This window comes from Heptranchias perlo, chromosome 11 (genome assembly GCF_035084215.1).
Source record: "Heptranchias perlo isolate sHepPer1 chromosome 11, sHepPer1.hap1, whole genome shotgun sequence".
NCBI lineage: Eukaryota > Metazoa > Chordata > Chondrichthyes > Hexanchiformes > Hexanchidae > Heptranchias > Heptranchias perlo.
Window position 1 is genome coordinate 27,054,419 of NC_090335.1, and position 72,089 is coordinate 27,126,507.

At 44.8% G+C, this 72,089-nt stretch overlaps 1 long non-coding RNA gene across 1 annotated transcript; it reads right to left on the bottom strand.

The window, feature by feature from the left end:
• Positions 1-467: 467 nt before the first annotated feature.
• LOC137326912 (uncharacterized) lies at positions 468-36,013 on the bottom strand. Its single transcript, XR_010964294.1, has 2 exons — positions 35,814-36,013; positions 468-808 (listed from the first exon to the last, which is right to left on the bottom strand). It is a non-coding gene; the product is annotated as an uncharacterized lncRNA (long non-coding RNA).
• Between the last annotated feature and the right edge of the window lie 36,076 nt (positions 36,014-72,089).

Here is a 72,089-nt window from a genome sequence, read left to right on the forward strand (position 1 = left end):
GCTGACCACTTGGACACCCATAATCCTTCCTATCGCATTTAGTTGGAAGATCGACCGCTAAATAGATGGCCGATCTTGATACTTGGGACTGCATTCATGAATGTTCTGGGTTCTAACTATCCTCATTAATCAGTCTAGTAGGAAGCAAGATTGAAAGGTGGGTCAGACAATGTCAATTTGTTATCATTTTTTACAACAATTTCCTTCTGTGCCGAGTCATATTCTGGCAGAAATAGTCAAATGAAGATTGACGGATTCATTTCAAAGGCAGCAACTGGCTTCAAACCCATAACTATCTGGTCAGGGAACAAATGTTATCATGATACCGGATGACTGAAATTTATTTGTTTCTAAATGAACGGCTGATGAAGCACAAGTAAGAGGTGAAAGATATTTTATCCGAACCGTACTACACCTTTAAGGAGGGTATCACTATTCTTCATATGGGAAGGAATAAAACTTTCACAGCAGAACATAATTCAGGCTTTATTGCTGCAATCATTCACAAAAACATTATGATGCAGCAGAGTCCAGATTAATTAGGAAGTGGCCGCTCCATGGAGAGTTCAGAGACTGCAACTGCAAAGAGTGCTGAGCCACCAGTTATTCCGGATCAGATGCTGGGGTAAGTCGTGCGTTGTTTTTTTTTGCATCTTCACTGTGAATGTAACGATTGCCTGCCAAGTTCAGGATGTGGTTCAAGGCCCAAGATTAAGCCTGAATACTGAGCTGTTTCACTTATTGAAATCCTTCTGCTGCTCATAGAATAATTCCAGCATGCTTTTGGAGGTTACAGCTGTGGACGTGTCTGCATAAAAAGGTAAATAGTTCACCAGTAATATTGTCATTGAGCACATTTCTCTTCACAGTGGCAAACCTTGAGGCCACAATACACAGATCAAAGTAACGTAGCATATCTTGATAGAACATTGTGCAAGTCACTCGAGCTTTAAAAGCTCCAAGATGTCATCTTCAGCAAACGTATTGGTTAAGCAAACAAGGTCATTGTGGAAGTGGTTGAAGAAGAAAGTTTGATTGCTTTACTTGCTTACATCATTAAAATGGATCAAACCCTGAGGCTCCCCTGATGAGAATGGATAAATGAGCTGCGTGCTGTGATATTGAGCCATGCAAGACAGGAAAAGCCCAGGTTTAATCCTTTGTCTGTGCTGAGTTAACTGATCATAGCTCAGGGCTCAGTTCTGACAAGCGGTCTTTGGCCTGAAACGTTAACTCTGTTTCTTTCTCCACAGGTACTGCCTGACTTACTAAGCTTCTCTTTTCCGTTTTTATTTCAGATTTCTAGCATCCGCAGGATTTTGCTTTTGATATAGCTCAGGGCTATGTGTAAACACACAACAGTTGGTCACCTTTCTTTTCCCTTGGGTGCATTTGCTTTGTTACATTACTGTCAACTGCATCAGTTTATTTACTAACAGATCCCAGCACAGCTTCACTTCACTGCCTTCAAGGTGCCTTTATCGGTGCCACCAGACTAAAGCCTGAGTCGGTGGACGCCGATTCACTGAATTTCTACAAGCAAGAGCTGCACCTGTTTCTGGCTGGGGCGGAGATCACCTCTTACAATGGGGAGGTAATGAATAGAATTATCAGGACTAGAGTGATCTTCTGGACTAGTTTTCATCACCTAAGAGATTTGGAGAGGAATTTCCCAGATTTTTTATCCCTAAATTGGCTTGGATTTTGATCTGCTTTTTCACCTTTCCCAGAGGATCACATGGTTTTGGGTGGGGTGCAGATTCTATGTATTGTGATGCACGAGGCATCGCAGTTGTGTGGGACAGGCTGTATGGACCAAAGAGTCTTTTCCTGTCCATCGTTGTTCGTATATCTCAAACACATTAAAGATCATTGGCAGCACTGGTTGAGTTATGTTTGAAGGGGATTCTCAGTCCCTGTCCTTCCATTATACTGTGCTGCCACTAATATTCCCCACATTGTAGCACTAACACTGTTGTGTAGTGTAAAGAACAAAACTGTTCAAGTTGAAACTATTTATAACTTTCGATGGTGCAAATGTCTTTCTAATCACTTATATTTGCTGCTTAGCGCAAGGTGGCACTGTTGAATTTCAATGGGATCCTCGTGGAGGAGGGAGGCATTTTAAGAGGAGGGTGCCTGGGGACCGAAATCATTGTGAATTACAACAATTTTATAATAGCATCTATTAATGAGGTTCTCAAACATAAGGTGTGGAAGGTGGCATCGTCAGAACAGATGCGATGGAGATGGAGAAACTGGGAGAAGGGAATAGTCCTTACAGGAAGCGGGGTGGGAGGAAGTGTAATCAAGGTAGCTGTGGGAGTCGGTGGGCTTATAATAGATATTGGTTGACAGCCCATTCCCAGACATGGAGATAGAGAAGTCGAGGAAGGGAAGAGTCGGAGATGGACCATGTGAAGGCGAGGGAAGGGTGGAAATTGGAAGCAAAGTTGATGAAGTTTTCCAGTTCAGGGCGAGAGCAGGATACAGGCATCAATGTACCGGAAAAAGAAGTGAGGGAGGGGACCTGAGTAGGACTGGAACAAAGAATGTTCCACATATCCCACTAAAAGGCAGGCATAGCTAGGACCCATACGGGTTCCCTTAGTGACACCTTTTATTTGAAGGAAGTGAGTGGAGTCAAAGGAGAAGTTGTTCAAAGTAAGAACAATTTCAGCCAGGCAGAGGAGGGTGGTGGTGGATGGGGACAGGTTGGGCCTCCATTTAAAGAAGCAGCGGAGGGCTCACAGGCCGTCCTGGTGGGGGATGGAGGCGTAGAGGGAGTGGACATCCATGGTGAAAAGGAGACGGGGGAACTGGAAACTGTTAAAGTGGTGGAGGGAGTTGGAAGAGTCATGGATGTATACCAGAAGAGACTGGACAAGGGGAGAAAAGAGTCGAGATAGGAAGAGATAAGTTCCGTGGGGCAAGAACAGGCTGAAACGTTGGGTCTACCAGGGCAGTCCTGTTTGTGGAAGGAGGTAGGAGTGGGGTTGGGGGACTATGAGTTTGGAGGCCATGGGGAGAAGATCTCCAGAGGAGTGACAGTCTGGGAAACTATGACTTGATGTTTGGCGGTGGGGTCATGGTCCAGGGGGAGATAGAAGGAGGTGTCAGAGAGTTGCCATTCAGCCTCTGCAAGATAGAGAGAGGTCTGTTCACCACACAACAACAGTGCCGCCCTTGTCAGCAGGTTTAATGACAATGTCAGGGTTGGACCTGAGAGAACGGAGTGCTACAAGTTCAGAGGGAGGTAGGTTAGAGTAAGTGAGGGGAGTAGAGAAATTGAGACAGCCGATGGGAACTGCTGGTGTGACAATGAAAAGATCAAAAGAGGGTAAGAGGCCAGAGGGAGGGGTCCAGGTGGAACGAGAATTCTGAAGGTGAGAGAAAGGGTCCGCTGTGCGGGGGGAAGACTCCTGGCCAAAGAAGTGGGCGCGGAGGCGAAGGTGATGGAAGAAGAGTTCAGCATCGTGTCGAGCTCGAAATTCATTGAGGTGAGGGCGTAAGAGGATGAAGCTGAGTCCTTTGCTGAGGACTGATCATTCGGGGTCAGAGAGGGAAAGGTCAGAGGGGATGGTGAAAACATGACAAACAGTGAGATTGGAGGGAGAGATAGAGTCAGAGGAAAGTGAAGGGGGAGAAGGATCAGGAGGGGCATTGGTAACTAAGTTGTTGAAGCTTACGGTCCTTGACACCTGAAAGGAGACACCTTGTCCTCATCTTCCACCCCACCAGCCTCCACATTCAATGAATCATTCTCCACCATTCCCACCACCTCCAGCACAATGCCACCACCAAACACATCTTCCCCTCCCCTGGTCCACTCTTCCATTATCCCCAACACCAACTCACCACCTCACGGCACCTTCCTGTGCGAGCACAGGAGATACAACACCTGCCTTTTCATCTCCTCCATTCCCACCGTCCAGGGCCCCAAACATTCCTTCCAGGTGAAACAGCGATTTACTTATACTTCTTTCAATTTAATATACTGTATTCGCTGCTCACCATGCGGTCTCCTCTACATTGGGAAGACCAAATATAGATTGGGTGGTCGCTTTGCTGAACACCTCCGCTCAGTCCACAAGCGCGACCCTGACCTACCGGTCCCTTGCCATTTTAATTCCCTGTCCCACTCTGACCTCTCTGTCCTCGGCCTCTTACACTGTTCCAATGAAGCTCAACAGGAGCTTGAGGAACAGCACCTCATCTTTCCATTAGTCACTTTACAACCTTCCGGACTCAGCAATTGCTGGTAATGGTTCTGCTGTTACAATTTACAGCTCCTCTAGACCCATCTTTTGTTTCTTTACTTGTCCCATTACCACCCTCCTTGCCTTGCACCATCATCCCTTTTGTCATTTAATCACTCCTGCCCTCCACCCTACCAGAGACCTTCCCTATTGTTCTTTCCTCCCCCTTTCCCTGGCTCTATATTTGCTTAAAAACTGTTTAATCTTCAACTTCTTCCAGTTTTGAGAAAAGGTCATCGATCTGAAACATTAACTCTGTTTCTTTCTTCACAGATGCTGCCTGACTTGCTGAATATTTCCAGCATTTTCTGTTTTTATTTCAGATTTCCAGCATCCGCAGTATTTTGCTTTCTCTTTTATATCATCACATCTCCTCATGTGATTCAATCCCTTTAAAAAGGAGCATCTTTTAACAGTTCAAAAATTACACAAATGCTACAGTTTTCCACTGCTCCCTCAGCATACAGGAACTTCAGTACACAAAGGTTTGCACAGCCTACAGTTAAGCAGCAACTTGCATTTTAAAAGACCATCAGACGTTAATACTGTACAATTAAGGTAACTTAAAGTAAGGTTACTTTAGCAATAGTGCTCCTCAATGTGCCGTAACCAACTTAATTCCCTCCAGAGATTGGAAAACAGTTGTGCCACTCACTCCTAGGCAGGTATCTAAAGTCTCGCTGGGTGAGATTCACCTCAAGTGTCACCCTGAGCCTGGTCTTATCTTGTCTTTTTGATGCTGTTGAATCTTTTCCTGACAGATTGCTTTATTGTGGCAGACTGTGATCTACTACACAGCAAGAGGCCATCTAGTAAACATCTACTGCAACTACTACTACACTTGCATTTATATAGCAACCCACAGATGCAGGAAAGTGCCTCAGAGCATTTTACAACAAAGAGCAAAATAATATTGTGGCCAGTGAACATAGGGAAAGAGGGAAAAATTGAAAGGCTAGGATAGGGATGGCATGGTTGAAGAGGAAGCTATTGAGAAAGTTTTGAAAGCAAGGAGAAGGTGACTGGAGCTTTGCTCATAATTCCAGAGGGCAGGAGCCAAGGGTGGAGTGGAGAAAGTGAGGAGTGTGTGCATGATCACTGAGGTAAGATGGGTCAAGGGTATGGAATGACTTAAAAACAAGGACAAGAATCTTAAAATTGACACCATAGGGTACAGGGAACCAGAAGAGCTTAGAATGGATGGGAATGATGAGTGTGTGGGACTTAGTGTAGATGATTTGAGCTACAACATTTTGAATGAGGTTGAAGCGGGGAGGCCAGCTAGCAGAGCATTAGAGAAGTCAAGCCTTAAAGTGCCAAAGGCATGGGCTTAGGTTTCAACAGCAGAGGGGAATGATTGGGTGGGCAATGCTACAGAGGTGGAAGAAAACGGTTTTGGTAATGGAGCATATGAATCTACCTCTGGGGTTGAGCTCAAGACCCTTGACTGAAGTTCAGATGGAAGCCAAGGAAGTTGATGGCCAGAGGCATGGAGGTGCTGAGTGGGCCAAAAAGGACAGTCTCAGTCTTTCCAAAATTCAGCTGGAGAAAGCTGTGGCTCATTCAGGTATTGATTTAAGACAAGCAATTTGAAAGTTTGCATGTCACAGGCAGGAGATCTGTCATTTCTCAAGTCAAAGAAAGACTCTGTCTATATATCACTGTTTCTTCTTACTCATCCTATTCATTCACTCACTGCCTCACTCATGAGGATGAAAGCAGACAGTGAAGATCTTTTGTGTCATCAGAAGTACATAATCCACTTCTACTTCAGGCACGTCTATTGTGCACCCAATGTCATTTTATAATCCTCTGTTGAATATCACTCACTATATTTACCTGCTGCCACCAGCTCTTAACATTGTGTGATCACTGGAGAATTTTTGATGAAGTGGTTGTTTAAACAATTTTTTTTTTATTCGTTCATGGGATGTGGGCGTCGATGGCGAGGCCAGCATTTATTGCCCATCCCTAATTGCCCTTGGTGGTGGTGAGCCGCCTTCTTGAACCGCTGCAGTCCGTGTGGTGAAGGTTCTCCCACAGTGCTGTTAGGTAGGGAGTTCCAGGATTTTGACCCAGCGACGATGAAGGAACGGCAATATATTTCCAAGTCGGGATGGTGTGTGACTTGGAGGGGAACGTGCAGCTGGTGTTGTTCTCTTTTGCCTGCTGCCCTTGTCCTTCTAGGTGGTAGAGGTCGCTGGTTTGGGAGGTGCTGTCGAAGAAGCCTTGGCGAGTTGCTGCAGTGCATCCTGTAGATGATACACACTGCAGACACGGTGCGCCAGTGGTGAAGGGAGTGAATGTTTAGGGTTGTGGATGGGGTGCCAATCAAGTGGGCTGCTTTGTCCTGGATGGTGTCGAGCTTCTTGAGTGTTGTTGGAGCTGCACTCATCCAGGCAAGTGGAGAGTATTCCTTCACATTCCTGACTTCTAGATGGTGGAAAGGCTTTGGGGAGTCAGGAGGTGAGTCACTCGCTGCAGAATACCCAGCCTCTGACCTACTTTTGTAGCCACAGTATTTATATGGCTGGTCCAGTTAAGTTTCTGGTCAATGGTGACCCCCAGGATATTGATGGTGCGGGATTCAGCGATGGTAATGCCGTTGAATGTCAAGGGAAGGTGGTTAGACTCTCTCTTGTTGGAGATGGTCATTGCTTGGCACTTGTCTGGCGCGAATGTTACTTGCCACTTATCAGCCCAAGCCTGGATGTTGTCCAGGTCTTGCTGCATGCAGGCACGGACTGCTTCATTATCTGAGGGGTTGCGAATGGAACTGAACACTGTGCAATCATCAACAAATATCCCCATTTTTGACCTTATGATGGAAGGAAGGTCATTGATAAAGCAGCTGAAGATGATTGGGCCTAGGACACTGCCCTGAGGAACTCCTGCAGCAATGTCCTGGGGGTGAGATGATTGGCCTCCAACAACCACTACCATCTTCCTTTGTGCTAGGTATGACTCCAGCCACTGGAGTGATACCCACTGATTCCCACTTCAATTTTACTAGGGCTCCTTAGTGCCACACTCGGTCAAATGCTGCCTTGATGTCAAGGGCAGTCACTCTCACCTCACCTCTGGAATTCAGCTCTTTTGTCCATGTTTGGACCAAGGCTGTAATGAGGTCTGGAGCCGAGTGGTCCTAGTGGAACCCAAACTGACCATCGGTGAGCAGGTTATTGGTGAGTAAGTGTCGCTTGATAGCACTGTTGACGACACCTTCCATCACTTTGCTGATGATTGAGAGTAGACTGATGGAGCGATAATTGGCCGGATTGGATTTGTCCTGCATTTTGTGGACAGGACATACCTGGGCAATTTTCCGCATTGTCGGGTAAATGCCAGTGTTGTAGCTGTACTGGAACAGTTTGGCTAGAGGCGCAGCTGGTTGTGGAGCACATGTTTTCAGCATTACAGCCGGGATGTTGTCGGGGCCCATAGCCTTTGCTGTATCCAGTGCACTCAGCCGTTTCTTGATATCACGTGGAGTGAATCGAATTTGCTGAAGACCGGCGTCTGTGATGGTGGGGATATCGGGAGGAGGCCAAGATGGATAATGCACTTGGCACTTCTGGCTGAAGATGGTTGCAAACGCTTCAGCCTTGTCTTTTGCACTCACGTGCTGGACTCTGCCATCATTGAGGATGGGGATGTTCACGGAGCCCCCTCCTCGTGTTAGTTGTTTAATTGTCCACCACCATTCATGACTGGATATGGCAGGACTGCAGAGCTTTGATCTGATCCGTTGGTTGTGGAATCGCTTAGCTCTGTCTATAGCATGTTGCTTCCGCTGTTTAGCATGCATGTAGTCCTGTGTTGTAGCTTCACCAGGTTGGCACCTCATTTTTAGGTACGCTGGTGCTGCTCCTGGCATGCTCTTCTACACTCCTTATTGAACGAGGGTTGATCCCCTGGCTTGTTGGTAATGGTAGAGTAAGGAATATGCCGGGCCACTAGGTTACAGATTGTGCTGGAATATAATTCTGCTGCTGTTGATGGCCAACAATGTCTCATGGATGCCCAGTTTTGAGCTGCTAGATCTGCTCTGAATCTATCCCATTTAGCACGGCGATAGTGCTAAACAACATGTTGGATGGTGTCCTCAGTGTGAAGATGGGACTTCATCTCCATAAGGACTGTGCAGTGGTCACTCCTACCAATACTGTCATGGACAGATGCATCTGCGACAGATAGATTGGTGAGGACGAGGTCACGTAGGTTTTTCCCTCGTGTTGGTTTGCTCACCACCTGCCACAGGCCCAGTCTGGCAGCTATGTCCTTCAGGACTCAGCCAGCTCGTTCAGTATTGGTGCTACTGAGCCACTCTTGGTGATGGACATTGAAGTCCCCCACCTAGAGTACATTCTGTGCCCTTGCTACCCTCAGTGCTTCCTCCAAGTGGTGCTCAACATGGAGGAGGACTGATTCATCAGCTGAGGGAGGGCGGTAGATGGTAATCAGCAGGAGGTTTCCTTGCCCATGTTTGACCTGATGCCATGAGATTTCATGGGGTCCAGAGTCAATGTTGAGGACTCCCAGGGCCACTCCCTCCTGACTGTATATCACTGTACCGCCACCTCTGGTGGGTCTGCTGTGCCGGTGGGACAGGACATACCCAGGGATGGTGATGGAAGATTCTGGGACGTTGGCTGAAAGGTATGATTCTGTGAGTATGGCTATGTCAGGCTGTTGCTTGACTAGTCTGTGGGACAGCTCTCCCAATTTTGGCACAAGTCCCTAGATGTTAGTGAGCAGGGCTTTGTAGGGTCGACTGGGCTTGGTTTGCCTTTGTCTCTATATTTATTTAATATAATGATTAACTATGATACATTTTATTGGACGTTTACCTATGTAAGTATTTGTTGTAAGTCAGATGAATTCCACCACCCTCCGCACACAAAGATATTCTTCAGCCTTGCACAACAAGGCTCTCATCAGCCCATTCAGTAAGTCCCCAGTGAGACTGTTGTTTGATTCACTGAGTTGTATTTCTAAATGCTGGAAGACACTAAGGAGTCGGTGGGGGAGAAATTGTTCCTCGTTGCAACCATTTTCCGGGTGGACAACAGATGCAAAAAGTATCAGATTCTGGGTGAAATGCCCCACGCCCCAAGAACGCCTGAAAACATCCAGCCGCATATTAAGTCAGGCGATTTTTCAGGCTTTCCTGGCGGACATCTAAAACAGGCATTACCTTTCTTCACTGATTTTTTTTTCTATTCACTGAAGCATAAGTGTCAGTAACTCCATTCAGCTGTAATTCCTTCCAGCATCGAGGATGATATATATTTATAAGCAGAATAACTCCTGTAATGTGCTTTCAATATGTTATCCCGGGTCTGACAGTGTAAGATATTGCCTCAGGCAATGACAGCAGGCAGTAGCATGGGGTGATAGATGAGGGCCAGATGGAGCTACAGCAAAAACTGATGTTCTTATTCAATTAGAATTATATTGAAGTGAAATAATGACCTCAAAAGAGTCTCTGTGACATTCTTATGTTCTTCTGGATCTGCATTTGTCACACTATAAGGCACAGGGATAGCAAAAAAAATGGCCATTTCAGAAAGATCATAAACTAGGCTGTATTTTCGAAAGAAATGTTGATAGTATTGAACTATAAGTGTTTAGGTGTCTCTGCCCAGACATTGCGGCCTAGAAATTGGTTTGCACTGACACGTTGAAATTGGTGCACAAGAGGACCACGCAAAATTGGCCCTGTTGCATCATCAGGACCGGCATGCTGGTGACGCTAGTCATGCCTCGTGTCTTCAGGACACCGTAAAATGCTTCACCACAACAACTTGCATTTATATAGCGCCTTTAACATAGTAAAACGTCTCAAGGCACTTCACAGGAGTGTTATCAAAATTTGATACCGAGCCACATAAAGAGAGATTAGGATAGGTGACCAAAAGCTTGGTCAAAGAGGTGGGTCTTAAAGAAGGAGAGAGAGGTAGTGAGATGGAGAGGTTTAGGGAGGGAATTCCAGAGCTTAAGGCCTTGGCAGCTGAAGGCACAGCCGCCAATGGTGGAGTGATTAAAATCAGGGATGTGCAAGAAGCAAGAATTGGAGGAGCGCGGAGATCTCAGAGGGCTTTAGGGCTGGAGGAGGTTACAGAGATAGGGAGGCCATTTGAAAACAAGGATGAGCATTTTAAAACTGAGACGTTGCTGGACTGGGAACGAATGTAGGTCAGCGAGCACTTGTAATGCGTGAATGGGGCTTGGTGTGCGTTAGGATACGGGCAGTAGAGTTTTGGATGAGCTCAAGTTTACAGCGGGTGGAAGTTGGGAGGCCAGCCAGGGGAACATTGGAATAGTGGTGTTGAAGTACTTTTGAAGAGAAGTTACTGCAGTAATACTGGCAAACGCTGAACACAGCAAGGTCCTACAAACAGCAATCAAATAGTTGAGCAGATAATCTGTTTTGGTAGTGTTGACTGAGGGATAAATTGATGGATAAAATGCACATATATCAAATTTGGTGCTCGAAGCAATGGACACTTGGTTTTGCCTGAGAGGGACCACTGCACGCTACACATGTGAACATGACTACTAGTATAAAATAAAAGGAGAAAATGCTGGAAAACACTCAGTAGGTCAGGCAGCATCTGTGGAGAGAGAAACAGAGTTAACATTTCAGATCGATGAACCTTCATCAGAACTCACTCTTAGTATATCGGGTGGCTCAGGCACTTAGATGAAAATCTGATCTGAGAGCATGGCACACTACTCTTACTGACTGTAAAGGTTTCAATGGGGATAATTTCAGAGTTGTTGGCCCTGATATTAATAGAGAGGCAGGGAGGGTGCGGGGGATCACGGTCGTGCGTGGAAAACCTGACAAGACCGGGGACATGAAGGCCCAGCCGATCATAACATGATCAGAGGGTGGGGGGGAGATAGATCTGTCAGATATCACGAGGGGGTTAGCCCGGTCCAAGTGAGGCCCAGTGCTTCCTTGAGGTCCAGAGGAGCACTCCTACCCCTTCTGGCCCACAAGAAAACTTGAACAATAAATTTTAAACTTACCTTCTGGGCCTCTTCTGGCCCAGGATCCATCTCCAGGCAGGTTTTGCCTGATGGGGGAGCAGGACACTGCCCCCTTCCCTCCACCCCACCGCACTCACGCAGGCCTCAGGTTGATATTGCAGATCAGGTCCTGATAGCATCATCGGACTGATCTGCATGTTTAAAACAGGACACCACATCCTTCCTGCTCTAAAAAGCAAGTTAATATGGGCAGGAAGGAAGAGGGATCGGTGTAGGGTAACTGACACCCGTTATTTTAACTGCCTCCTGCCTGGTTTCCACCAGGTGGGGGCAGTTAAAATCAGGACCATTGTATTTGTTTGTGGGTGGCCTTCCTTTTCTACCTGTTCCACGGTTAGATCTCTCTTGATGGCAAATTTGTGTAGCATGCAACAAATAACAATACCTTGGAGACCCTGCTGGGACTGTACTGCAATACACCCTCTAATCTGACAAGGTATTTGAAATACTGCTTCATGATGCATTTTTTATGCTCCGTAATGATCCTGGCAGCTGCATGGGCCTCATTGTATCAATAGAAACATAGAAAATAGGAGCAAGGGCAGGCCATTCGGCCCTTCGAGCCTGCTCCGCCATTCAATATGATCATGGCTGATCCTCTATCTCAATACCATATTCCCGCTCTCTCCCCATACCCCTTGATGCCTTTTGTGCCAAAGAATCTATTTATCTCCTTCTTAAATATATTCAGTGACTTGGCCTCCACAGCCTTCTGTGGTAGAGAATTCCACAAGTTCACCACCCTCTGAGTGAAGAAATTTCTCCTCATCTCAGTCCTAAATGTCCTACCTCGTATCCTGAGACTGTGCCCCCTCCTTCTGGACCCCCAGCCAGGGGAAACATCCTCCCTGCATCCAGTCTGTTTATACGTTTCAATGAGATCCCCTCTCATTCTTCTAAACTCTAGTGAATACAGGCCTAGCCGACCCAATCTCTCCTCATACGACTGTCCTGCCATCCCAGGAGTCAGTCTGGAGAACCTTCGATGCACTCCCTCTATGGCAAGTACATCCTTTCTTGGGTAAGGAGAACAAAACTCCAAGTGTGTTCTCACCAAGGCCCTGTATAACTGCAGTAAGACATCTTTGCTCCTGTACTCAAATCCTCTTGCAATGAAGGCCAACATACCATTTGCAATCATATATCAATGTTCACCTGGTGTTCCCGGCTGTCACAAGGGTGTCATGAACCAGGACTGAATGTGTAGACTTCATCCTCTAGACGTCATCCTTTAGTCTGCCTTCTCCTTCAAATAACCCAGTACAAAGTATTGCTTTTAAAAAATTGAATCATGCCTATATGTATAATATGTATGAAAGTATACCTATATATAATAACTTCATAAGATAGAAAGAAAGATTTGCATTATATAGCGGCTTTCACGACCACAGGATGTCCCAAAACATTTTACAGCCAGTGAATTACTTTTGAAGTGTCGTCACTGTTGTAATGTAGGGATATTATATATAAGATAGATGTATGAATAGATACCTATATGATAGATTCATACATTGCAAGTGTACATTCTTGAGATCCCAACAATTTATTTGAAAAATGAATCATGATTACTGCCTTGAAAGTAGGCACTCACCTGCATAGCCCTGTGCTGCTTGCCACCAATCACCTGGACATTGATGGATTAGAAGTCCCAGTAGTTCATGTGGGATTGTGTGTATTGATCTGGATGATCACATAGGTGCCGTGAATAAGAGCCTGGACTTGTTCAGAACTCTGCAATGTGGAACAAATCCAGTGCCCTCTCATTCCTCTGCCACTCTTCTAATGAAAGGGGCCCTTGAATTATTTCTGTACATTTCACACTGGTAGCCCAGATCTCATTGACCGGAAAATCTGCCCTAATAATTTGAAGATCAGCACTTTGCTGGGATTTGTGACTGGACTATAAAGGGCACTATTCCTCAATTTTTTTTCTAACTGTATTAGCAATTCTGCAGATTCAGCACCAACATGAGCTTCTGATTTTCCTTTACATGGTTTATGCATGCGAATCTATGCAATAAACCACATTAGCAGTAAGGGAATCGAAGTTCAGAATAAGGGGTACTGTCAATGAAAATCATTTAGCACTGACAGGTAGTGAAAAGTGTTGATTAGATAGCTGCTAATGTATCTAGTTAGAGCAGTCAAGGCTGGGGAAAATTGGTGAAAGAGAACATGAATTCAGAGCAGACTGATATGATAAAAGTTTCCTCTCGTTCTCACTATTAGCTGTAAGAGGCCATAGCAGAATGTATTCAGAAAATCTCAGCCCAACTCCTTGCGGGCACTGGTCCAGAACACAAAACTGCCACAGTTTGTTTCCAACTTGGGACTAATTTGATCGGCTCACAGGCACTTAATGGAGGACTGGTGTGAGAGATGGAACAGGTCACACTTATGCCGCCTGGATGTTTTTCGATGTTGCAGTTATTGCTTGAGAAGAGAAGGTGAGCTTTAAATGGCAGCTGCCTCTATTCTGTGAGAGTCTGATGCTTTTGGCCTGTTCTTTTTTAAAATTTTGAAATGTCTCCTAGCCTCTCTCTTCAATGTTTTAGTGACAATTTGACAATTGATGACCCTTAGTCACTGACTCCCCAACCAGAGAAAAGAATCTTTTCCAATTCACCTTATAGCTCTTTATAATTTTAAAAAACCTCAGTTAAGTTTCCTCTTAGCCTTCTCTGTTCCATTGGAAATAGTCCCAATATCTCATAACTATAGTTTTCCATCACTGGCATTGTTCTGGTCAATCTGAGTTGTGTGCTTTCTATGGCTTTAATGTCCTTTCTATAATAAGTGCCCAAAACTGCACACAATACTCTAATTGTGACCCAACCGATGCTTTGTATAAATTTGTCATTAGTCTTCTACTCTGTGGATTTAGAAAATCCAAAATTCTATTAGCCTTTTTATGGTTTTGTCCACCGGCGCTCTCTCTTTCTGGGAATTATGTATTTGAACCTCTAAATCTCTTTGTCTATCCACACCCTTCAGCGTCTTTTCATCAAATTTATACTTTAATTCCTTGTGTTTTCTCCCAAAATGTAATACCTCAGTTATCCACATTAAATTACATCTACCACCAGTCTGCTCATTCACTAACCTTCCTGAAATCTTTCACAAACCACCTCATTGTTTGCAATACCTCCGAAATTTGTGACATCAACACATTTCAAGGTTTCATGCCCTATACTCAAGTCTAAATTTCTATCTATCTATATTGGGCCCAGCATTGAAACCTGGAGTGCACCAGTTCCAACCCTTCTCCAGACCAAGCAACACCCGTTTACCCTAATGCTCTGTTTCCTGCTGACTCAGGCCAAACATAGTGCTGCAATTGGTGCCTCGGCTGAGATTAGCTGATTTGAACCCTTTGCTTTCTGATCTAGATGGTTTAGCATTACACCAGCAAGTGCTTATACCCACTAGGCCATCAGTGAAGCTTAACTTTCATCCCTCACACAATTGTGTCATGATTAGTTGACAGTTTGAATGTGCAAGACTATTTAAAGTCCCATAGTCACTAAATCTCCATTAACTGCTCTGTGGTCATTGTCGGCTGAAGAAGATGCTGAATTAAACTTTTATTTCTTTCTGTAGTTTGAAATCATGGCAGACGGTTAGACATTGCCACTTTATTAAAAGTGCTGCACCTGCACATTCCTACAAAGCCTGCTGGAGGAAAAGAGATGTCACAGCAGTGAATAGTTCTCTCAGAGCACAGAAAATTATTAACCAGAACAGTCAACAATGACTGGCAGTAGTATGGCGATGTGAGGCACTGTTAGAGGGACTGCGGGAGAATTCAGTGTTGTGGAGATGTCTACTTGTCTTATTTATTGAGTTAATAAAATATTAGGGTGAAATAAAGCCCATCTTGGATCAAAAAGTAGTAGATGTTGGGTTAATGTAGAGAAATACAAAGTCATAATGTGGGGAAAGGAAACAAACAATTAGATTACACAATAGATGGGATCAGCAGGCTTAGGTAGAAAATACTTTTAAATAGTCAGCACAATATGGTGAAAAGGGCAAATAAGATCTTAGGATGTATAACGTCCATCTTAGGATGGATAGTGCACAAGTTAGCTTGTAAAAGCACTGATCTATTCTACCTTTGAATGTTGTACAGTCCTGGGCACCATATCATGGGAGGGGTGCAGGTGGACATCCTGACTTTGTAGGGAATATTACGTAGGGCAAATGGAATTGGGCAACTGAGCTCTGAGAATAGTCTAAGGGTACTGAGGACATTTACATTGGAACAAAGGCAACTCAATGAAAAGATATTCAACCTTCCTCTGACCACTGGCTCAGCATCCTCTTGCACTGCTGCATGCATGTTCTCATCCTCTCTTTTCAATGGCATTGGCTAAATCTATACCAAAGCTGTCCTAGTTTTTCAGTTTCACAATATCCTTCATGTCATCCAACACTTTAACAAAAATACTTCTCCTGCTCTCTCTCTGTGGCCACGAACTTTCCACAGAAATCTTACAAGCCTACCACAACTAGCTGGATTATGCTTTCTCCCACCCCACCTTCTGTAAAGAGTCTATCCCTTCCTCCCAGTTTCTCCATCTCCGCTGCATCTGCTCCGATGACTCTACCTTTCACACCAAAACTTCTGAAATGCCCTCCTTTTTCCTCAGCTGAAGTTTCCCCTCCACAGTAGTCAACAGGACTCTTGACCATTTCTGCCCCATTTTCCAGGCCTCTGCTCTCACCTTTCCCCTTCCTCTCACAATAACAGTGACCCTCTTGTTCTCACCTTCCACCTCATCAGCTTTTGCATTCGCCAGATCATCATCCACTATTTTGCCACCCACAATTACACCAGCAGGCATATTTTCCCCGACCCTCTCCACATTCCCTAGGGACCATTCCTTTCATAATAACCTTGACGTTCTTTTACCTCCCCTACTTCCAGTTGAACTCCCCATGGCACTTTCCCATGCAACAACAGAAACTTTACCTGCTCCCACATCACTGTCCAGGGCCCCTAACACTCCTATTATGTCAGACAACAATTTACGTGTACTTCTTCCAATCTAGTAACTGTATGTTCTGCTCATGGTGTGGTCTCCGCTACCTGAGTTGATCAAATGCAGATTAGATGACGACATTACCAAAATCCTCCATTTTGTCCTCAAGTATGACCCTTAGTTCCTCCTCCCATTCCTACTCTGGTCTCCCTGACAGAAAATTACAAGCTAGGAGGTCCACGCTTTGCCAACTAACACTCCCTGGAAGTGTTGCACTGTGCTGGAAAGACGCTATAGCAGAATCAAGCCTAGTATCTTATTCTCCTGGGCACTTTGCAGGCCTCTGGTCTGAGCATTGACTTTGGCAACTGCAGATCTTTACCATTCAGCCCATTTTCTTTACAGTGGAGGATGCCGGTGATGTTAGCTGGCTGTCGGTGTTCAAGAGATGGGGAAGGTTGAAACTTCAGAACACAGCACTGGTGAGTAGAGAGGGGGTGGGAGGGAGGATCTATACCTGTAGTAATTGCCTGTTCTTATCTTTTAGGGACTGGCAGATTCACTCTGTTTTGCCAACATTTTAAATTTTCAGTTCAGTCCTCCTGCATTTGCAGGTTTTTTTTCTCTTTTGCTTGTGGCAGCCTGGCCTGTGTCTTTTCACCCTTGTGACTATTTGCATGCTCTTTTGTTCTTTTAATGCTTTTCCATCACCATGACCTTTTGTGTCATTTAAGAGTTTTCTATTAACCAATTTGGGAGTCATTCAACCCATTAACTCCCTCTCCATGTCTGGACTGTCTGTTGTTCCTCTCCTTCCTCTTTTTCCAACCTTACTGTAATGTTTGTTTATATTGAAGTTTCCTGATGCTTATCTGTGGGTTTACAGTTCTGATGAAGAGAATACACCCAAAACATTAGATTTGCCTGTTCGTTTTACAGATGCTGACTGGCCAGCTGTGCATTTCCAGAAATGTGTGTAAATCTCTGGAAAATAATATGGTGCCTTCTCAATGAAACCATTTTCACTTTCTCGTCATCGTGAAAGCCAAGCTCAAAATATACACAAGTATCGTCACTGTTGTTTTGTAGGGAAATGCAGCACCCAGCTTTCACAAAGCAAGGTTATACCAACAGAAAATGAGATAAATAATCAATTAATCTGTTTTTGGTGGTGTTGATTGATGGATGAATGTTGACCAGGACACCAGAGTAGCTCTCTGCTCTCATATGAATCCTGCCATGAATCTTTTATGTCCATCTGAACAATATCAACAACAACTTGCATTTATATAGTGCCTTTAACATAGAAAAAGACCCCAGGCCAGCTTCACAGAGGCATAATCAAAAAAAAGGGCAGTTAGGGCCTTAGTTAACTGAAAGATGACGCCTCCAACAATGCAGCACTCTCTCAACGCTGCACCAAAATGTCAGCCTAGATTTTGTGACCATTTCCTAGATCTTCTGACGCAGAGGTGAAAGCACAACATTGAGCCAAACTGGCACTCAGTTCACTATAACAGTGCATGGTCAGATATAGTGTGCCCATTCTGCCCACACTGTGTGTTGCAGAGAAATCACTCCCAGAGCAAAGTAACAGGTTAGGTAGGATCTGGGGTCAAAGCCAGGGGAGAAGGGCTGTGAGGAGTACCTCGGAGGCAAGGGGTCGGCAGTGACAGAGCTTTCACACACCAGGCTCTTTGGCTTTCACAATGACTAGAAAGTGAAAATGGTTTCATTGGGACAGCACCAAGTTATCTTCCAGAGACTTAGAATCATAGAAGCATACAGCCATTCAGTTGTGCCAGCTCTTTGAAAGAGCTATCCAATTCGTCCCACTCCCCTGCTCTTTCCTCATAACCCTAAAGATATTTCCTTTTCATGTATGTATCCAATTCCCTTTTGAAAGTTACTATTGAATCTGCTTCCATCACCCTTTCATTTAAGCTGTAGCCACTCTCTCCTCTGGTCACTTTACTCCCTGACAGACTACATCATTGGCATACATTTTGCCTGGAGACCTGGCCTTGAACAAAATTACAATGTCAGCTCAGTAGCATAAGTTGAATCGGCTCCCTGCGAGATTGACCCAGGCACATGGAGCTTGCTGATTGCGAGGGCAGGATACCCAGAATAACAGCAATTCTTAAAGCACTGACACTGACACTAGAAGGATTGAAGAGCAGCAAATTTTTAAAAATCAGGCTCTGAGCAATGGAGGACTGAAGACATATGGGCCAGACTGCCTTATTTGTGGATGATTCTCTCCAAGTGCACTGCAGGAGATGCAGCAAAGGAGGACTGACCTCTAGGAACTAAGGGGCACCATCCTATCGGGAACACTATGAGAAATGTCTGGATGGAGGTGGCAGAGTGGGTGAATGCAGTCTCACACATCCACAGTTTATGGCAGTAAATGAGGAAAATGTGTTCGGGCCTCAGTGAGGTTGCCAGGGTCAGACTAACCAGAATTTGCCAACTCAAAGCATAGGATGCCACAAAGACATTACTCTCAACTTCACTGTGATGCAGCATGCAAAGCCCTCAGACAAACTTTCAGCTCTTTCACACATGCACATCCATTCCTATATTGCTGGTGGCTCTGAAATATCCTTCTAATGTCACACATAAAGCTTGCAAGTTGTGCCACCAAAGTATACGGCCAACATGTTGGGTGTCACTGCCCAAATTCCAACATCGGTATGTTTCGTAAATGCTTACAGGAAAAGACTGCCTGTAACAGGTGGGATCAAAGGTGGACCAGACGGGGCTCCCCACGTACTAGACATTGAATCAAGTCGAGATGACTACCCTCCAGAAGTTGGACAGGAAGAATTCACGCTCTGCTGAAGTTCAGGCAGGCGTCATTTTATTGCTTCTCCTTCCCCCTACTTGTTTACTCACTCAGTAACACACAGGCATATACTGTGCAATGGCAGCCTGGCACATCATACACTGTCCAGAACCTCAGTCTTGACATCCACAAGGATCCTAGTGGAGCTTCACTATATCAACATTCTCCTCTTATTCATGGTGCTAATAGCCACGGCTGTAGAAGTTACAGGGGGAAATCCTAAACCCCCCACCCCGACCATGGAAATTCTACCCCACAATCTTTTTTGGCGAGGCCATAAGGCTAGAGTGTGGGAAACTGAACTATCACACTGCCAAAGTAAGATTATTATCAGGGCAGCATGGGAATGCTTTTTGTTTCCACTAACTCACTCTGTACTTCATCGTAATGGTCCATGCAGTTACTTGACGCTGGGTTCTCTTGGAAGCTCTCCCCTTGATGAGCAGATGGTACAAAAAGGCAGAAGAAGTTCCTTCAGGTATAATACTTTCCCTGATTTATGTTTAAAAAAAACACATGCTAATAGTTTAACAAAAAAAAGAGAATTCTTACTGAAAAAGTGTGAAGTTGGCTTCCTTACGCATAATAATGTCTGTTAGGGAAAGTTATAAAAATACAAGTACATTTCAGTCCGTGCCCACATGCAGCAAGACCTGGACAACATCCAGGCTTGGGTTGATAAGTGGCAAGTAACATTCGTGCCAGACAAGTGCCAGGCAATGACCATCTCCAACAAGAGAGAGTCTAACCACCTCCCCTTGACATTCAACGGCATTACCATCGCCAAATTCCCCATCATCAACATCCTGGGAGTCACCATTGACCAGAAAGTTAACTGGACTAGCCATATAAATACTGAGGCTACAAGAGCAGGTCAGAGGCTGGGTATTCTGCGGCGAGTGACTCACCTCCTGACTCCCCAAAGCCTTTCCACCATCTACAAGGCACAAGTCAGGAGTGTGATGGAATACTCTCCACTTGCCTGGATGAGTGCAGCTCCAACAACACTCAAGAAGCTTGACACCATCCAGGACAAAGCAGTCCGCTTGATTGGCACCCCATCCACCACCCTAAACATTCACTCCCTCCACCACCGGCAAATCATGGCTGCAGTGTGTACCATCCACAGGATGCACTGCAGCAACTCGCCAAGGCTTCTTCAACAGCACCTCCCAAACCCACGACCTAGAAGGACAAAGGCAGCAGGCACATGGGAACAACACCACCTGCACGTTCCCCTCCAAGTTACACACCATCCCGACTTGGAAATATATCGCCGTTCCTTCATCGTCGCTGGGTCAAAATCCTGGAACTCCCTTCCTAACAGCACTGTGGGAGAACCTTCACTACACGGACTGCAGCAGTTGAAGAAGGCGGCTCACCACCACCTTCTCAAGGGCAATTAGGGACGGGCAATAAATGCTGGCCTTGCCAGCGACGCCCACATCCTATGAACGAATAAAAAAAAAGTTTTGTAAAAGGTTCATGTATTACATATTAAAAATTCAATGCATGTTATATTGATTATATTTGATGCAATTAAAAAACAATTGGTTTCTGTAGGCGGCTCAATTACGGCTTCTGCTTGAGTACAGCTTAAACGTTGACTAGCAAAGGATTCACTGAGCAACCAGTACAGACAGAAATACTCAACGGGATGTAATCTAGATCAGGCTCGGAGGCCCAGGCAGGCTGAGGTACAAACTGCTGACTGTTCAGATGTAAATCGCTTCTAAACTGGTCAATAATACCTAGTAATCAACAACATGGAACAAATGAACAGCTGCTGCTCACTGGAGCAGATGTTATGATGTTATTTCAAATACCTGCGTATTGCTAATGAAAAATTGATGTGAGGTTTCTGGAAATAGTGAACCCAGATCAGCAGCTTGCAGGTACCAGGTAAACTGCACTCTGTTTCTGTTCTGTACGTAGCACACACTCAGGATTCATATAAGTACCGCAACAAACTTCTTTTGTTTTACCCAATTGTTATCATAGAAGCTGGTGACATTTCATTTTTTTAAAAGCTCCATGAAATGGATGAAGATCAAATCACAAAGTTAGGTCCCCTGTCCAGAACACATGTCTACACTGTATTCACATCATGTGTAGAGGCTACCACAGGACGGAGTTTTCTTCTCTTGAATTTTTGTGCTCGAGCTGAAGGGTGTTATTTCTGGGGAGTAGAACATTTTCCATTTCCATGATGGTATAGAGACTCCCAGGCATAATACAGGTTAGATCAGATCAAACCACTCTCTCTCTCTCCTCTGCCCCAACTCAGAAAAGTGCCCATTTCTACAACAGCATCCTTGTAGGTTAGAGGGATTAGTGTCCTAATTCACAGACAATACTAAAATAGGAGGCACAGTAAATAATACTGAGGCCCAAAGGAAGCTCCAAGGGGATATTGATAAGATGGCAGAAAAAAGTGGTAGATTGAATCCAATGTAAGTTGGTGTTGAATGGGAAGAGGCTGGGTGATGTGAAAGGGCAAAGGGATTTGGGGGGTTAGGTTCAGAAGACTTTAAAAGCAGCACCTCAGGTGGAAGAGGCCAAATAAAGCTAATGGAATGTTGGGTTTTATAGCAAGAGATATAAAATATAAAAGTCAAGATGCAACAGTGTATCTATATAAACCTTAGTAGGACCACAGTTGGGTGTACTGTGTGAAGTTTTGGACTCTGCGCCATATGTTGAGGCAACAGAGAGGGTACAGCACAGAGTGACCAAGATGCTACCTGGTATAAAGAAGTATAAATATGAAAAATGACTTGGAAAAATTGGGGCCATTTCATTACAACTGAGGAAATTATGGGATGATTTGATAGAAATGTTTTAAAATTATGAAGGATGCGTCAGGGTAGATAGAAACTGACTGTTTCCAGTGATTGAGGGGTTGAGAATGAGGGGACAGATTTATGATTAAAAGTAAGAGATTTAGGACCGAGAGCAGGAGAAACTATTTTGCACAGAGAATTGTGAGGTTACAGAATGCACTACTGGAGTTAGTGATTGAAGCAGAAACCATGCCAACATTTCAGAATAGGGTAAATAGATGGTTGAAGGAAAAAGGAATAATAGGATATGAGAACAGGGCGGGCACATGGGGCTAGGACTAAGGCTCATGTGGAGGATAAACACCATGAACTGTTGGGTTGAACGGCCTGTTTCCATGTTGTCATTTTTAAATAAAAATTTGAGGCATTGGAGGACCATAAATCAATGTAGGTCAATGAGAATGTGTATGATGGGAAAATGTGACTTGGTGTGAAATAGGATACAGGCAGCAGAGTTTTACACAAGCTAAAGTTTATGGAGGGTGGAGAATTGGAGACCTGCCAGAAGAGCACTGCAGTAATGAAGTCTGGAGGTAACAAAGTCATGAATGAGGTTTCAGTGCTAGTTAAGCAGAAATAGGGGCAAAGGCAGTTGAAGATACAGAGGTAAAGTAGGCTTTCTTTGTCATTGAGAGGATATGGGGGTGGAAGCTCAGCTCAGCATTGAGAACAAGACACGGGGGTTGCAAACAGTCTGGTTAAGCCTGAGACAGTAGCCAGAAAGGAAGGATGGAGTCAGTGGCGAGTATACAGAACTTGTGGCAGGGGCCGAAGACAATGGCTTTGGTCTCCTCATTGTTTAGCTGGAGGAAGTTACAGCTCATCGAAGACATGGGCCGCGGTATTAGCGGGGAGGTGGGATGGCAGCGGTGGCGGTGGGGGGGGGATTGGGCGTGTGAGTAACCTACCCAATAAAATCTGTCCGTTTCCCACGCGATCACGGATCAATTGGAGCCACTTAACGTGGCTTCCGGGTTTGCCGTCCGAAAGCAGCGCAGCGGGCGGGCTGTGCACCCGCATCACAGGCTGTCAGCTGGAGGTGCTCTATTTAAAGGGGCAGTCCTCCAATGGCTGCTCCTGGATCAAACACCCACAAAGCACAATGGAGCTGCCCAGGGGAAAGGCTGCTCCTAGATTTAGTGATGCCTCACTCCAGGTGCTACTGGATGGGGTGAGGAGGAGGAGGGATGTCTTCTACCCGGTGGACAGGAGGAAGTGGCCTGCCTCTACCACCAAGAAGGCCTGGCTCGAGGTGGCAGAGGAGGTCACCAGCAGCAGCAACGTCTCCCACACCTAGATACAGTGCAGGAAGCGCTTCAATGACCTAACTAGGTCAGCCAAAGTGTGTACACTTACTCATTCTCCTACACTCCGTCTTCCACATCACCGCCCCCACCCCATAACTCATTCTGCACTGCCAACACTACTCTATCACATCACTCCTCATACCCACTCAAAGCTCATCCTCAACTTACCTGCACTTCCTCACCACTTCCTCACCTCCCCAGTACTCATCCCATCACTACCATTCAACCCAATCCTCATACAATGTCATGACTCTGTCTCATACTCACCCTCTGAAGCATCTCTTTCACGGTCAGCCTCACCCAAACCAATGCATTCATCGGTTGGCCACATCACCATCACTCACTCACGTGTCTGTACTTTCTCCCCTTATAGAAGAAGAGAACGCAGAATGAACGGGAGAGGACGAGGACCAGAGGGGGGCCGCAACAGACCGTCATCCTCACAGACGCAGAACAGGAGGCGCTGGAGCTGAGCCGCACCCTCAAGTGCCTGTCCATCGGCACACACAATATGAATTGATGTTAACATGCCTTGCCATCTTCAGCACCTCAGTATGCTCATCGCAACATGACACATCTGTGATTATGCTTAATGTTACATAGGAACATAGGAACAGGAGTAGGCCATTCAGCCCCTCGTGCCTGCTCCGCCATTTGATAAGATCATGGCTGATCTGTGATCTAGCTCCATATCCATGGGCCTTTGGCCCATATCCCTTAATACCTTTGGTTGCCAAAAAGCTATCTATCTCAGATTTAAACTTAGCAATTGAGCTAGTATCCATATCCGTCTGCGGAAGAGAGTTCCAAACTTCTACCACCCTTTTGTGTGTAGAAATGTTTTCTAATCTCACTCCTGAAAGGTCTGGCTCTAATTTTTAGACCGTGCCCCCTACTCCTAGAATCCCCAACCAGCGGAAATAGTTTCTCTCTATCCAACCTATCCGTTCCCCTTAATATCTTATAAACTTCGATCAGATCACCCCTTCACCTTCTAAACTCTAGAGAATACACCCCCAATTTGTGCAATCTCTCCTTGTAACTTAACCCTTCTGTTCTGTTACAGGGCCTTCAGCGACCGCTGTGATGGCAGAGCGCAATTCCTCAGAGGACTTGCCGGCCTCTGAGGGTACACCGTCATATCTGAGAGAGCCATCCACCAGCACAGATACTCACAACTTGGTGGGTCCTAGTCCGCAGATAGTTGGGGTCGCACATGGTGAGTTACCACACAAGAGAGCATGAGCAAACACTGGTGGCAGGGGCAGCTGTGGAGAGTCCGCGTCGGTGGGAGCACTCCTCTCCAGGCTCTGCTCAGCTGGACACAGATGCTGAACCCTGGGGGCCATCCTTTAAAAGGAGAATGATCGAGGGGCAGCAGCACATTTGCGAGGTGCTGGAACAGGTGCCACGTGCACTCTCCACAATCGTGCAGAGGATGGTGGCACAGGTACAGGAGGGAATCTCTGAGATACTGTCACAGGGACGTGAGTGCATCTCTGAGATAGTGTCATGGGTAAGTGCGGGAATGTCTGCGATGGAGGGAAGGCTAGCCTCCACGGAGCTTCAAATACGGCTCACAAATGAGTCCATTCAGGCCCTGACAACGGCCATTTGGATTCAGGGTGAACAACATTCTGTCACCTTAAACAGGCAGGCAGATACAGTAGCACTGGCTTTACAAGGCTTCACACATGTCCTCCATACTGTCATCCAGCAGGGTGTAGGAGTGGTGTGGGTGTGGCCCAGGGAAGGGATGATGGCAAAATGGAACATGGAAGTGGGGATGCCACTCAAAGCGCCCCCACGTCTCACCCGCTGCCCCCCTCTCAACCAGCACCCGCAATGCTGCCTCCTCTCCAGGTGGCCGAGTCTGCCCCTGCACAGGTGCAGGTGGAGCAGTCTTTGGAGGGGCCCTCACGGGCACCGAAACTCAGAGGGCATAGGCCCAAAGCATCTAATCGGTCAGGGCATGAATAAGAGCAACCTGTCACTACCTCTGCTGCAGCCACAGGGGATGCACCACGTAGTAGTAGTTGAAAGCGATGGGCGAAGGTTTTGTGAGCACGAAGGGGATGCACAAGGATGTTTGACGGTTGGTCAAATTTTTTATTTATATTAGCTTTTTGTTAAACTCACATTAAATATTATTATTGTCACCACTACTGCCACGTCTTGGCCATTTTAGACTGGCTTCTGTAATAAGGCCCTTTAATGAGTTTCACCATGAACGCCCACACTTGATGCCACCCATTGGGTCACTCTACAGTGGGTGTAGTTGCAGGACTGTTTTGTGCAGGGCGGGCGGGGGGGCGCTGTTGTGGGTGCTGCTCTATCCAGGTGGTGTGAGGACTGGACTCCTCACAATGTCTGATGTTATGAGAGCCGTTCACATATCAGCGACTCCCTGGCCTCATGAGCAGCCAGGTGAGCCGCTGTTCTGCCCATGGGTTGCTCCACCCCCTCCTCCTCCTCCAATGTGGGTGGCAGATGTGGATGGGGCCTCCTCAAGCGGCACCCTGTTGTGCCCTGTTAATGCGTCCCACGTATTGAAGCGCTCCCCAGAACGATCAAAGCACCTGAAGCGGATCTTGAGCAGCCCTATAGCATGCTCAATTGTAGACCTGGTAGCGATGTGGCTGTCGTTATATCCACGCTGTTGCTCGGTGATGGGGTTCCTCAGAGGTGTCTTGAGCTAAGAGTGCAGGGGGTATCCCTTGTCCCCGAGGAGCCAGCCCTTACGGGTGTTTGGTGCATGGAAGAGGGGCGGGATGTTGGATTCCCGGAGGATGAAAGAATCGCAGCAGCTGCCAGGGTATCTGGTGCATACGTGAAGGAATCTCTTGTTGGTGGTCACAAACGAGCTGAGTGTTGATGGAGTGATAGCCCTTCCTGTAGATGAACAGTCCTGGCTCGTGTGGAGGTGCCCGTATTGCTATATGGGTGCAATCGATTACACCCTGCACCCGTGGGAAGCCAGCCACAGCATGGAATCCAACCACCCTCTCCATCTGGCTGAGGTCACCCATGGGGAAGTTGACGTAGTGCGAGGCCCTGTGAAACAAGCCGTCAGTGACTTGCCTTATGCACTTGTGTGCAGACGACTGAGAGACCCCGGCAATGTCCCCGGTGGCACCCCGAAATGATCCGGAGGCGAAGAAGTTGAGGGCAGTGGTGACTTTGACAGCGACAGGAAAGAAGATGCTGCTTGGCCCAGCCGGGAGCAGCTTGGCATGAAGGAGGCTGCAGATGTCTGCGACTACCTGGGGACTGACTCTTAGCCTCCGTATGCACTGCTCCTCAGAGAGGTCCAGGAAGCTGAGTCTCGTTCTGTAGACCCTGTGGCGAGGGTACTGCCTCCTGCAATGTCGCTCTCTCTGTTGTTGCCCTCCGTGCTCTTGTGCAGGTGCCTGTGGCGCAGCACTGCGTGTGGAGCTCCGTGTGGCGGAGGTGAACGCCATGCCTGGCGAGGCTGGTGATGTTGCTCGTCCTCGGATGAAGTGGTGAATGCAGCCATGGCGACCCCCCCATCCTGACGGTGTGAGTTTGAGGGGGTTCGCAAAGTAGTCAAATATGTTCGAACAGCAGAGTTTTGGGTGGAAAGTGAGAATTTTGAGTGAAAAGACAAAGGTTTTGCAGCCAAACCTTTGTCTGAAGTGACAGAGTGCCCTGCTGCAATAAATGACATTTTCTCCCCACCTGTCAAATAATCATTTGCATCTCCCACTGGCTGCTGGCTGAAATACATCTGTTGCGACAGGGAATGTTTCCCACAGCACGGGAAACACGCTGAGGATGCTTCAAAATTGCACCCCTACCAAAATGTCAAGTCAATCAAGTAGTTCAAATACCTCAACTATCTGAGGAGGACCATCTAATTGCCGGTGGGACTTCTGCATCCGGGAGGCGCGCACACCTGGACACGTCACTGGGGAACTCGGCAGTCAGCGAGTTGGAGCTGGGCTCTGAACCCGCTCAGCATTTCAGTGATTTTCAGAGCCCCCACCCCCAACGCACCCGCTCCTTCATCCGAAAATCGGCCCCCTGATATTGGGCAAGCAGTCCAACAGCAGAAAGGCAGTGGAGGGGTCAGTAGATTTAATGAAGAATAGAGCTGGGTGTCATCGACTTGCAATAGAAACTGACCCCATTGCTTCGGATAAAGTCACCAACGAGCAGCATGTAGATGAAGAAAAGAGTAGTGCCAAGAATGAATAACCTTGGACAACTCTGAAGGTGACGATGTGGGGATGGGAAGGCCAGCAGTTGCTGGAGATGCTCTGGCTATGATTAGATAAGTAACATTTGAACCAATTGAGGGCAATTCAGTAGATCACAACAAGGGAGGAGGGGTGTTGGAGGAGGACCATGTGATTGACTGTGTCGAAGACAACAGAGAGGTCAAGCAGGATGAGAAGGGATGATGCAATATGGTCACAGTTAGTGCGAATATCATTCATGACTTGGTTCGGTCCATTTTGGTTCTGTGGGACGGGTGGAACGCTGATTGAAGGGATTCAAACAGGGAGCTACGGTACAGGTGGGAGATGACAACACATTTGAGGACCTTGGAGAGGAAAAGTAGGTTGAAAAGGGGATAGTAATTAGCGAGAACAGAGTGGTCGAGGATTTTTTTTTGAGGAGAGGGTGATTATAACAATTTTGAAAGATAGAGAACAGTGCCAGAGGAGATGGAACTATTTATTATATTGGCTAAAGTGTGGGGCCAGGAAAGAAGGTTGGGTGATCTGGAATTTAGTGGAAATGGGGTTGAGGGAGCAGCGGGTAGGTCTCAGAGAGGCTGAAAGGGGGTTAATGGGAATGAAACTAGAGAGATAACTCACTGGGAACTGGTTGAGACTGCCCAACCATATTACAGCCATAAACACCAAAGACAGGAAGAATTTTTAATTTCATCCATTACTTTTCTGCATTCTAGAATTAGTTTCAACTCTTTTAGGAACTATATTCCAATAGTATGATGATGAACATTTTCCAATAGAAACTCAAACATTACAAGAACAAAATGTTGACAAGGGTTTTACATGTAATATTACATCTCAGACACAAAATACCTTACAACAGAACATGCAAACTGTACAAGTTGAGCCAGTGGGTGGAGGAGGAGACCTTTCTCCTATTCGTAAGGGCTGGATTTCAGCAAATGGCACCAGGAAGTGAAAGGACAGTGAAAGCTACTGCACCACCCACTCCTGGCACAGCAAGTTGTTGTGTATTCCGTGGGTGAAGGAGGCTGCATACCTCACAAGATGAAATATTCAGAAGCTTCATTTTTATGTCGTGTATCATCTTCTTTTGTTAAAAACATAAAATAAATTTACATTTAATAGTCCAGATTTGATCTAGCAGGGCGCCTTTTTATCCTGTGTGGAGACAAGTACTGCGAGGTAGCATTGTAGTTGTCATGGTAACAGTAAGATTCTCGCCTGGAGTACGGAGTACAATTCTGGTCATTGTACTATAGTGAGGACACCCTGGCTTTGGAAAGGATAATCGCAGGCTATTTAACCCAGGTTCCTGTTGGCCTTCTTTACTGCTGGTGATGATTTCAGCAAGCTATCCACCAGCACCTTCAGATCCCCCTCCTGTACTGTGGCCTGTAGTCGAATGTCATTCATTTTATATTCCCACTGCTTATTCCTTTCCACAGTCTCATCACCATTCATTTGTCTACATTAAATTGCACCTTCAATGCCACTTGTCAGCCCAACCACCTGAGTATCATGAGAGAGATTGTATCATTCCTGAAAGGCGACTAATAGGATACTGAAGATTAGGCACCTGAGCTGGGTGGGATTGAAGAAGCTGGGAATGTTTACACTGGGAAAAAGGCGGCTCAAGGATGATCTAGTAGTTCTCAAGATTCTAAAGGGTATAAACTAAACCCTAATAAACATAACCACAAACATTGTAACCAGGAGCCACAGACTCAAGCTCAGATAAAAGTTGGATAAACAGGAGCTAATGATGGCAGATTGAAGTAGCAGCTGAATAGTTTTTAGTGAGGAAGCAATTGAGGGTGTAAGAGACAGGGTACAGAATGGTTGTCGCATTTCAGGATTTGTGATTTTTTTTTCTTTTCACAGAACAGATTTTGGGATTGAGTTAGGTTCAAAGTGAATTTATACGCAGACCGCACGAATTGAACATGAGTATTGAAACCAGATGGGCCAGTTTGTGGAAATCACAAATAAAACAATGGTGGTCAATTGTCTCATCCCAGGGCCATTGTCCAGGATGGTTCCCATTCATCTTGAAAACAGCTGCCTTTGATTCGCACCCCGACAGGGAGGAGAGGTAGCTGATTCTGTTGACAGGCCTACTGGTGAATCACTGTAGGGAGGAAGTCAGCGTCTCAACCCACATTTTGGCAGGGAACACAAAGAGCCAGATGGGCAGTCAGGTTTTAAACAAGGGATCGCAATGTGTAGGCCTCGGTCCCACAGCTGCAAGTTAGAAGGTCAAAGGTCAGATTATGCAGTTAGAAAATGCAGGTGGTGGCACATGTGAAAGACACAAATTATCCAGTTCTGATTACAAGGGGGCCCTATTGTTACACCTCTGGGTCATGGCAGCGCATAATTAGATACTGGGCAGTACGGGCAGACAGCTGCTAGACTGCTGCAGCTGTGAATAGCATCACTGTACCTGAGAAAATATCTGAGGCAGACACTAAGCTTGTAACAACGGTATTTTTTGAACTTTGGGAATAGACAGATGCACCTCAAATACCTTTTCCGATCTTGTGCAATTCTTTGTTCCTGCTTGAAGGAACAAAGGCCTTAAGGTGTTTGGATTCTAAGTCTGTCTGGAGAACAGCAGGCAGTATTCTAAGCCTATCTCCCTTGCCTTGCATTTCATGCTATTAGAAGCCAGCATGACAGAGCTGGATTGTTACACCACCTCAGGTGTATAGTACAAGGATATTTCGCTTCTTGTTACCAATGGCACAGAAAGCTCAACGGCAGAGTCCTAGGCCCAACCATCTTCAGCTGCTTCATCAATGACCTTCCCTCCATCATAAGGTCAGAAATGGGGATGTTCGCTGATGATTGCACAGTGTTCAGTTCCACTCGCAACCCCTCAGATAATGAAGCAGTCTGTGCCCGCATACAGCAAGACCTGGACAACATCCAGGCTTCGGCCGATAAGTGGCAAGTAACATTTGCGCCAGATAAGTGCCAGGCAATGACTATCTCCAACAAGAGGGAGTCTAACCACCTCCCCTTGACATTCAATGGCATTACCATCGCCAAATCCCCCACCATCAACATCCTGGGGGTCACCATTGACCAGAAACTTAACTGGACCAGCCATATAAATACTGTGGCTACAAGAGCAGGTCAGAGGCTGGGTACTCTACGGCGAGTGATTCCCCACCATCTACAAGGCACAAGTCAGGAGTGTGATGGAATACTCTCCAGTTGCCTGGATGAGTGCAGCTCCAACAACACTCAAGAAGCTCGACACCATCCAGGACAAAGCAGCCCGCTTGATTGGCACCCCATCCACCAACCTAAACATTCACTCCCTTCACCACCGGCGCACTGTGGCTGCAGTGTGTACCATCCACAGGATGCATTGCAGCAACTCGCCAAGGCTTCTTCAACAGCACCTTCCAAACCCGCGACCTCTACCACCTAGAAGGACAAGGGCAGCAGGCACATGGGAACAACACCACCTGCACGTTCCCCTCCAAGTCACACACCATCCCGACTTGGAAATATATCGCCGTTCCTTCGTCGTCGCTAGGTCAAAATCCTGGAACTCCCTTCCTAACAGCACTGTGAGAGAACCTTCACCACACGGACTGCAGCGGTTCAAGAAGGCGGCTCACCACCACCTTATCAAGGGCAATTAGGGATGGGCAATAAATGCTGGCCTTGTCAGCGACGCCCACATCCCATGAACAAATTTTTAAAAAAAGATATTCGGCATCATTTACTATGACAACAACTAGCGCTCACTGCTAACAAGATCCAGCACACAGCTCTTTGAATCGCAGAATCTGTTTTACGTGCCAGTAGCTTGCAAATGTAGTTCCATTCGGGTTGTTATCTAACATACATGGGAATAAATTTCTTATTCCAATATCGCATTCCGTCCAACAAAAGCTGTGTATAGAACTGTGGAATAATTATTTAGTGTTATTGACCAGATCATTTCTGTGAATTTGTCTATGTCTATAGACCACAACATTTGGAATTAGTTTACCAATTGCTAATGTTCAAGCTGGTACCTCAAGGGACTGATTCTGTTCTTGGCCCAGAGCCTCAGCATTAAGTTGAACAATGTGCAAGTTAACATTTGCTGAACCTGCCTGTATCACTGGCTGCAGCTAATTAACACAAGGTGGGTGAGCACCAGACATGATTCATATCTCCTATTTGGCACTTGCCCATTAGGGGTGGGAGTTAGTTTGCTGTTACAGGCCTTAAAAAAACCTTCAGCAGTTTAAAAAAGAGGCACTTGTTTTTTTTTGGAATTTGGCTGCTGTTATCCTTGAAGCAGCAGAGGAAAAGGTTTGTGAGCAGTCATGGCAACAGCAGGGCACCAGAGTTTGCGAATAAAGCCATAAAAGTCTTGCTGCAGCAAGTATAGCAGAGGAGGGCTGTCTCATTTTCCTCCGATTGCCGGTGGGCCAGCCGAAGGTTGGGTCAGAGATCACTGATCACGTTAATGCCAACATAACTGTCAAAACGACCCGGACTTAGTGTTGGAAAATGTTCATTGACCTCACCAGAAGCAGCAAGGTAGGATATTGTGCCGTGGCCTCGTAGTAATGCAGTACAGCAACTATTACTGGTATGAACGATTACCTCCTACCCACCCATACATAGACCACAAGTGATTGGAAAAGTGGCCGGCAACATAGGTAAGTAATAAAAAAAAATTGTAAATAAAAACCCTTCCTGTGGAGCCAGGAGGATTCCACCGACTCCACAGGAGTTGCAATTGAGAACGGGCTCACACTAATTCCTAGGCCAGAAGGTCATAGGTTCAAGCCCCACTCCAGCATTGGAGCTCATAATCTGGGCAATACTGAGGGAGAGCTGCAATGGCCGAAATGCTGATTTCACATCATATATCACCTGAGACCCGTCTGCCTGTTCATGTTGATGTAAAAGATCCCAAGGCATTATTTGAGGAAGAGCAGTGAAGTTCTCCCCGAGGTCCTAGCCAATATTTATCCCTCAACCAATATCACCAAAACAGATTAACTGGTTATTTATCTCATTTGATGTTTGTGGGACCTTGTTGCGTTTAAATTGGTTGCCTACACAGCAATACTTTAGAAGCAATTATTGGCTGTGAAGCACTTTGAGATGTCTGGAGGATGCAAAAAGCACAATATAAATGCAAGTTCTATCTTTCTTACTTACGGAGAGGTAACTGTGTGTAAGTACCACAGCTACCACTTGGTGTGTGGGTTCATAACCACATAGTAATTACAGACTGCACAGTCTGCAATGTGAAACCAAACAGAGCCATGAATACAACTGTGTCCCTGAGTCTACAGGTGCCACTCAGAAAAACACTAATACCGGGTTTCACCGCCACTAAAATGTTCCCACCACACCTGTGTGAACTTGGCACGTGCTTCTGGTAATCACACAAAACCAGGCTGCAAGGAGGGAAAACTGCAACTAAGCAGAGAATAGCAAAGCACTATGGGACAAGAGGCCGAAAGATAAATCCAACTTTACTATTCTTTTTAAAATTTGAAAATGTTAATGCGCATTTAGAGAGGGAACTGACTCCTGGAATTTCTGCTGCTGTGTACAGAATTGCCGAACAAAGTGGCAGTTTTGACAACTCATTATGCTGGAAATCTAACCACTACCTCGGTACATGAATCTAAAATAGTAGGGTGTTGGATGGGGTGGGGGGGGGGGGAAGTATTAATTCCCGGGTGGGACTCGCTGATTGGGTGAGCGGCCGACCTCCCCAGGAGCAGTAGCGGGAGGTCCGGCCGATTTTAATGGCAGGACGGTTGGCCGGAGGGAGGGGCTGCCTGCCAGTACTTAGGTGAGAGTCGCGGGACGGGGGGGGGGGCGGTTTTCAGCAGGGTCCCATGGGTGGGAAGCGGGGCAATCGGAAGTTACGCCTAAAATTACCCCCGTTCGTGCACCCCAGATTTCCTGCCAATCTCATTAGCATACTCGGGAATGCAAAAATTGGTGTAAACAAGTAGAAATCAGCGTAAACGATCGGGGCCCGAAGAAAGCACCAAACTCACACCATATATACTTTCTATAAGTGTGAAGATTAAGTTTCTCACCATTATTCATGCACAGCACGTTTAAGAACATGCAATTGTGGAAGCTTTTCGATTACTAATGTGACTTATACTGATGCCACAAAAATACATTAAAAGAAGCAAAAAATATAGAGCAGGTATCAGAGAGGATAAAGTAATTTTAAATGGCTTAAATAAAATTGCAATAAAACACCAGAAAAATTACTGAGCCTAAAATTCTGGAGGTAATTTTAAACCTGTTCTGAACCAACGTAACTGCAGGAACTCTGTGTGTACAGCTCTCTTAGCTTGGGGTAGGAGCCATTACGAATGGGTCGTGATGTGTTCGGGCGCAGGGATTCATAGACGGCCGTAAAAGAGTGAGGAAATCCAGGCCTTTTGTAATTATGGGAATTTGCTTTATGGGCCAATTACGAGTGTCTCCGGGCACAAGTGCACAGGAAATTCCTTGGGGGCAATTTTAATTTAAAAATGGGAAAACCGACCCCAATCCCCCCCACTTCCGGTTTTAATGGAGTTAGGTCGGAGGGTGGACGACCAATCTGCTCTTAAGTCACTAAAATATTTTAAGGAAGCTGTGTGCCTCCATTTTAACTGATCTTTTTTATTTTTAACTTCTGCAGGCCAGGATTCCGGGCCTTGGGAAACCTGGTAGATGAAAGGATGCAGGAAGGGCCGGGTCCATGAGGTAAATGTCTTTATTGCACTGCTTGTGGGCCAGGAGGAGCAGGTGTGCTTCATCCCTGGCCCACCAACCTTATCTTTTAAACATCCTGCTATCGTAGGGATCCCATGTTAAGTCATAGGAGCCTGATTAACATATATTATAATTAGGCTCCATACGGAGTGGGCCACACAACCCCACGAGCCTGTTCCACTGGCATGACTGAGTAATGCTGGTGAAAAGTTTGAATATTAAAATAGCAAGGTTATCGATGCAGCAATCGACCAATAAGGCAACGTTATTTAGCCTCAGGGATAAACCAGCGGGACTTCCCTCCCCGATCTCCCACTGTAAATTTGACCATCTGCGCAAAGTTACAGCAAGAGATGGGGTCAACACCCGTGGAAATTTTACCCCAGTGTCAACTGTAGGTGTCCTTCTTTCCTGTGATTCTCGGCACTAGACGAATAGTCAAGCAAAGAAAGTCACCCTCACTCACGGTAGTTTCATTAATCAAAAGTAATTATTTATTGATATAATTCAATAGGAGTGAGGAGGATGCAAAGAGGCTTCAAGGTGATTTAGACAAGTTGAGTGAGTGGCAGATGCAGTATAACGTGGATAAATGTGAAGTTATCGGTTTCAGAAGGAAAAACAGAAAGGCAGACTATTATTTAAATAGTGATAGATTGGGAAATGTTGATGTACAAAGGGACCTGGGTGTCCTTGTACACCAGTCACTGAAAGCAAACATGCAGGTGCAGCAAGCAGTTAGGAAGGCAAATGGTATGTTGGCCTTCATTGCAAGAAGATTTGAGTACAGGAGCAAGGATGCCTTACTCAGTTATACAGGGCCTTGGTGAGACCAGACCTGGAGTATTGTGTGCAGTTTTGGTCTCCTTACCTAAGAGAGGATATACTTGCCATAGAGGGAGTGCAACGAAGGCTCACCAGACTGATTCCTGGGATGGCAGGACTGTTGTGTGAGGAGAGATTGGGTCGACCAGGCTTGTATTCACTAGAGTTTAGAAGAATGAGAGGGGATCTCATTGAAGCGTATAAAATTCTGACGGGGCTAGACAGACTGGATGCAGGGAGGATATTTCCCCTGGCTGGGGGGGTCTAGAACGAGGGGTCACAGACTCAGGATACAGGGTAGGACATTTAGGACTGAGATGAGGAGAAGTTTCTTCACTCAGAGGGTGGTGAACTTGTGGAATTCTCTACCACAGAAGGCTGTGGAGGCCAAGTCACTGAATATATTTAAGAAGGAGCTAGATAGATTTCTAGACACAGAAGGCATCAAGGGGTATGGGGAGAGAGCATGAATATGGTATTGAGATAGAGGATCAGCCATGATCATATTGAATGGCGGAGCAGCCTCGAAGGGCCGAATGGCCTACTCCTGCTCCTGTTCCTATGTTTCATACAAGCATTCATTAAGCAAAATCAAACCAACATAAGCCCTTTGCTCTACCATTATATACTTAATAATTCACAATGTTGTAATTTAATGATTTAAGAATTCATACACACATCAGGCAAATCATTAACACATATAACCTTAAACCAAGGATTTTTCATCAAGGCCTGAAGGTGATAAGCTGTTCAGCACATAAGATCCTTTCCTTCTTGCCCAATGTTCGACTGCAGTGTACGTGGTTCCTTTCGACTGCCATGTGGTGGAGAGACTGTTCTTCTCTCAAGGTCTTCTTTATATATTGTTTTTACCAATAGGATGTAGCATTGGGGGAGTGATATTCTTTTTGTCCAATCGCTCCCTGTTGCTATGCCTTAATTATTAACATACCTCAATGATTGACAGCTTAGGCTTTGATCATGTGACTGGAATGTGTAGACCCTTTGATGTAGAAAAGACCATGTGCTCAAACCATGGAATGTGGGAGCTGCTTCACTCCCTTTTATTTAAGGCCTTTCATGTAGCGATAGCCCCTTTCATTTCTATACGCAGACATTCTTAATGGTCCTGATGTCTCCAATTTTGATTGGTTTCAAATCCGTTCCTTATACCATTTGCTTCTATAATATACCATATGTTGGATGCAGCACTATTTGATGTTTTACAAATCCCAGTTCTTTGAACAGATTACCAGAGAGATGTAAGAGCCCTCATGCCTTTCACGCCTATCATTGCTTTCCCGATATATAGCTTGTTGTAAACAACCTTTTATGTATGCAACATGTTAACTTCTCTCATATTATCCCCTGCAGCAGTGAAAAGCTTGCGTTTCCAAAAGCCTATGTGTTTTAAAAGCCTGACAACCCTTTAAGCTCAATAGTGTGTGCATGTGTGTGTGTGTGTGTGATGTCTTCAATCTCGAAACTCATACTCTCCAATGCCATCAGTGTCATTGAAGGTAAAACAGGATTTGCAAGAACACAGTTTACTACTGTACTGTGTTTGCAGGTTTTCAAAAGTCTTTGTAAAAGGGGCAGTTAACCCTTTCCTTCAAATATCTTTTGTTAGAGGTTTGGAACCCCACAATCCCTCCAAATGGGTCTGTCAAATCTTTTGACTGAGCTACTTCATATCTTGAGCATTATCCTTGGCTGTTAGGTTTCTATCAATGATTCCTGTTTAGGATGGGTTTGCCAAGATATACACAAAAAGAATATTTCTCTTCCATGTTTTCTAATTAAATGTCACATTACACATAAGCAAATTATCATAACAAACATATTAAAGACATACTAATTATTTTGATCCAAGGGTTTTGTCTCACATTATACTCTATTTCCCACCACTCATGGTCTCTGAACTTTTGTACTTTTTGTTCAATAAGCGCATTTTAACCAGGTGGTGAACTGAAGCATGTGATCGTGCCAGTATGGACTTAAAACTTAAGGATAATGGAGAAATGAGGTGGCTAAAGGGTACTTGTAAAGCCTCCTCCTGTCAGGTGAGATTAACATGAATCTCAGTTACATTGCGTGGTCACATTGGCATGAGGGTATGATTCCCAACCTGAGTAATTTCCGTCTGGGTGAGAAAGAAAGGGGAACAGGTGATAGAACAGATGGTATTACCATACCTGAATGTAATGTCACTGGTGGCTATACAATACTGACCTTGGGTTTGATAGGTCACATGGGTACCAACCCATCTATTGATAACTTTCACCAGGCATTCAGGGTCCTCATCCCCCAAGGTGAACCCACAGGTAGACATATTCTGCTGGAGTATGTCACCTCGACAAATCCAGATCCCTGATACCAGTCTACAACAAGACAGGTCCACCCAATTCCATTCCCCGTCATGTTCCTTTACCAGATGTTTAGAGAAAGTAATGAGTTCTTTAAAGGTATCTCCCTCAAGTGTCCCCACTCACTGTACACTAAATACTTCCCTTGGCTTGTCCCGTATTTCAGATAATTCTATCAACAGTGGGAGAACCATTTTTCCCGTTGTGGTATTACATGGTTTCCAAAATCTGATATTCCATTCCATATCTTCTAGCCTTACATAGGTCATAGCCTGCTTCATACCACTCCCGTAAATGTTTATCAGTAACCCATTTTGGGATCTTGTTATTCTCTATATCATTCAATCCTTCATACATTTGGATACGTTTTGATCCTTATGCTCCTGATTACCTCCATTGATTGTCATTTACTCCTACCATTATTTGCTCCATGCCTTTTGTTATTCTAGCTATCGATACTGTACCCTGTTGGATTTCATACATCGGATCTCTATCCCTCTTATTCATGCCTTGTAAAATACCCTTCAGCTGTTTTTGCATTGATTCATCATGTTCCCATGTTGATTCAATATCTAACCTATTCCATGCTGAAGTGCCTGCAGTAGCCCCGATAGCTATGCATTCGGCTACATACCTTTTATTTATTTCATGGCCTGGCTTATGAGGTGGTGGTGGCCATTCTTGGTCTAAATCCCGACCTGCACTTTGTTGGTGAAAGTCATGTACTATTTCCTGCAACATTGCACTATATAATTTACTGTGGGCCTAATAACATAGTCCTGATAGAAAGGCTATCTCTGGTAAGGTTATCAACACTGGTACCAACTCATAATGGATATCATTACAAACTCCTTGCCGAGTCCGGATAATGACTATCTTATATCATTATATAACCATTCACGAGTTTCAAAAGTCATCAGACTGTTTATGGGCCCTGCGTTTAGGGTTGGGCAGGGTGGCTCCCTAGCCTCCATCCCAATTTCATTGCTAATTCAAAGGAACCCAACTCTGAATTTGGAAATCCAAATTTCTATGTCCCTCTTTAATTTAATTTCAATCCCTCTGATAGGTACCAGTGTTTAACTCTATCTTGATTGTTTCATTAATTAGTCGGTTTCTCTATGGAGCATGTGTCAGTGCCTTGATTAAAAGGCTTTCTCACTCTCCTGAGCCACATTAACCATTTCATCTCCCTCTGCAAGGTCCCAATGTCTCAGGTTGTGGCCAGGCTATCAAATGCAGTTTTCTCTTTGTCCATTATAGGCAAGGACACAAACATCTCTGAAGGAAAGCTATCAATTAATCATCTCATCTCATTTATGAGCTTTCTAGAGGAATTTTTACTGTCCAATATGATATTTACATTCACTATACATTTCCAACCTGGTCCAAGATATATTTAACACACTTTTGTTTATTTTACTAAACTCTTCTTGCATCTTTTATTTCCCCAGGATACCTTGAGTCCATTTTATCATTTCAAAATTATCCCAATTCTAGAGAGCAGTATTATTGGACTGCTAGGACTTGTCAATGGACAATTTTATTTTCCCAAAATACTCCCTCGGATACACAGCACTGAACAGGAATCACTTTGACGAGACTCCTTTTTGTTCCAAGTAAATTTGATCATCCCCTTAAATTTTAAATACATTTTCCCTTCTCAAGTGCTTGAACAGCAATTCATATCAATTGTCTTATCAATTTCATAAACAAATTATAACCAGGCTTAGTGGTTTTACAGTAGAGGCAGAAGTGCTTGTAATTACTTTTGAAAGTAACCCCCATATTTTCCCCTCCTCGAGCACTCTGTCTCGAAAAATAACAAATAACCCTGAATTGGTTAAAGCCGAGCCTTTAAGAGGCAACGTCTTAGTCCAAATGTCACCACGCTGTGACATTTATATCTGTTGTCTGCAGATAAGGCCTTAAATTCTTAAGGGCACTGGATTGCTTCCTGCACCAACACTTCTGTTGTCCCAAAAAACATAATTCCCTGTGTAAAAGAAAAGATAAACAGGAAATTCACTGTGGCTCTTCTTGAGAGACCAAGGGGTTAATTTGTCAATTCATGATTTCCTTCTATCACCCTGGGAAAATATCTACTTAAATTAAGAAACTTAAAAATGTTATATGCTTGACTAAAGCACTACAACAATAGCACTAAATGATCTATTTTAAAGAATAATCCCTTTAAACTAAAACAACCCAGAAAACCGAGAATGCCTAGTTGCTCTGTATCTCCCTCAAGTTTTCCTCTCTCTCTTGAAACTCATTAAAAGACAATAAAACTGCTTATGAGTCAGCAGATTAATATGCTGGAAGCTCAGGGGGTTGGGGATGAGTCAATCACAAAAGAAGTTTTTTTTAGCTGTAATCCCTTTAAAATAAAGTGCTTTGAAGAAGTTCAAATTGATCTTGTTTTAAAAAAAAAGTATTTTTGCTATTAGAACAGTGATAACTTGCACAAAGATCCTAGTACAATTACACTCTGGATAATAAATTTTAGCTTCTCTGACTTCCAATTTTCAAAACATGAGCCATGAAGGCACAAAAATTTTACCAATTTATATCCATCCTTTTCCACATCGTTCACCTGAGGAAGGAGGTAGCCTCCGAAAGCTTGTGAATTTAAAATAAAATTGCTGGACTATAACTTGGTGTTGTAAAATTGTTTACAATTGTCAACCCCAGTCCATCACCGGCATCTCCACATCATATCCATCCTTAGTGATAGAAAATCTGCTTATCAGCAGAAATCAATAGTATTTTCTTCTATTAACTTTAAATATTGTATGAAACAATTCTATAACACAATCCAACTATAGGATGCTTCTAGATCGTTATCATAGAGATAGCAGAGATTCTTTAATCACTTTTTTTCTCCAGTTATTTTGGTTTGACCACAATCATTCACAAGATCAAAGGGTCAGTTTGCTAACAGCTATCACATTTCACAACCAAGGTGATTAAACATATAGAATCACTTCAAATGTCTCAATATTTTAACATCAATTCATCCATAGAAACTTAAACTTCCAATCATTAAAACATTTAAGAAATTCAAAACCCCAATTTTTTATATGTATGATAATCTCATGTCTGGAATTAGAAATCATTGCAAAAATTACCTTAACCAGAAATTCACCAAAGCCACAATAAAAGTCTGGTTTTCACAATTTCATAGGTTAATTAATCTCATTAACTCCAATTTTATTCAGTAATATCTTAAACTTAACATAATACAGAGCACATAAAATTATCAAAAGCACAAGCTTACTAAAATCCAGTAAATCGCATCATCTTTTGCTTTGTTCTTTCTTCGGGCGTCGTTCCGAAATCTGCAAAAATGCTGAATATAACTAAAGGAAAAGTTAGCTTTCTTAGTTAAACAAAATCTTTGTAACATTTCTTTGTCTCGAAAAAGAAGCGAAGAGCCATTACTCCATTTTCAATCTCTGATATTTCCTACTTAATTCAATTCTGAACTGATTTAAAATCTCAGGTGGGAAAGGCCTTTTATCAGGATTGTGCAGACCATCTTTACAACTCTCATATTTTCCCTTTTCACTCTCAGTTTTGAGATGGTCCCTTTCCATAGAAACTTTAAATGCTTCTGAACAAGCTTCTGCTGCTTGTTGGACAACAATTTCACCGTTAAATTGCTGGATTTCCTTCTCCTGTATTTCTATTTCTAACTGTTTCTGCTTATTTTCTTTTTCCTTTAACTCTTCATCTAACAGTGTCCTGCCGACTGAGCAAGGAGGCAGTAAATGTAGTAGGTTCGACACTAAAACTGCAACCACGTGTTGCGAGCCACTTGGCCCTAATTCCTGCAGGGTTTGTATCGTTTGTCAAAAGCTATTCCCCTTTGGGTCCATTACATTTTGTTCCAATACCTCATATTATTGACTTCTCTCTATCAAAGCCTCTGCACAGGTAACATTGTTTGCTCTAGTTAATGTAAGATGCTCTAGCAATTGTTCCTTCTCCTCCTGTTCTTTCTTGGAAACATCTTACAACCTCTTACACTATTTCTTTAGACTAGCTGCTTCTGTTTCTAACCCTTGCTTTTCCTTCCCTTTTACCCTTGCTTCTAACTTTTTCATTTTCCTTTGGTTATCCAACTCCGGTCATAGCATATAATGTATTGCTAAAAACCACACTGCCTTGGTCTGGTACTTTTTTTTATCTTTTTAACTTTACTTAGCTTTTCTAATGTCTATTCACATTTCCTATTCGGCTTGACATGGAGTTGAGTGTCTTTAAATCGCTCTCTCCATTTTGGCAACTTCTTTATGTGTTTTTGAATTGCCACTTCCATTTTTGCTATAGAGTCTTAAACTACCGCTTCCATTTTTATATTCCACTCGACTCTACCTTTGCCTGCTCAAGCATTGTCCTTTAACCTTCTTATTATGCTTTCCACCGGTCTCTGCCCAGAAAACTATGTTCCTGCCTTCCTGCCTAAACATTTACTTCACTGTCTTTCTGTTATACCTTCCACCCGTCTCTGCCCAGAAAACTAAGCTCCTGTCTAAATGTTGGCTCCAGTATCTTTATATTACTCTCCTACATTTCTATTTTTCCACTAGCTGGTGAATCCTACCGATGTCCACCAGCCAGAAACCCCATTTCTGTTATACCTTTGTCTGCTAGGACGCAATATTTGACTTTATTTGTCTGACTATGTTAGTGGGGTGCCAATTATGTAGGGTATCCTTATTTCCTGTGATTCTTGGAACTAGACGAATAGTCAAGCAAAGAAAGTCACCCTCACTCACGGTAGTTTCATTATTCAAAAGTAATTATTTAATGATGCTATAATTCATACAAGCATTCATGAAGCAAAATCAAACCAACATATGACCTTTGCTCTACCATTATACACTTAATAATTCACAACATTGTTATTTAATGATTTAAGAATTCATACACACATCAGGCAAATCATTAATGCATAAAACCATAAACCAGGGATTTTTCATCAAGGCCTGAAGGTGGTCAGCTCTTCAGCACGAGAGATCTTCTTCTTACGCGATGTTTGACTGCAGTGTACGTGGTTCCTTTTGACTGCCGTGTGGAGCTTGCTGGGAATGCATCCAAAGACTTGAAGGTGAAACGCTGTTCTTCTCTCGAGGTCTTCTTTTTATATTGTATATGGGGATGTAGGATTGGGGGAGTGATATTCTTTTTGTCCAATCGCTCCCTATTGCGATGCCTTAATTATTAACATACCTCAATGATTGACAGTTTAGGCTTTGATCATGTGACTGAAATGTGTAGACCCTTTGACGTAGAAAAGACCTTGTGCTGAAACCATGGAAGGTGGGCCTGTGGACTTACCTTCAAGCTGCGTTGGAAATCAGCATTGACATGAGGATTCAATGCAATTTGCACTTTCCACCAGCAGGGGAGCCCCAATCTCTTAAAGATAGGCTGTCTCTTAAAATCTCTTAAAGGTAGCCGGTACCTGATATTTGCTGAAAATAACAGTCTACTGTCTGCATGGAGTCTGAACAGAGATCAGACATTGTACATGTAAAACACAGATGCAGGTCCCGTCCCTCAGTTTACAAACTAATGAGTTATGTTAAAACATTGAATAAAGGTTGCACACTACTAAATCCCACATTCTCCAATCTGCATGCCAGACCTCACCAATCTGAGTTGGTACCAGGCCTGTGAGAGTGTGTGCACCAAGGTTCTCTGCTGATGCACTCGAAGCCTTGGTGCAAGAGTTGGACAGAAGGAGGGACATCCTATATCCACATTGGCGGGGACAAGAGGCCCTCCAGTCATATGCCCAAAAGGCAGTGGGAGGCAGTAGGGGATGAAGTCAATGCCAGGTGCACAGCATCATGAACATGGATGCAGTGCAGGAAGAAGTTCAATGCTTTGACATGAGTGGTCAAGGTGCGTGAGGTGAACAGTCAAGTGGTGTCTCCTACCAACAAATCCGGCAGCTCCTCTGCAAGGAGCGGATCGCATTTGCGGGGTGGGGGGGAGTGTGGGGGGGGGCAGACAGTCGGCAACGACTGTCATTCGTGCTCATCTTGGCCCCACAAAAATCTTTCAAAAAACAAACTTACTTTCTTTCAAAAGCGAATTGGATAAATACTTGAAAAGGAAAGATTTGCAGGACTTTGAAGAAAGAGCAGGGGAGTGGGACTAATTGGATAGCTCTTCCAAAGAACTGGCATAGGCACGATGGTCCGAATGGCCTTCTTCTGTGCTGTATATTCTGTGATACATGGCTTTTTAAAAATTTGTTCATAGGATGTGGGCGTCTCTGGCGAGGCCGGCATTTATTGCCCATCACTAATTGCCCTTGAGAAGGTGGTGGTGAGCCGCCTTTTTGAACCGCTGCAGACCGTGTGGTGACGGTTCTCCCACAGTGCTGTTAGGAAGGGAGTTCCAGGATTTTGACCCAGGAACGATGAAGGAATGGCGATATATTTCCAAGTCAGGATGGTGTGTGACTTGGAGGGGAACGTGCAGGTGGTGTTGTTCCCATGTGCCTGCTGCTCTTGTCCTTCTAGGTGGTAGAGGTCACGGGTTTGGGAGGTGCTGTCGAAGAAGCCTTGGTGAGTTGCTGCAGTGCATCTTGTAGATGGTACACACTGCAGCCACTGAGCGCCGGTGGTGAAGGGAGTGAATGTTTAGGGTGGAGGATGGGGTGCCAATCAAGCAGGCTGCTTTATCCTGGATGAGCTTCTTGAGTGTTGTTGGAGCTGCACTCATCCAGGCAAGTGGGGAGTATTCCATCACACTCCTGACTTGTGCTTGTAGATGGTGGAAAGGCTTTGGGGAGTCAGGAGGTGACTCATTCGCCGCAGAATACCCAGCCTCTGACCTGCTCTTGTATCCACAGTATTTATATGGCTGGTCCAGTTAAGTTTCTGGTCAATGGTGACCCCCAGGATTTTGATGGTGTGGGATTCGGCGATATTAATGCCGTTGAATGTCAAGGGGAGGTGGTTAGACACTCTCTTGTTGGAGATGGTCATTGCCTGGCACTTGTCTGGCGCGAATGTTACTTGCCACTTATCAGCCCAAGCCTAGATGTTGTCTAGGTCTTGCTGCATGCGGGCACGGACTGCTTCATTATCTGAGGGGTTGCGAATGGAACTGAACACTGTGCAATTATCAGCGAACATCCCCATTTCTGACCATATGATGGGGGGAAGGTCATTGATGAAGTAGCTGAAGATGTCTGGGCCTAGGTCACTGCCCTGAGGAACTCCTGCAGCAATGTCCTGGGGCTGAGATGATTGGCCTCCAACAACCACTACCATCTTCCTTTGTGCTTGGTATGACTCCAGCTACTGGAGAGTTTTCCCCCTGATTCCCATTGACTTCAATTTTACTAGGGCCCCTTGGTGCCACACTCGGTCAAATGCTGCCTTGATGTCAAGGGCAGTCACTCTCACCTCACCTCTGGAAGTCAGCTCTTTTGTCCATGTTTGGACCAAGGCTGTAATGAGGTCTGGAGCCGAGTGGTCCTGGCGGAACCCAAACTGAGCATCGGTGAGCAGGATATTGGTGAGTACGTGCCGCTTGATAGCACTGTCGACGACACCTTCCATCACTTTGCTGATGATTGAGAGTAGACTGATGGGGCGGTAATTGGCCAGATTGGATTTGTCCTGCTTTTTGTGGACAGGACATACCTGGGCAATTTTCCACATTGTCGGGTAGATGCCAGTGTTGTAGCTGTACTGGAACAGTTTGGCTAGAGGCACAACTAGTTCTGGAGCTCAAGTCTTCAGCACTACAGCCGGGATGTTGTCGGGGCCCATAGCCTTTGCTGTATCCAGTGCACTCAGCCGTTTCTTGATATCACGTGGAGTGAATCGAATTGGCTGAAGACTGGCTTCTGTGATGGTGGGGATATCGGGAGGAGGCCGAGATGGATCATCCACTCGGGACTTCTGGCTGAAGATGTTGCAAACGCTTCAGCCTTGTCTTTTGCACTCACGTGCTGGACTCCGCCATCATTGAGGATGGGGATGTTTACACAGCTTTGGAGTGGCCTGAAGCAATCCCTTTAAGGACCGCTGATTAGACCGCTCAACACCTGGCACTAATAGCCAGAGTCTATATAGCGCATGTTTCGTCCATTGGTACCTTAAAATTGCATTGGGATCCTATGTAGTCATAGGATCCTGTTTAATATATTATAATTAGGCTCCATACGGACAGCCCCAGGAAAATGGTGGCGGGGGATGTGGGATCAGGGTGATAAGTGTATCTCGGCTACCACCCCATCCCACTGAGCAGAGGGAGTTACAATCAACCCCATTGTGTAACAACATTTACCAATCACCAAGCAAATATTGGCATCCCAAATCTTTACGATTGGTTGTTATTTTTTCTCTCTTCTATCCCGTGCTGGGGTACAGTTCCACTAAGCAATGGTCACAAACACCCCCATACATGCACACACACACACCCATACATGCACACACACCCACATACATGCACACACACACACCCATACATGCACATACACACCCCCATACATGCACATACACACCTACACATGCACACAGCCCCCATACATGCACACACACCCATACATGCACATACACACCCCCATACATGCACACACACACCCATACATGCACATACACACCTACACATGCACACACCCCCCATACATGCACAGACACACCTACACATGCACACACCCCCCATACATGCACATACACACCTACACATGCACACACACACCCATACATGCACATACACACCTACACATGCACACACACCCCATACATGCACACCCCCCATACATGCACACACACACCCATACATGCACACACACACACCCATACATGCACATACACACCCCCATACATGCACACACACACCCATACATGCACATACACCCCCCCCATACATGCACACACACCCATACATGCACACACACACACATACATGCACACACACCCCCATACATGCACACACACCCATACATGCACACACACCCATACATGCACACACACACCCATACATGCACACACCCCCATACATGCACATACACACCTACACATGCACACAGCCCCCATACATGCACACACACCCACACATGCACACACACACCCATACATGCACACACACACACCCATACATGCACATACACACCCCCATACATGCACACACACACACCCATACATGCACATACACACCTACACATGCACACAGCCCCCAATACTGCACACACCCCCCATACATGCACACCCCCCCATACATGCACACACACACCCATACATGCACACACACCCATACATGCACACACACCCATACATGCACACACACCCCCATACATGCACACACACACACCCATACATGCACATACACACCCCCATACATGCACACACACACCCATACATGCACATACACACCTACACATGCACACACCCCCCATACATGCACACCCCCCATACATGCACACACACACCCATACATGCACACACACACACCCATACATGCACACACACACACCCATACATGCACACACACCCATACATGCACACACACACACCCATACATGCACACACACACCCATACATGCACACACACACACCCATACATGCACACACACCCATACATGCACACACACACACCCAAACATGCACACACACCCAAACATGCACACACACACACCCATACATGCACACACACACACCCATACATGCACACACACACCCACACATGCTAACACATCCCCATACATGCACACACACACACCCATACATGCACACACACCTCCATACATGCACATACACACTTACACATGCACACACCCCCCCATACATGCACACACCCCCATACATGCACACACACCCGTACATACACACACACATACATGCACACACACACACGCACATGCATCTCATTCATTCTTTCACTTGTGCAATATATTGCCAGTCATCAAGGTGTTTTCATAGTCATGATGAACTGGTACAATTCACAACAATAATCCAGCAAAATTATCCTCTATTTCTAGGCCGTTTAGCACTGCAACCAGGTGGCTTGTAAAACAGTTTTTACAGTTACATGGTAATCAAGTCCTATGATAAAACCTATCTCCAGTGTACAAGCTAGTCACAGCTAACAGGTGCTCTGACACAGGATGACTAATGAGCATCTTCCTTACTGCCTCCTACAGCTCCAGGCTCTGCAGTGTTTCGCAGAAAGATGCATTGTTGTGCTCTTGGTCAGATTGTGAGTGTGTCTTTATTTTCATTGCAGTCATTAATTATCTTCCAATAAACACTGTGGTGCCAGCTGGTGCAAGCGTAAGTGAAGAACATTAGAGTTTAAACAGAATGGGGAATTTTCCATGACAAGTGTTTAAGCTGAAGAATAAAGCCATGGACAGGAGCACAAGCATTTTGTGGATCACTGGCAGGTCTCCCGTGGCGTTGCTCGGGTGAGTCAGAATATACAATGTTTTACGCAATGCAATATACAATATGATATCAGGGCCCCAAATTACGATTGGAAAAAGATAAACCATGTTTTTATTACACAGCATTCTGGGATGCAGCTGTATTTTGGAAGTTTGAATTGTGTGATTATGTCCACATTTTTGTGAAAATCGTGGCCTCGAAATTCAACCACGTGGTGCCCGTTTTTCGGGCGCCAAATGGCCTCCTAAGTTTCCAATATGGTGGGCAGGAAGCGCACTGATTACAAGCTGGAGGTACGCTGCCCGCCATATTGGTGGGATTTAACCCAAAAGTCTGAGAGGACTGGGAAGAGAAGGGCCTTGAGTTCCAACAGCACTGAGGGGTTTTCTGTATGGGACTGTTGAGGGAAGCCTAGAACGTGGCAGTGTTCAGGGAAGGGGGGCTGAGGTCTTGGCTTTATTTTTTGTGGGCGCAGGTATGCAGAAGAATGAAAGCTGTCACCTTTGACCCATTCCCCCGACCACCATCTTGAAGGATTTTGAACACCGTTTCCCAATTTTGAGCTGGTAATCAGCTCTTCGTTGTTTAAACCATTTGATGAGCGTACGGGGTAAATGTTTAACACACTTGGTGCAGCTCTGTGCATAGGGCAACAAATGTCAGAAATTGCTCCACCATTGGAGGCCATGCCTTCAGCTGCCTAGGCCCTAAGTTCTGGAATTCCCCCACCACCCCTCCCTTCCCAAACCCCCCTACCTCTCTCTCCTCCTTTAAGACCTTCCATAAATCCTACCTGTCCTATTATCCCTTTTTGTGGCTCGATGTCATAGTTTGTTTGTTAACGCTCCTGTGAAGCACCTTGGGGATGGTTTTACTACGTTAAAGGTGCTATATAAAAGCAAGTTGTTGTTGTTGTAGTAAAAAGCTCAGTGAGTTTGTAAAGGAACTTAATTCGGTTCCCAGGTCAGGAATGAAAAGTTGGGACTATGACGTTCTCAGGGCTGGTCGGCAGTGTGAAGCATTGGGCAAGCAGCAGGAAATGGTGAGCGGGTTATGAGCAGCAGTAGGGGTGGAAGGTAGAGAGAGGCAGAGGCATTCATGTCAGGCGAGAGACCTGATCTTCATGGGATTCAGGTGAGTGGAGCTTTAATGAACACTGCCACCAACAGCTGGGCGATGCAACTCAGGAGCTCGGAGGACAAGAGCGGAAGTGAGACATGTGGGAAAAATGAGCCAAACTAAGAAATAGAGTTTAATAATATTGGGCCAGATTTTGCTGTCAAAATAACGGTGAGGCTAATGGTGCTCGCCATTATTGATGCGCAAATGGTACAGTGAGGGGCAGATGCGCAGTTAAACTCAAATATCCAAAAGTTGCTGTCCGAGTTGAGCCACTCCACTGTTAGCTTCACGAAAACGACATCTCGCTGCCTGCCTCACCATTGAAATACATTGAACGGCGTGAAGTTGCTGTATTTGGGGTAGATACGAACTAAACTCATCACAGAAAGTTATGGCTGGTCTGAAGTGACACTTTGGGGTAAATTTTAACCCCCAAGAAGGGTTGGGGGTGGGTGGGGAGTAAAAATACTCGGCATCCCGGCTCCAACACGTCTGCTTCTGGGTTTAACCCAGACAGGTTTATCTGCGTGTGGAGAGCAGACACCATGAAGTCCCGCCCCCACTTAAATCCGGCAGGCCTATACTTAAAAGGACAATGTACCTCATTGAGATACTTGAGGTACTTAATGTTTTGTGTATTGGAATAATAAAACAAATTTAACCTTACCTGTCCAGGTTTCCCATCGCTTCCGATTCACATCAGATGAAAGCAGGCGAGAAGGGCCGGATCCACAAGGTGAGTGCCTTTATTGCACTGCTTGTGCAGTCAGCATGGCTTTATGAAGGGGAAGTCATGTCTGACAAATTTGCTTCAGTTCATTGAGGATGTAACGTACAGGGTGGATAAAGGGGAACCAGTGGATGTAGTGTATTTAGACTTCCAGAAGGCTTTCGACAAGGTGCCACATAAAAGATTATTGCTCAAGATAAAGAATCACTGGATTGGGGGTAATATTCTGGCATGGGTGGAGGATTGGTTATCGAACAGGAAGCAGAGAGTTGGGATAAATGGTTCATTCTCGGACTGGCAACCAGTAGCCAGCGGTGTTCCGCAGGGGTCGGTGCTGGGTCCCCAACTCTTTACAATGTATATTAATGATTTGGAGGAGGGGACCGAGTGTAACATATCAAAGTTTGCAGATGATACAAAGATGGGAGGGAAAGTAGAGAGTGAGGAGGACATAAAAAACCTACAAGGGGATATAGACAGGCTGGGTGAGTGGGTGGAGATTTGGCAGATGCAATACAATATTGGAGAATGTGAGGTTATGCACTTTGTCAGGAAAAATCAGAGAGCAAGTTATTATCTTAATGGCAAGAAACTGGAAAGTACTGCAGTACAAAGGGATCTGGGGGTCCTAGTGCAAGAAAATCAAAAAGTTAGTATGCAGGTGCAGCAGGTGATCAAGAAGGCCAATGGAATGTTGGCTTTTATTGCTAGGGGGATAGAATATAAAAACAGGGAGGTATTGCTGCAGTTATATAAGGTATTGGTGAGACCGCACCTGGAATACTGCATACAGTTTTGGTGTCCATACTTAAGAAAAGACATACTTGCTCTCGAGGCAGTACAAAGAAGGTTCACTCGGTTAATCCCGCGGATGAGGGGGTGGACATATGAGGAGAGGTTGAGTAGATTGGGACTCTACTCATTGGAGTTCAGAAGAATGAGAGGCGATCTTATTGAAACATATAAGATTGTGAAGGGTCTTGATCGGGTGGATGCAGTGAGGATGTTCCCAAGGATGGGTGAAACTAGAACTAGGGGGCATAATCTTAGAATAAGGGGCTGCTCTTTCAAAACTGAGATGAGGGGAAACTTCTTCACACAGAGGGTAGTAGGTCTGTGGAATTTGCTGCCCCAGGAAGCTGTGGAAGCTACATCATTAAATAAATTTAAAACAGAAATAGGCAGTTTCCTAGAAGTAAAGGGAATTAGGGGTTACGGGGAGCGGGCAGGAAATTGGACATGAATTTAGATTTGAGGTTAGGATCAGATCAGCCATGATCTTATTGAATGGCGGAGCAGGCTCGAGGGGCCGATTGGCCTACTCCTGCTCTTATTTCTTATGTTCTTATGTTCTTATCCAGGCCCAACAAGCTCACCTGGCACGACAGGATCCCTGCGATCAGCCAACCCCCCCCCAACTGATGATGCCCCCCCCCCCGAATGGTGGACCCCACCTACTTCTAGCTCTTCACCAAACCTCCAGCGACCTCCGATCTCTTCATCAGCCCCCAATCTCTTGCTCAACCCCCCGATCTCTTCCGGAGCCCCCCAATCTCTTCATCAGCCCCCCTACCCCCTGATCTCCTCCCCGGCCCCTACCCTGATCTTCTCCCCCTCCCTCCCCGCCCCCCCGTCCTTCTCCCCGGCCTATGATCCCTCCCTCTCACTGATCTCTGGCTGTGCAGGCCTGCCTGGCCAACAGCCAGCCAGCCTATCAATCAGATTGGCTGCCGAGCACGAAACCTGGGCCTATCGTGACCCGCCCACTTACCTTCCAGGTTTTGCACCCAGAAATCTTCCCCCACTCCCGCTCCCTTCCCAGCTCTCAGTTAAAATTTACCCCAAGGAGCCTTTCTTGGAGCCATTTAACATCTACACATATTTAATGAAGCCTGGATTCAGACAAAGGGAACTTTTTAGCTGTCAGAGATTCTTTTAGCAATGTACTAAGTGTTAATTACTGCCAATCAACCTCTCTGGCACTGAAAATTAATTATTACAAGTGTGGAGTCTCATTCTTTCTGGTTTTAATTGTTGTTGGAGATTTTAAAAATGTCAAATTTTACATTTTTTTTAACTTTTCCTTTCTGTTCTTTTTTCCTCTCCCTCTTAATCCAATCTTTCTTTTCATTGTGAGCAAATAGATGACAGAATCAACCGCCTGGTTCAGTTAAATAAAAAAAGAGGGTATTTGAATGGATGAAAGCAACACATCAATAATATCAACAGTGCAATTTGATACACAATGCTTGAGCGTTAATTTAACAATTCTGACTAGCTAATAGCAAAATTCTATGGATCCAGCTACTGGCTGTGAGTTAGAGAGAAAATACTATAAATTTGCTGCTTGATTCATTTCCAGTAATGTTCCAACGTCAGTATTGAGCACCAGAACAGTAGTCTCCAGTGATGTATCGACACTGTGACTTGTCAGGAGCATGATGTTGCTGCTAGGCCCTAGTCCAAGCGGAAGCATGTGCATCATGCAGTAGCCATTAGTATTGCACCCGATGAAAACTATGGCAGAATACATAGGGCTCCATTGGCAAACGGCTGCATGCTATTGGTGTTAATCTTGAATCTAAGAATAACATTTTATTGATCTGTATGTTTAGATATGTAGAGGATGTATTTATAATGTAGTTAATCTAGTGGCACACAAGTATGATCTGTTCTGGACACAATTATGGTTAGCAAAAATATGGAGCATCTGACCAGGATAAAGCAGAGTGAGCTAGTCAGCGCAGACCATTCTTATGCACATACTAATGGCTAGTTACAGAGAGGTATAAGCGTGGGAGCAAGATGCCTGTCCTCTTACTTATGAGGAGAAATAGTTTGCTTCTGGAATCTAAAACAGAGGAAAGATAACTTTAAAGTGACTAGCTGAGCTGTCCAGTAATTGAGCCACACAGACCAGGAAGGTCTCACCTCAATCCCAGCTCTGTGTTGAGTTAGCTGATCTTATCCAGTACAGCAATATGGTTTGGTGCTCTGGGTTAGGAAGCAGAAAATTGGCCACGGTTCCCATCTATGATTGCTATGCAGTGACGCCAATTGGGAAGTTCATGTATGTGCACATTGGACAAAGATAGGACCAGGCTTGGTTATTATGCCCCATGCGATCAAATGACCTGCTGCCATGTATTGTCAAGGCTCTCATTTATTTCATTGCTGTTTGTGGAACCTTGCTGTGCGCAAATTGGCTGCCGCGTTTCCTACATTATAACAGTGACTATATTTCAAAAGTTCTTTCTTTCTTTATTTATTTTTTTCTTTCTTATTTTTTAACACATAAAGCATGATTACTTGGATGACATGTGCTTGTGGATCCATAGGCCAGCCAGGAGCTGATGCCTTCAGGAGGAAAGGAAGGGAGGAACATTAATGGGAAAAATGGGAGAAGGGATATAAATTATTAGAAAAGAAAACCTTGCTGGTTTACCGAGGCTTTTTAACCTGAACACTTTGAACTTGCTGATACAAAGCAAAAAAGAGTAACATCCTCAATACATGGTTAGAATAATTAGAATCTTCATTTTCAAACAGTGCCAAAGCCAAAGCTAAGCTGTTCAGTCTCCAGCTTGTAACCAATGATTAGACAACAGCAGTGTTAGGCCTAGTAGTGTTAGCTCTAATTAAGTAGCTGTGATCACTGGAATACTCCCATGGTTGACTCCAGCACCTCAGCAGCATTTCTGCATCTCTGTACTTGTCAATTGTGGAGGGTTTGTAAATAGAACACAGAAGTTTGTGGATGATGTCAAGGTGTGTGGGAAACCAGGATGTTCTGAGCACAGGGATATAATTCAAAGAGAGATTTAGAAACTGGTCAGGTAGCATTTAATATTGAAGAATGTGAGGCCTTGTGGATTGATGCAAATAAGACTAACCAATGAAGAACATCTTGTAAAATAATGTGAATCGAGAAAAAAATTTACTCAATTTTTTAAAATTATATTGTTATATGGTAGCAATAGTTTATAAACAAATGCACAAAAGTAAATGTTCATCATTAGTATTCCCAACACAGAATATTATGCTGGCAGTGGATAGCGATAACTCACAGCCCCCACAGTTTTAAATCCACTGACCTTCTGGCTGTGCTGTTGCATGAGGTTCGTGTTAGGGAGGTTTCCCTGTTTGGCACTTCAGAGCACCTTACCCGTCAGGAGCTGGCAGCCAGGCCCAACAGCCTGTAAAATAGATGGGATCCATCTACTACGCCCTGTACTCTTGTGAACCCTGGCACCCAGGAAATGCTCTGTGCCCTGTTCAGTTGATGCCTTCTCTGCACAGTGAAAGTGATCAGCGAGTTGCTCCTAGTGAACAATGTCCACGTCATTTGGTAAAGAGATAAGGGTAAAATTGAAACTAAAGACAAAGGCATTTTTTAAGTACATAGACAATAAAGGAGAGGATGACAAAAGGGAATACAAAGAGGTTAGGAAAGAAGTCAAAAAAATAATTAGGAAAGCAAAAAGGAACTACGTAATTAAATTATAAAGGAATATAAAAAGAAACAGTAAAGTATTCTACAGGCACATAAATAACAAAAAAGAAAATCAGTTTAGGGATAGGGCCACCAAGGGATGCACAAGAAAAACTCACAGGTTCGACACCAAAATGGCAGAAATATCGAATAGTTACTTTACCTCAGTATTTACCAGGGAGACTAACAAGATGGAAATGTCATTAGAAGAGATGAAAAAAATATTAAAAACATTTAAGATCGAACGGGGGGAGATAATTGATAAACTAATCAAACTTAGAGAGGATAAAACCCCTGGTCTGAGTGGATTGCATCCGCGAATATTAAAAGAAGTTAGGGAAGAGATAGCAGAGGCACTATTATGTATATATAAAAATTTATTAGAAAAGGGAATAGTGCCAGAGGACTGGCGGACAGCTAATGTGATTCCGATATTTAAAATGGGAGATAGAACAGGTCAAGGGAACAATAGACCAATTAGCTTAACATCAGTGGTAGGAAAGACAACAAAATTTTTACTCAAAAATGTAATAGAAAAACATCGAGAAAACAAAAATATAGTAAAGAATAGTCAGCATGGATTTCAGAAGGGAAAGTCACGCTTGACCAACCTTACTGAATTCTTTGAAGAAGTAACAGAAAGAAGGGTAATGCAGTAGATATAATATATTTGGCTTTTCAAAAGACCTTCAATAAGGTACCGCATTGTAGACTCATCACTAAGGTCAGAGCTTGTGGAGTCATGGGACAGGTAGCAGAATGGATATCAAGCTGGTTACAAAACAAAAAACAGAGTAGAGATTAAGGGTAGCTACTCAGACTGGCAAAAGGTGGGAAATGGTGTTCTACAGGGATCAGTGTTGTTCCCAATTTACATTAATGATTTGGACTTGGGAATTGGAAGTACAATTTCAAAATTTGTGGATGACACCAAATTGGGGGGTATAGTTAATACAAAGGAAGTATGTGTTGAAATGCAAGAAGACATTAATAAGTGTGAGGTGGTGCATTTTGGTAGGAAGAATAAGGTGGCCACATACTGCTTGGATAGTAAGAGCTTAAAGGGGTTGAGGAGCAGAGGGATCTGGGGGGTACAGATACACAAATCACCAAAAGTAGCGACGCAGATTAATAAGGCCATAAAAAAGGCAAACCAAGCACTGGGGTTCATTTCAAGAGGGATAGAATTGAAAAGCAGAGAAGTTATGTTAAACTTGTATAGAACCATGGTTAGACCACACTTGGAGTACTGTGCACAGTTTTCATCGCCATATTATAAAAAGGATATAGAGGCATTGGAGAAGATGCAAAAAAGATTCACAAGGATGATACGAGAACTGAGAGGATATACTTATCAGGAATGGCTGAACAGGCTGGGGCTCTTTTCTCTAGAAAAGATAGGGTTGAGGGGTGACCTGATAGAAGTCTTTAAGATAATGAAAGGGTTTGACAGGGTAGATGTAGAGAAAATGTTTCCACTTGTGGGATAGTCAAAACTAGAGGTCATCAATATAAGGTAGTTACTAATAAATCCAATAGGGAATTCAGGAGAAACATCTTTACCCAAAGAGTGGTAAGAATGTGGAATGCGCTACCACAAGGAATAGTTGAAGGAAATAACATAGATGCATTTAAAGGGAAGCTAAATAAGCACACGAGGGAGAAAGGAATAGAAGGGTATTCTAATAGGGTCAGATGAAGTAGGGATGGAGGAGACTCGTGTGGAGCATAAACACCAGCATGGACCAGTTGGGTCAAATGGCCTGTTTCTATGCTGTAGACTCGATGTAATTCGATGTAGATAGATTCGTGCACAGCCAACTGACCGATTTGGCATATATCACTGGTGGTGGCTTGGAAGGATCCAGTGGTCTAAAAAGTTTATTGCATGGAAACCTGAGGGTCAATCACTCTTGCAAGTTTGTTTATAAACTATTGCTACCACATAACATGATATAATTTTTAAATATTGAGTAAATTTTTTCCCGATTCACATTATTTTACAAAATATTCTTCATTGGCTAGTCTTATTTACAGCAATCCACGTGGCCGTACAGTTCTCAATATTAAATGCTATTTGACCAGTTGCTAAATCACTCTAGCTCTCTTTGAATGATAGCCCTGTCCCCAGAACGCCCTGCTTTCCTGAAGTATATGTTGCATTGCAATTATGTTGTAATGTTGTTTATGTTTACAGTTTGCCCTCAGAGATGGCACAACTATGTAGCATCTCTGTGTGAAGCAGAGGCATGGCAGATATGCCCCGGAAGGACTGTCTAGGTCAATAATGTGGGTCCTGTGTTAAGGGCGGGTGCACAGATAATGTGTGAGGTACAGTTTCACCTGTTTTTCCTCCTCCAAATCTAGGAGTGCTGTCAGAACCCCAAAGGAGTTCTCTACCTGGCCATTTTGGCTGCTGCAAATGAAACAGAAACTGGAAGCAAGATTGGTTGTAAGAAACAGATTTGGAAATAAACAGCTTGTAATACAAAAATCAGATCTAAGCAGCAACAAAAGTTAATGCACCAATGAAAATGCCAATAAAGTAGTATGATAGGCAAAAAAAAAGTAACTTTCAAACTAAAAAGTAAACCTTTAAGAAGCCAACTCCAAGCCAGCCACCGACACACTGCTGGCAGGAAAATTGTGAGAAAGCCACAAGACGCAGCGTGCAGCCCGTATACATGCTTTTTAAACCTGTGAAAATGCAGGCACTTCGCTGCAAAATGGAGGCTGATGAGAATCAGGCCTCACGAGGCTCCAGGCCCTGTTTCATAACCCACACACCAGGTCAGTGAAGGTCCATACTACCAGCAGATGCTCAGAAAACTGGCTTCATGGAACACTATGCTCAACTGGTCTCAAGGAACCATCTCCCCACCTGATATTGGGCCTCGGGCCTCATTCACACGAGACCGGCGAGCTGCAGACGCCTGCTGGGCGTCACCCAGGCACCTCGCCGGCAAATCAGATTGGAATTTCGGGATGCTGCGTCGCCAGCAGTGGCAATCAGATAGGAAGAAAGAAAGAACTTGCATTTATATGGCACCTTTCACGGTGCTGTGCTGTCGGCAGCTATGGAAATGAACAACCCCTCATCGTCAAATGTCGAAGCAAAGAGATAGATAGCCTGTGGTGCATCCATGCAATCTGTGAAAAGTGATCCAAAATGTGATAGGAATCTATTTCACGGATACCTGAACTTTGCATCTTCAAAGGCAAATGCTTAAGGAATTCGAATTCTGATAAGTTGCTCCAGAGCTAATATTGATAGTATTGTGACCTACTTTACAGAATCACTTCGCTTTCCTGTTCAAAACATCTCCTGATCTCCGCTGCCAACTGGCACTTGATCAAAAGTTTGGAGAATAATCTCACCTCTGCCTCAAGACAAACCACAGAAGTGCAGCCTGCGCAGGAGTTATGGCACCACATCAGCAAATACCTGACACGTTGAGCGGCCAGATGGTATTGCTTCTAGAACATAAAGAACTGAACATTCCTCAGTAGCGTTATCCAAATACAAGTATTGGTCAATCATGACTGAGGCATCTTTGAGAAGACAATCCATTGTGCTGTGATTGAACTGAAGCAGAATTACATAGAATTAACAGCACAGAAACTAGCCATTCGGCCCAACTGGCCTACGCCAACATTTATGCTCCACACCAGCCGCCTCCCACACCTCTTCATCTCACCCTATTAGCATATCCCTCTATTCCTTTCTCCCCCAATGTGTTTATCTAGTTTCCCCTTAAATGTATCTATACTATTCGCCTCAACTACCCCTTGTGGTAATGGGTTCCACATTCCATCTTACCACTCTTTGGGTAAAAAGCTGGTGGTTTTCATGGAGCAGAGAGATACTCTCAAATTTCACAACCCATCTTTTCCTCCATGTGTAAAGTTTTATCAAAAAAGTAGATGGGGTAAATTTTTACAATTTACCGCTCCCTGTGGGGGCGCATATTGAGATTTCAAGCATGGAGGTTAGCACATCCCACTTTCTATCCATTCACTAGATTTTCTGTAATTGGTTAAAAGGATAGAAAGTCATGCAGGTCACGAAGGGTGAGATGTGCACCCAAAGCCCTGATAAACATTCCTGTTGAATGAGGCTCTCCACTGGGAGCATTAAATCAAGGGTACGGTAGCAAAGTGGTTATGTTACTGGCCTAGTAATCCAAAGGCCTGGAATAATAATCTAGTAGTCGTGAGTTCAAATCCCGCCACAATAGCTGGGGAAATAAATTCAATTAATTAAATAAAATCTGGAATTTAAAAAAAAATTGTATCAGTAATGGTGGCCATGAAACTACCAGGGAAGGAAACCTGCCGTTCTTACCCGATCTGGCCTATATGTGACTCCAGACCCACAGGAAAGTGGTTGATTCTTAATTGCTGTCTGAAATGGCCTAGCAAGCCAATCAGGTGTAAAGTCTCACTTAAAAAAAAGTCATAATAAGATTAAAACTGGATGGACGACTAGGCACCGGACACAACAAAGGCAAATCAAGCCAAGTCGACCCTGAAAAGTCCTCCTCACGAACATTTGGGGACTCGTGCCAAATATTGGGAGAGCTGTCCCACAGACCAGTCAAGCAACAGCCTAATACAGCCATACTCACAGAATCATACCTTTCAGACAACATCCCGGACTCTTCCATCACCATCCCTGGGTATGTCCTGTTCCACTGGCAGGACAGGCCTACCAGAGGTGGCGGTACAGTGATATACAGTCAGGAGGGAGTGGCCCCGGGAGTCCTCAACATTGACTGCGGACCCCATGAAATCTCATGGCATCAGGTCAAACATGGGCAAGGAAATCTCCTGCTTATTACCACCTACCACCCTCCCACAGCTGATGAATCAGTCCTCCTCCATGTTGAGCACCACTTGGAGGAAGCACTGAGGGTAGCAAGGGCAGAGAATGTACTCTGGGTGGGGGACTTCAGTGTCCATCACCAAGCGTGGCTCAGTAGCACCACTACTGACATAGCTGGCAGACTGGGTCTGTGGCAGGTGGTGAGCGAACCAACACGAGGGAAAAACCTACTTGACCTCGTCCTCACCAATCTACCTGTACGCAGATGCATCTGTCCATGACGGTATTGGTAGGAGTGACCACCGCACAGTCCTCGTGGAGACGAACATGTTGCTTGGTGTCTCTTCGCACTGAGGACACCATCCAACGTGTTGTGTGGCACTATCACCGTGCTAAATGGGATAGATTCAGAACAGATCTAGCAGCTCAAAACTGGGCATCCATGAGGCGCTGTGGGCCATCAGCAGCAGCAGAATTGTATTCCAGCACAATCTGTAACTTCATGGCCCAGCATATTCCTCACTCTACCATTACCAACAAGCCAGGGGATCAACCCTGGTTCAATGAGGAGTGCAGAAGAGCATGCCAGGTGCAGGCGTACCTAAAAATGAGGTGCCAACCTGGTGAAGATACAACTCAGGACTACATGCATGCTAAACAGCGGAAGCAACATGCGATAGACAGAGCTAAGCGATTCCACAAACAACGGATCAGATCAAAGCTCTGCAGTCCTGCCACATCCAGTCGTGAATGGTGGTGGACAATTAAACAACTAATGGGAGGAGGAGGCTCTGTAAACATCCCCATCCTCAATGATGGCGGAGACCAGCACGTAAGTGCAAAAGACAAGGCTGAAAAGTTTGCAACCATCTTCAGCCAGAAGTGCCGAGTGGATGCTCCATCTCGGCCTCCTCCCGATATTCCCACCATCACAGAAGCCAGTCTTCAGTCAATTCGATTCACTCCACGTGATATCAAGAAACGGCTGAGTGCATTGGATACAGCAAAGGCTATGGGCCCCGATAGCATCCCAGCTGTAGTGCTGAAGACTTGTGCTCCAGAACTAGCTGCGCCTCTAGCCAAGCTGTTCCAGTACAGCTACAACACTGGCATTTACCCGACAATGTGGAAAATTGCCCAGGTATGTCCTGTCTACAAAAAGCCGGACAAATCCAATCTGGCCAATTACCGCCCCATCAGTCTACTCTCAATCGTCAGCAAAGTGATGAAAGGTGTCGTCGACAGTGCTATCAAGCGGCACTTACTCACCAATAACCTGCTCACCGATGCTCAGTTTGGGTTCCACCAGGACCACTCGGCTCCAGACCTCATTACAGCCTTGGTCCAAACATGAACAAAAGAGCTGAATTCCAGAGGTGAGGTGAGAGTGACTGCCCTTGACATCAAGGCAGCATTTGACCGAGTGTGGCACCAAGGAGCACTAGTAAAATTGAAGTCAATGGGAATCAGGGAGAAAACGCTCCAGTGGCTGGAGTCATACCAAGCACAAAGGAAGATGGTAGTGGTTGTTGGAGGCCAATCATCTCAGCCCCAGGACATTGCTGCAGGAGTTCCTCAGGGCAGTGTCCTAGGCCCAACCATCTTCAGCTACTTCATCAATGGCCTTCCCTCCATCATAAGGTCAGAAATGGGGATGTTCACTGATAATTGCACAGTATTCAGTTCCATTCGCAACCCCTCAGATAATGAAGCAGTCCGTGCCCGCATGCAGCAAGATCTGGACAACATCCAGGCTTGGCTGATAAGTGGCAAGTAACATTTGCGCCAGACAAGTGCCAGGTAATGACCATCTCCAACAAGAGAGAGTCTAACCACCTCCCCATGACATTCAACGGCATTACCATCGCCGAATCCCCCACCATCAACATCCTGGGGGTCATCATTGACCAAAAACTTAACTGGACCAGCCATATAAATACTGTGGCTACAAGAGCAGGTCAGAGGCAGGGTATTCTGCGGCGAGTGACTCACCTCCTGACTCCCCAAAGCCTTTCCACCATCTACAAGGCACAAGTCAGGAGTGTGATGGAATACTCTCCACTTGCCTGCAAGAGAGCAGCTCCAACAACACTCAAGAAACTCAACACCATCCAGGACAAAGCAGCCTTCTTGATTGGCACCCCATCCACCAACCTAAACATTCACTCCCTTCACCACCGGTGCATTGTGGCTGCAGTGTGTACCATCCACAGGATGCACTGCAGCAACTCGCCAAGGCTTCTTTGACAGCACCTCCCAAACCCCCGACCTCTACCACCTGGAAGAACAAGGGCCGCAGGCACGTGGGAACAATACCACCTGCACGTTCCCCTCCAAGTCACACACCATCCCGACTTGGAAATATATCGCCGTTTCTTCATCGTCGCTGGGTCAAAATCCTGGAACTCCCTTCCTAACAGCACTGTGGGAGAACCTTCACCACACGGACTGCAGCGGTTCAAGAAGGCGGCTCACCACCACCTTCTCAAGGGCAATTAGGGATGGGCAATAAATGCCGGCCTTGCCAGCGACGCCCACATCCCATGAACGAATAAAAAAACCCACAATTTACCACAAACAGAGTAAGTCTATAGAAAGCAGTAACAGACTTTTCTTCAATTTGTGTTGTTGATGTATGTCCTGCTCCCATGCTAAAACAGGGTTACAAAAATTCACCCCAACAAATATGCTTGTCAAAGACTGTTCAGACTTTGTTGAACGTCAATGAAGAGAAACTGCGCAACTTTAGTTCTACAATGGAAGAATTGCCAATTTCATCACAGCATTGGCAGAAGTGAATAACACCCTGGAGATTCATCTCCACGACAAGTCAACCATCAGCACTGCATCATCACTGTGAAGGCTGCCTGGCCTAAGCTTTTATGCTGAAGGATCCTTCCAGATAACAAGGGACGTCACAGGAATCAGTTGCTATGTTGTCCACTAGTTGAACTAAGGAGCTAACTGAAGCCCTGTTTCACCATGCAGCCATCTGCAAACAATGTAGTATCAGCGGCAGAGGCAGCCACAGTGTTACCACATGGCTCACCTCCCTACTGTGCAGGTAACTTCTACATGTACCTACCATGTTGGATGGAGCAGGAATGCTCCTCCTGGTTCCACAATACTGAGTGCCGCTGCCCCCTCTCCCATTCGCCCCACCCACCCGGACTTACCTCTGGGCCTAAGTGCAGGACAGACAAGCTGCGCGGGGTGCCTGACTGGTGCCTAGGCTTCGCCTGATTTATTCTGACAAGGCCCGAAGACAAACGTAGTTTGGTTCTCAGGCCTATACGTTCTGACGTGCCGCTACTGTGCGCCTCCACAATCGTACCCAGTTTCGGGCGCTAAGGAATTTAGACCCTAATGAGAAAGATGCCACCAGCCCTCAGGTTCAGGGACACCGCCAGCTGTACCCTCACCACTTGCGCTATGCTCTGTACCAATGACTTTCCAGGCCTCCTAGAAGTCACTTGAGCACAAGTCGGTTTAAGGGCCCACCTCCCATTTTTGTCTGCTCCCTTCTGTTATGTGCCACCTTGTTCTGCAAGCAGAGAAGTTCTATTGAGATGCTGCAAGTGTCCAGAACACTTAAAGTGACATCCGTGCTCAGCTCAGCATCTGCGCAGGTATATGTACAAGTGGTTTGCCGCTAGGTTTTGTTGGAAGGATTTATTGTGGGAATCGCTTTTAATATGTCAGCATGTTGGGAGTGTCAGCGTGTCGGAAGTGTCAGCGTGACAGGAGTGTCAGTAACAGGTTGCAGTCAGAATTGTTGCCCTGCTGCATGGTAAGCATTCAAATGGATTTTAAGATAGCCTGAGTGCTTTGTATGGGGCAGCAGGTAATGTGCAACAGGGTGCATGGAAACATTTTGTGACCTCAGGCCATGTTGATATATTTTACCACTTCCTACCAGGTATTACACCAATTCCTGTGAGGAAGGTGCCCTCAAGTGCCAAACAAGGCAACCCTCCTTTCACCCGCTTCTTGCAACAACACCTCTATTGCTGCATCTGAAAATTTGGGTGTTCTTCCTCACTGCTGTTCCATTCTAACTGTACACGAGGAACAACAACTTCTCCGTAACATTTGCTCATAAAAAAAGCCAATCCTTTAAACAACTGCTGCAGCTTTGCCAGATATCCCACCTCCGAAGCTATGAGCTTCTCGTGACTTGTACATTACATAAGGGAATTCGGCATTAATACATAATTAGGACCAATCCCACGTTGGCTGTGTGCTACTGAGACAAAGCCTGCACCATAGAATTTTCCCACAATCCATGACTATAAGAACATAAGAACATAAGAAATAGGAGCAGGAGTAGGCCATACGGCCCCTCGAGACTGCTCCGCCATTCAATAAGATCATGGCTGATCTTTGAACTCAACTCCACTTTCCTGCCCTATCCCCATATCCCTTGATTCCCTTAGTGCCAAAAATCTATCGATCTCGGCCTTGAATATACTCAACGACTGAGCATCCTCTGGAGGAGAGAATTCCAAAGATTCACAACCCTCTGAGTGAAGAAATTTTTCCTCATCTCAGTCCTAAATGGCCGACCTCTTATCCTGAGACTATGTTCCCTAGTTCTAGACTCTCCAGCTGGGGAAACAACCTCTCGGCATCCACTCTGTCAAACCCTCTAAGAATTTTATACGTTTCAATGAGATCACCTCTCATCCTTCTAAACTCCAGAGAGCACAGGCCATCAATAACCATCACCGAAAAAATACCTTATAACTTTTCTAGTTAAAAGGGTGTCTGTAAATGAACATAAACAGGTCTAATGTTTACATTCATGTTGCCACAGATATCTTTTCCTTCCAGCCTTCAATTCACATTGTTTTCATAAAACTGGGCAATTGTTTCTGGCAATTATGGCCCCTTTAAAATTGTGAGAAATTAAAGGACTAGGGTATTCATGAACGTCAGATTTATCCAACTGGCCTGACTGAATAATGCAGGAATGACACATCCTTGAATTTCAACAGCAGATCCTAAGGTATTTAATTCTTTAAAATTAAGTTCATATTTTTGAAATTGTGGGCTATTTTTACATTGCAGCAACTGCAGGTGGTAGAGAGCAGAAGAGCTGCCCACTTTGTGTGCAGGAGTGCTGTTGTCATGGTTACAGAGTGAGGTAGTATTCTATGCTACTTACTGAGTTACAGTGACTCACAAGGCTATTAGCGAATCTGGTTGAGTTACTGTCACGTTGCAATTCCCATATATAGAATCAAAGTAATGCTGATAAAAAATCTTCATCAATGGCAGTTACATAATGGCATCAGAGACCTGTGATCTACAGTATAAAAAAGACAAGGGCCTCGATATTAACCCCCCCCCACCACCCCAATGATGGACGGGAGAGGGTCGGGGAGGGGGGGATTAAAAATGAAAAATTGGGAACGTGTCCCCAACCCGGCGCATACACGCCCGTTACCATTTTCACGGCAGTGGGTTTTGTGTCATGTGAGTGTCCTGCCATGGAGGGATGGGACACTTCATTAACATATTTAAATCAGGCACCCCTAGTGCAATTGGAAGCCTGATCTAAATTTAACAGTTGTATTTCCCAGGGCTCTGGAAACCCGGAGTAAATGGGAGGCGGGAGCTGCTGGCTCAAGAAGGTAAGTGTTTTTTACAGCACTCCTTGTGGGCCAGGAGGAGTAGGAGTGCTCCCCACCCCAGCCTCTCAAGGAAGCCTTTGGCCTCCCTCCTGCCAATCGTGGCCTCTCTCTTCCCCCTCCTGATCGCTGATCTCCCCCCACCCCAAGCCCCGATGTCCAGCCTTCTCCTCTCCCGCAATGGCCTTTTCTCCCCCCCTCCTCCCCTGATCTCCGGCCTCCTACCTTCCCGCGATGGACTCTATCCCACCCCCCTCTCATGCCCAACCTCTGGCCTTCCCCCCCTTCCAATTGCCAGGGACTGGCCCCAGCGGTCCCCGGTTGCAGCCTCCTGCCGTGGGTTTTCCCACCCGGCAGCCAGCCAGCCTGTCAATTTGACCAGCTGCCTAGCGGGAAATGGAAGAAAAAAATTACAATGAGGTCCTGCCGTTAAACCACTGCGTCTCCGGCCTTGCCAGGTTTTCCCCGTGCTACTGCGTTCCCCCGCACTCTCCCTGCCTCCCCTTAAATATCGGGGCCAAAATGTCTGGCATTGTTACAACCCTGTTAGCTTGAACTATCCGGAATACCTTGCACCCATTTATGTGGTCTTGCAGCCAACCCCAATGTGTGGTGGTTTAAGAATAGGGGTAAAGATAAACAGAGATTAAATATGGAGGGTCTGGTGTTGCTGAGAGCATGGAACTATCATCCATGTAATACAACCAGTTACAGTTCAATAATGGAGCTTGTACAGTTACATTGATATTCCACAATTTTGCACAGTTTCCTTCTGAAATCAGGAGGAAAATGTGGAGAATATTTCCTGCAGAGACGAAATAAAATGCATCGAGCCCTTGGAAGAGTTGATGTACACGGTATGTCAAAGGAACTAGCTCAATGGGCCAGCTGACCTTTCTTGTTCCATGTATTCTTATGAGAATCACCAGCCCTTGTCCCCATCCCAGTCCACTATGTTTGGATTTTGGCCATCTTGAGATACAAGTCCAAACTCACTACGGCAGCTATAATCTTTTAATTCTTAGACCCTGTTGAATATAATACATTTTCCTCACTAACAGTCAAGGTAAGATAGATCAAAGTATGATTTAACAAAACACACTCAGGAAATCTCAGAGTTTCCCTGAGTAACATTAATGGGTTCTACAGAGTAAATTCCTGACTAATTGTGATATATACTGCTTAACTGAGGTAGCATCTTTTTCCTTTGGAGATTAGTTGTACAAGGTTTAGGTATTGTTAGAAAAATTATCCTCAGGAGTGTGGTTCATAACTTTAAAACGAAAGCTAAAGTATTTCACCCAAAAGTCAGGTTCTTGGCTGGATCAGCCCTCTGGTTAACAATTTGTTTTATAGCTGTTGGAACTGACTATTTTTTCAGACATGAAAAGCAATCTGAAAGAGGAACAAGGAACAATATTCTTTACTGTCTTATTGGTGGACTTGCCAATCTAACATCAATCATAGGGGCGAACGTACCAATCTAACACCGATCATAGGGGAGAAAGTATCATCTAACACCCCTCATAGGGGAGAACGTACCAATCTAACACCCCTCATAGGGGAGAACGTACCAATCTAACACCCCTCATAGGGGGAGAACATATCAATCTAACACCCCTCATAGGGGGAGAACGTACTATCTAACACCCCTCATAGGGGAGAACGTACTATCTAACACCCCTCATAGGGGCGAACGTACTATCTAACACCCCTCATAGGGGCGAACGTACTATCTAACACCCCTCATAGGGGCGAACGTACTATCTAACACCCCTCATAGGGGCGAACGTCCTATCTAACACCCACCATAGGGGAGAACGTACTATCTAACACCCCTCATAGGGGCGAACGTACTATCTAACACCCCTCATAGGGGCGAACGTCCTATCTAACACCCACCATAGGGGAGAACGTACTATCTAACACCCCTCATAGGGGAGAACGTACTATCTAACACCCCTCATAGGGGAGAACGTACTATCTAACACCCCTCATAGGGGAGAATGTACTATCTAACACCCCTCATAGGGGCGAACGTACTATCTAACACCCCTCATAGGGAAGAACGTACTATCTAACACCCATCATAGGGGAGAACGTACTATCTAACACCCCTCATAGGGGAGAATGTACTATCTAACACCCCTCATAGGGGCGAACGTACTATCTAACACCCCTCATAGGGGCGAACGTACTATCTAACACCCCTCATAGGGGCGAACGTACTATCTAACACCCCTCATAGGGGAGAACGTACTATCTAACACCCCTCATAGGGGAGAATGTACTATCTAACACCCCTCATAGGGGCGAATGTACTATCTAACACCCCTCATAGGGGCGAATGTACTATCTAACACCCCTCATAGGGGGAGAACATATCAATCTAACACCCCTCATAGGGGGAGAACATATCAATCTAACATAGGATGAGGACATAACAATCTAATACCTGTCAAAAGGTGAAGATATGCCAAATTAACACCTGGCATTGGAAGAGCACATGCAAATCTAACAGACAAAGCAAAAAAAATACACCATGAACAAAACACTTGTTCTTCCAAATTAATACCTGGAATTGTTACAGTATGACAATCTAATGCCCATCTAGTAGCCATCATTGGTAGGAGGCATGCCAATCTAGCGTCTGTATTGCGGGAAGAAATGCCAATTGAGCGTCCATCATAAGAAGAAGACATCCCAATCGATGCCCTTCATAGGAGAGGGATGTCAATGTAATGTCTTTTATAAGGGAGGATGTTCCAACCTAATGCCTATGATGAAGGGCTCGCCAATCTAATTCCTGTCATGTTGGTTGTTCAGGTGGAACTTGCCATTCTAACCATAGTACAACCACTGAGGGGGGAATGAGGGGAGCATGAACTAGCACAATTTTGTTTTGGTATGGGTTATGTTTCCCCCTCTCCACCCATCACCGAATCCGGTAATCACTCCTGATGTCCTCCCCAAATCTTTGTACGTAGCTGCACCTCTGCTAACATCCATCATAGAAATGTAAGAATTTAGGAACAAGATAAGGCCATTGAGCAGGTGAAACCCACCCTATCATTAAGACTTCCTTTAAAAAATTACATGAACTTAGCAAAGCAATTTAACTTAGCTGGGCATATGATGAGCAGGCACATCGTTTTACCATCAGCTTGCCAGTGCTGGAAAGTAATTCAGTGGCAGGGAGTTAAGCAGAACCCTGTATTGAATTTGTGGCAGGTTGTTTGAAGACACCTAAAGTGTTCTCCTAGATAACAGTAATTCCTTCGATATCCCCTCAAGAGTATTCTAATGTTGCAACTGTAAAATACTAACAAGTTGCAATGTGGCTGTCAGATGTCTCTATTATCTGAAAATGTTAATGTTTTAGAAAAGAAAGCAGGAATACCTGCTGCTACACCTACATATGCATGATTTATCCTACTAGTAGATCACGCAGTGAGTCAGATGATACGTTGTTTTATAAGGAAAGATTTATACCATATAACGCACAATGTATTATTCTGCTGCTAAGGCGGATCTGTGTCCATTTAAGGCCACAAAATCCAATTGTTCTTAAACAAACAAAGGATCAGGTAAATCAGACTCCAATTGTTGTTTGCTGAGGGAATTGTGCAAATTGGAAAATACTCGTCAGCTTCAGGCTCCACGTCAGAAACACCCAACTTTCTGTAACTGGCTTTCTTTCTCTTTTTATAAGATTGTTCTGCTTATGTAACAAAATATGATGTCTAATGGTTGACATAAGAACATAAGAAATAGGAGCAGGAGTAGGCCATTCGGCCCCTCAAGCGTGCTTCGCCATTCGATAAGATCATGGCTGATATTCTACCTCAACTCCACTTTCCCACCCTATCCCCTTATCCCTTGATTCCCTTAGTGTCCAAAAATCTATTAATCTCAGTCTTGAACATACTCAACAACTCAGCATCCACAGCCCTCTGGGATAGAGAATCCCAAAGATTCACAACCCTCTGAGTGAAGAAATTTTTCCTCATCTCAGTCCTAAATGGCCGGCACCTTATCCTGAGACTATGACCCTTAGTTCTAGACTCTCCAGCCAGGAGAAACAGCCTCTCGGCTTCTACCCTGTCAAGCCCTGTGAGAATTTTATACGTTTCAATGAGATCACCTCTCATTCTTCTAAACTCCAGAGAATATAAGCCCATTCTACTCAATCTCTCCTCATAGGACAATTCTCTCATCCCAGGAATCAATCTAGTGAACCTTTGTTGCACTCCCTCTAAGGCAAGTATATCCTTCCTTAGGTAAGGAGACCAAAACTGTACACAATACTCCAGGTGTGGTCTCACCAAAGCCCTATATAATTGCAGCAAGACTTCCTTACTCTTATACTCCAACCCCCTTGCAATAAAGGCTAACATACCATTTGCCTTCCTAATTGCTTGTTGTGTCTGCATGTTAACTTTCTATGTTTCTTGTACAAGTACACTCAAAGCCCTCTGAAAACCAACATTTAATAGTCTCTCACCTTTTAAAAAATATTCTGCTTTTTTATTCTTCTGGTGGGTAACAGACAAAAAATGGACAGAATGGGCTTGTATCATTTAAATGGATGGGTAGATGTGTAGATATAATGGCTCGTCTGGCAGAATTGATGTGCTAATCAAGAACATTTACTGCCCGACAGCAAGAATGCTAGTTTTCACATTATTGCCAGTTAATCTGACAGTGATTGTAAGCCACCACTGTGATAAAACCACTAAATTAAATCATCTTGTCAGTAACTATTTTAATCTTTAAACTCCCCAATAAGTTACCACATGGTAATACCAACAGGTTGCTATTAAAGTATTGATTTTACCAAGAAGAGTTAGGAGGGCAACATTCACCAAGAAAGGATGCTGAACTGATGATGGAGTTGGCATTAAAGAAGAGAACCATATCATTAGAAACAGTAGCTAGGTGCCAAAGTTACTGCACACAGGGCAGTTACAAAGAACAATTTCAGCATGAAAGCCTTTTGATTCTTGCTGAAACCACATGGTCCCTATCCCAATCTCCTATTGGCTGCAGAGCACACAGACAGCACCATTTAAACCTAGGAGCTACTGTTGTCAATATTAATGGACACACACTCAATGCATGTTTATGATAGTTCACTGCCTTCTATTTTAGTAGAGCCAACAACCCATTTAAAATAAACGGGTTAATACCCGTGTTAAAATAACAGACAGAGGAATGTCACTTGACCATATTTAGCATTCATCTAATATGAGCAAAAGTCATTTCTAGGCTATGATTCCAAACAGAAGGATACCCCAAGCAAACAATATCACTCGTTACAAAGAACAATTTCAGCATGAAAGCCTTTTGATTCTTGCTGAAATCACATTGAAATCTTTCCCACTCCCAATTCTATTAACCTAAATATTCAAACACATGTCCTGCAAACATTCAAAAGATCTCTTGTAGCAACACTTTGTTTATTTTTTCTCAAACGGAACTTCCCACCAGAGCAGTGCCACCCACCCGCTGGGATCATAAACCAAATCAATGTGTGATCAGGACTTAGGGAAAAAAAATTGAAAGAATATTTAACTCTAATCCTTGACATACAGCACAATGAGGTCATGGCTGACAGGCAGGCAGGACTGTGAGAGGCAGAGGCACATGAAGGGTTTGTTTCATTTCAGTGAACCTTCATTTTATTATCTCCAAAAGGAAATGAGTCCAAATACGTGGCTTTTCCAATATCTGTTTATTTTGAGTACCATCGAGTTTAAAAAATAATTGGGCAGACTGTCACTTAAACTCAGTTTAATTATATTCCAGTTAATAAGTGGAGAGAAGCCAATCTGCATTTTATGAAAGTAACTGTCAGTAGATCTGAGAACCGCTTTGTACAGCTCTTGAACCGACACACTGCAGCCATTTCTCCTGCTTGGAATTTATCTTTTTATCCACTCAACTCCAACGTGAAGTCTGAGACTGGAAAATAGGCCTCAGGCCTCCAGCAGTAGTAGATTGGAAGGTTTGCCGGTTTATACAGAAACGGGGAAGAATTAATCTACAACTAAATAAATAATAATACTTGTATTTGTACAGCATCTTAACACAGCAAAATACTGCACACAGTGAATTACACAAAGCTTAAAAGACAGAAGATCAGCATTTTCTTTGGAATTCCATGGCCAATTCAGCCATCTTGTGCATGAGGCAAGCAGCAGCATGATGAGTCAGAGAGGGAACACAGAGTTAGGAACACAAGCTGTAATTCAGCACTTTTTTGCGTTTAATGAGTTAATTTGCTCGCGCCCATTTTATGAATTATTCTCATTAACATCCCAGATATGATGCAAAAATATTTGAAATGAATACCGAGCACATATTCAGTGGAATTTGCACCAGGTTTGCTCTTTTTTAATTGTATGTCCATTTGGAAGGGAGCAAAGGAAGCTCCACGGGCAAAGAACCTCTCAAATTGCCTTTATATCTTAATGTTTACATTGCCTTTTTAATATAATGTGTCATTAGACATTTTTTCCATGTTTCTGAAATTCTTACAAATATTTTTTCTTCCAAAAAAAATTGAGAGCTAGTTTCTTTTAACTCCGTAAGATAAGTTTGGTTTTAAGGCATCTCAAATACAGGGGGCTAGAGATTGGGCCATCAAGCGCCCATTGTTTCGGTGTGACACGACCTCTCGAAGTGCCAAGATGGCGTCTTGGCTGCGCACACATGTGTCGGACGCCATCTTGGTATAGGTATTAGTGCATGCGCAAATAACGAATGCCGGAAGCATGTAAAATAAGGAGAAAGTGGATACAATCAGTGTGCAACGTGATTTAAAGTGATATACACCATTTTGGGACTTAACGCTCCACTCAATGCATGGTCTTAATCGCAACCATCTGAACATGTCTATGAGTGCCTGGAGGACCCCCCACCAGCACTATTTAAAGGGACCATGCAGGATTTACACATTAGTTGCTGGATTATTGCTTCTGGCTGCTGATGCATTTGTAACTGTTTTTGGACGTCTCCTATACTTGAGTACTAGGACGAGGGGGCATAGCCTAACAATTAGAGCCAGGACGTGCAGGAGTGAAGTTAGGAAATGCTTCTACACGCAAAGGGTGGGAGAAGTTTGGAACACTCTTCTACAAACGGCAGTTGATGCTAGCTCAATTGTGAATGTTAAATCTGAGATTGATAGATTTCTGTGAACCAATGGTATTAAGGGATATGGGGCTAAGGCGGGTATATGGAGTTAGGTCACAGGTCCACCATGATCTCACTGAATGGTGGAACAGGCTCGACGGGCTAAATGCCACTGCCACTTGATGCCTCTTGTAATGCGTCACCTTCTCCTGCAACAAAGCGGGACGTGTGTCTGGGTGATATGCCTGTCATGGT